At 38.8% G+C, this 72089-nt stretch overlaps 2 protein-coding genes and 1 long non-coding RNA gene across 3 annotated transcripts; 2 read left to right on the top strand and 1 right to left on the bottom strand.

The window, feature by feature from the left end:
- Positions 1-27861: 27861 nt before the first annotated feature.
- On the bottom strand, positions 27862-52004 carry SFXN3 (sideroflexin 3). The gene is made up of 11 exons (XM_063434906.1): positions 51924-52004; positions 50012-50178; positions 43847-44017; positions 42122-42220; positions 39824-39899; positions 35077-35162; positions 34505-34632; positions 31521-31570; positions 30365-30414; positions 28789-28836; positions 27862-28062 (listed from the first exon to the last, which is right to left on the bottom strand). Exons 2-11 carry the CDS (start codon positions 50173-50175, stop codon positions 27966-27968), a joined length of 969 nt encoding a protein of 322 aa, XP_063290976.1. The 5' UTR covers positions 50176-50178; positions 51924-52004; the 3' UTR covers positions 27862-27965.
- Positions 52005-60955: 8951 nt separating this feature from the next.
- Positions 60956-64675, top strand: LOC134575910 (uncharacterized). Its single transcript, XR_010085776.1, has 4 exons — positions 60956-61088; positions 62990-63048; positions 63310-63434; positions 64552-64675. It is a non-coding gene; the product is annotated as an uncharacterized LOC134575910 (long non-coding RNA).
- A 181-nt stretch (positions 64676-64856) lies between these two features.
- Positions 64857-68460, top strand: LOC134575145 (proton channel OTOP2-like). The gene is made up of 2 exons (XM_063434363.1): positions 64857-65504; positions 67932-68460. The coding sequence occupies exons 1-2, from the start codon at positions 64905-64907 to the stop codon at positions 68118-68120; spliced, it is 789 nt and encodes a 262-aa protein (XP_063290433.1). The 5' UTR covers positions 64857-64904; the 3' UTR covers positions 68121-68460.
- Positions 68461-72089: the final 3629 nt, after the last annotated feature.

The following is a 72089-nucleotide window of genomic DNA, read 5'->3' as shown; positions in this document are numbered from 1 at the left end:
GGGAGGCATAACCACCTAGCAAAGCTAGTGGGTATGCGGCAGCCTCCCGGAGTCAAATGCCAGAGCTGAAAAGGCTTGCGCTGTGCATCTGCACAGCAACAGCCTTTCAGCCAATCAGGTAATCAGGAGAGCCGTGCTAAGCGCGGGAATCCTGATTACCTCAGATTTTTAAAATGGCATCATTGATGGAGGACTCTATTTCTGTCTGCCACAGATTTAGTGGATGCCTCTCTTAAAGGCAGCCCCATCAATGTTAGAAAGCTCCATAAGAGAGCTTTCCTTGCCAGGGAGCTATCCTCTTCATCATCTGAGGAGGATTTGGTCCCAGTTTTAAATAAAAAGCATAAAGGAAGAATGCTGGTCTCTTTCGCCAGTTCCTCGTCTGAGGAAAACTTCTCCGCTTCTCCTTCCCCTCATACTCGTTTGAGTAAGCAAAACTTTAAGGGGACAGGACCCCAAAAAAGGAATAGTGTGTTTCCCTCGTTTGAGCACCAGAAACACCTTCCAGAGGAAAAGGGCAAATCTCGTTGGAGGTTAGATAGTCCCTCTCCTTCCTCTTCTAGAGCGTTCGCTCACTCTTCCTCCCAAAGCCCTCCCAATTCCAGATACGGCTCTCCAGAAATAGACTGGGAATCCGAGGAAGTGGTTCGTTCAGCAGCTTCCACTGAGCGAGGGAAGCTAAGCAATGTTCAGATGGCCAGAGTAAGTCTCCTAGGAAAGACTCTCCCATCAAAATTATTTCACTCCAGATGGGCTTTGGAGTACGATTCTGAGGTTAGAGATTTTGCTAAACTAGCCTTCAGATCCCCCTTGGTTAAGGAAGATGACCTTCTTCTCCTCAGGAACCACATTGGTATCCCGGACATTCAGGCTTTAATGGCCCCAGAGGTAGACCCTGTGCTGTTATCCATCACAGGGAGCAGCGTATCCTCTGATCCCACAGACCAGACTTTTCGCAATATACAGTTTAAAATTGCTGATACTGTGGGCCCACTATTACTGATGCTGGATAAGGCAGAAAAAGAAGGCAATGTCCAGAAACCTTCCACTTCATCTCTGCTAGCATCTAAGATGGCCCTTTTAAAAGCGTCTGGCAGGGCAGTGCTAATTATTGGCCAATCCTTTAATTATATATCAAACATCCGCAGATCCCGCTGGCTCCATGCAGCTGGTCTGTCCGACCTAGCCCCCAAATCGCATGAGTTCCCAAATTTGGAGGATTCTTACCTATTCGGTCCCTCGTTCATTCAGGAGGTTAAAGGCCGTTACAAGGCAAGGAGATCCTTTTCAGAACTCAAGAAGACTGTCCCTGGCTACTAAAAGCCCTTTCGGACAGAGGGTCGCCCCTATAGGGCTGCAGGAGCGTCCCGAGAAGCCTCTCACCAGGCCCAGTACCGCCACTACAGTGGAAGACATAAGCTCCCAGGCGGTGGCAGAGGAGCGCATTCCAGAGGCGGTTCAGCTTCCAAAAGAAAACCCATGCATTCAAGTAAGTGTGCCTCCTCATATGCCACTAAATTGGAAGGATATTTCCTCAGACAAATGGGTTCTAAAGATTTTTCAAAGGGGTTTACAACTCCCCCTTTTAAGGTTCCCAGTCCAGAAATTTGCACCCCACAGAGAGGTGAAACCAGTGCTAGATGCCTCCCTTTCCTTAGCTTTAAGTCAAAGGAAAATAGAGTTGGCAGACACGTCTATTACAGGATGGGTCAGCCCATTGTTCCCAATCACAAAGTCAGACGGTTCCTGGAGACCGGTCCTAAACGTGAGGCCTCTGAACGCTTTCATCAAAAGGAAAAGGTTCAGGATGGAGGGTTTATCAGATCTTCCAGGCTTAGTACAGAAAGCCTTTTTCTGCATGAAGTTAGACCTAAAAGATGCCTTCCATTCAGTCCCCATAGCCAAGAAACACAGGCGTTTTCTCAGGTTTCAGTGGAAAGGAAAAGTGTGGCAATGGACCGTTATGGTGTTTGGCCTATCCAATGCACCATACACATTCTCCAGAATTATCAAATCAGTGATAGCTCATGTCAGACTAAAAGGTTTCATGTGTCTATACTATCTAGACGACATCCTGCTCATGCATCCAGATGGGGAAACCCTTGCTTCTCAAAGGGATTACCTTGCTTCCCTTTTACAAGACCTAGGATTTGTAGTAAACCTACAAAAATCAGTCCTAATTCCAACTCAAAGCATCCTCTTTCTGGGTTTCATACTGAACACCAGGACTATGTCTCTTGGAATCCCTCAAGACAAATGGGACAAATTACTGGTACATCTGAACTCCTCTCTCAAGCACCAGAGTTGGTCCTTGAGAGACCTAGCAAAGATTATCGGGAAATTAATAGCTTTAACACCAGCATACAACAATTCCCCCTTACTTTGCAGAAGAAGTCAGTTGTTTTTAGGGAACCGACTAAGACAGGGTGGCCATTGGGAATCAAAATTTGTTCTCCCCAAGAAGGTCAGAGAAGAACTGAAGTCCATTCTGGAGTTAGAAATTCCACTTCCTCGTCCACTGTTAGAGCAGCCTGCGACAGTCACTTTGACGTCAGATGCCTCAAGTCATGGTTGGGGTGCGTTTACAACCCAGAACGCCATAAGAGGAATCTGGTCAGACCAAGAGAGTCACCTCCATATAAACATTTTGGAGTTACGAGCTATAAAATTAGCTCTCAAGGGCCTCGTTCCTCTAAACCAGTCACCGACGTTGGTAAAAGTCCATTCGGACAACAGGACAGCGGTGGCTTATATAAACCACAGAGGGGGTACAAGATCAAGGGGTCTTTGTTTAGAGGCTCTAGATCTTTGGTCCTGGGCCTTAGCAAGCAATGTTCAGGTCTTCGCAGAATATGTTCCGGGAGAGGCGAACGAGCTTGCAGACTCTTTCTCTCGCCAAAGTCTGTCCCTGGCAACGATTCAATTAAAGATTGCTCTTTTCCAGCGGATAGAAAGCAATTTTGGCCAGAGACAGGTAGACCTGTTTACATCCCAAACATCTGCTCAAACTCCCAGGTTCATCTCCCGGACCTGGACAAAGGGAGCTTGGAAAATGGATGCAATGTCTTTCCAATGGACGGATGTTCCAGCCCCTTATGCTTTCCCCCCTCCATCTTTACTGATGAAAGTGCTGGAGAAGATCCGCAGGGACAGGGTGCAGAGCTTAGTTCTCGTTTACCCAGTATGGACCTCCAGACCCTGGTATCCCTTGATCCATCAGTTAGTCAAGGGAACCAAGATCCCATTAGGCATGACAGTGGACTGCTTTCAGGGAACCAGCGATCTTCTGCTCAAGCTCCCGCAGCTAATGTGGATCGCAGCCCTGGTAGGCTGTTAAGACATCCCCTTTTATCGGATCAGGTCTTGGATATTATTAACTCATCTTTAAGACGTAGAACTAGGGTAAGATATAGAAAGATGATCGAGGAATTCAAAGAATGGGAGGTTTCTTTCCTGTCTAACACACAAGGATCTGATACCATTCCTTTGACGTTAGAATTTCTTACCCTTAAGTTCCACTCTGGTTTATCTGTCAGTTCAATCAAGACCTACGGATCTGCCTTAAACTTCCTGATCCCCAACCTTACTCAGGATGCCCTGTATTTGAGATTACTAAAAGGGTTAGCCGTCTGCCGCCCATATACCCCACGCTACACATCTACTTGGGATGTAGATGTCTTACTAAATTTCCTAAAGTCTTTGGATAATGCTAAAATTGATTTAAGATGGACTGCTATTAAGTTGGCTTCTCTGCTGTCCTTGGCCCTGGCAGCTAGAGGAGCAGAGTTAACTCAAATCCATATTTCAGAACCTTGGTTGTCCAGGACCCCGGGAGGTTTCCATATTATTCTAAAAGGCAGATCAAAAACATCCCATTTTTCTCCTGGTCCGGTAGAATTGGACTTGGTCCAAGATTCTTCCGAACCAGGCTTATGTTTAGTCAGTTTGTTACAATCGTACCTTCAACTTTCTGCTGTATTTAGAAATGATATCAGTTAATTATTCATTACATCAAGGAATCCCTTTCGTCCAGCCAAGGTTAATACAATTAGAGGCTGGATACTTTCCGCCATGTCTACGGCTGGAATTGATGTTTCAGTGTTCAAAAGCCATTCAATTAGGGGAGCCTCGGCTACTAAAGCAGCAGGAAAGGGCCTTCCTCTCCCTACTATCTTAAAAGCTGCAAGATGGTTGTCCAGTAAAACCTTTGTTAGATTTTACTGGAGGCCATCAGAAGTTGAACGCCTTCAGTTTCTTAGGACCACCACCAGGTGTGTGCTATTCTACCCACTAGCTTTGCTAGGTGGTTATGCCTCCCGGAGGACAAATCAGAGTTTGCAGGAATCTATGATCTGCAAACTTTCTTTGTCTTAGGGATGAGCATAACCACCTAGCAATAGCGCCTGTCCCACCCTCCTCCAAGTTAAGGGTTTTGCCTGCTGGTGGTAGTTTGTTTTTCTAAAACATAAGGTTATCTGGTGCTTATTCAACCTTTGATAACAGTTCTCTGTTTTGTTTTTTACAGACTATAGCCGTACTCCAAGACAGGACCAACAAACCAAAGATCCACCTAAGTAGGAGAAGTGGATGCAAGTAGTCTCGTCGGTTTAATATTCGCATGGACTCCCTGCATAAAGAATGTTTGCTGGGACTTGTTTCAACATTTCTCTTCTCTTTTATTGAACTCATTTTGTTGCAATTTATGTTGAATGTTTCCACTGTTCATTTGTTACTTTCCTTTGGCATACATTGTTGCCTTGTTTTTCCGTTCAGCTGTTTTATACAAAGTTTCAAGTCTATCTTGTATGTCTTCATGATTTATTAAATATTTTCTTGTTCCCCTGTACTATTGGCATCTTGAACTGTTTTTTATTTGTGTTTAGACGTTTAAATATATTCCCGTACACTGTCGGAAATATTTATCCTTAGTATTTCGTGGGATGTGCTAACCATCCGCAGTTTCCCAATTTTAAAAATCTGAGGTAATCAGGAATCCCGCGCTCAGCACGGCTCTCCTGATTACCTGATTGGCTGAAAGGCTGTTGCTGTGCAGATGCACAGCGCAAGCCTTTTCAGCTCTGGCATTTGACTCCGGGAGGCTGCCACAATACCCACTAGCTTTGCTAGGTGGTTATGCTCATCCCTAAGACAAAGAAAGTTTGCAGATCATAGATTCCTGCAAACTCTGATATGGTATCCCAAGCTATCTTGGACATATGTCTGTGGGGTTCTACAAGAACTTAGTTCCTATAATTATCTTGAAACGGGAAGTTCACAAATTGATCAGTAAGCATGTATTCCAGCATGTCCCCAGGGGCATTTAACGTTAGAATCACAGTCCATATATAAGCAAATAGTCCTGCGGTTTGTTTAAACCTACCTACTATGTTTGTTTGTATTTTTTAACCAGCAGAAAGCAAGTTAGAAATAGAACGATTAAAAATAAAAGTACAATGTACATTTTTTTTGTATTTAGCCACATTTATCATTGGTATAATACGTTTCAAGAACTCATGGGGCTGAATTTGTTAAGATCAACAGGTTTGTACAAACTGTTTAAATACGTGGATGTCTTTTTTAAGACCAACTTGGCATTGTTACAGGATAAACATTGTTGAAATACAGTGTCTTTTCATTGTCACGGAATTTTAAAAAGATATGTTGTGCTTTTCCAAATGTGTCTGTTTGTATCCAGAGTTGAGACAGACATGCCCATTAGTGTTTAATCCTTTAAATTGGTCCATTATGCGCCCAACCTATTTGCCTTGAGGCTCACGGTAGTGTGATAAGTACGCTGTGCTCACTAAAGGGAAAAAAAGGAAAGCTGCATCTCTTGTTTAAACGTGCCTTCTCATGCTAATAAATGACTAAGATATCATTCGTCTGCTTCTGATGTGTTGTCTGTATTTAAAAGAAAAAAAATATCCCACGTGGCTACACAAACTGAAAGTCACTTATTTGACATCCACGGTTCATAGCTGAGACACAATTACATAATATGCCCCATCATTTAAAGTGCACCTGTCATACAAATGTGACATGTCTTAGCTCCATAGGCAATAACATTGTATCATGTTTTTGGTTTTACATTGCCATATACAGCCATGAACAGGGCCAATACGGGCCATTCTACTGCACTGGGCCAATACCCATTTTGACGGCCCCTCATAACTGTAATTCTATTTGGGAGGAAGGGGGGAGGGGGTTGACTCATAAAATTGGGACCAGTTTGTGATATAAAACTGTACCCAGTTTGAGATATGTGTGTCGTAATATAAATAAATAAAATATAAGGAAATATATAAGGAAATCTGGCACTCTACCTTTAAGAATTTGGTGAAATGGGCCCCGGTGCTGCACAGCGTGGATAGATATGCAAGACGATGAAGAGAGCACTCCAGAGGATTTGTTCAACAGATTTTATATAGGTTCAAAGTGATCAACGTTTCGACCCAGGAGGTCTTTGTCAAGACGTGAATACAAGTAAATAAATTGTATATATAGGGCATGGATTGTTATAAAATAATCACTTACCCAGTGCAGGTGTGAGCCCCAGATCCCTAAGTGAACGCTGTGCTGGGTCCTGATGATCGCGCGTAATATAAATAAATATATAAAGTCATACATAATACAACATACTCACTCATTCACTAAACACTAGCTTAAAACTCACAGAATTTTAATAAACACCTCACCAAGGCACAAAAATAATGGGGGCTTAGTTACAGTATATGATCCTGCATTGCATAAGCCTGCCACAACGTCCATGCACCCCATTCTTGTCAGGTCCTACTCTAGCAGCCTAATGCCTGTCCTGAGGGGGATCTCTGCAGGCAGGGCCGGCCTTAGGCATTTAGACGCCCTGTGCGAAAAATCTTCACAGCGCCCCCCCCCCGTCATCCATGTATGCTGTAATGTTTGTGTTGTCTGTGTATGTGATAGTAGGTGTGATGACTGTGTGTGATATGTATGCTATGTGTGATATTTGTAATGGGTGTATTAACAGTGTGTGATATGCGTGTATTGGTTGTATGTGACACACACAGAGTCAGACGGCCATACACACACACACACACACAGACACACAAAGGCAGACAGTCTCACACACACACACACAGACAGACAGTCTCACACACACACAGACACACACAGGCAGACAGTCAGTCATACACACAGACACAGACAGTAATACACACAGATACACACAGAGGCAGTCAGTCATACAGACAGTAATACACACAGACATACACAGAGGCAGACAGTAATACACACAGACACACACAGTCATACACACAGACACACACAGAGGCAGACAGTCATACACACACACACACACACGCAGACAGTCATACACACAGACACACACAGGCAGACATAGGCGTGCGCAGCCTATTGCATTAGGGTGTGCACCCTAAAGCACAAACACACGCCGCGTGTATATGTATGTGTGTATTTATATATATATATATATATATATTTATTTATACACACACACACACTGCTGTGTGTGTGTGTGTGTGTGTGTGCGCGCGCGCGCGTGTAAGGGCGCTGTGTGTGTGTGCTGTATGTGTGTGGGTGTGGGTGCTGTGTGTGTGTAGGTGCTGTGTGGGTGCTGTGTGTGTGTGGGTGCTGTATGTGTGTGTGCTGTATGTGTGTAGGTGCTGTATGTGTGTAGGTGCTGTATGTGTGTAGGTGCTGTATGTGTGTGTTTGCGCTGTGTGAGGGTGCTGTATGTGTGTGGGTGCTGTATGTGTGTGGGTGCTGTATGTGTGTGGGTGCTGTGTGTGTGGGTGCTGTATGTGTATAGGTGCTGTGTGTGTGGGTGCTGTATGTGTGTAGGTCCTGTGTGTGCTGTGTGTGTGGGTGCTGTATGTGTGTGCTGTATGTGTGAAGGTGCTGTATGTGTGTGTGTGCTGTGTGAGGGTGCTGTATGTGTGAAGGTGCTGTATGTGTGTGTGTGCTGTGTGAGGGTGCTGTATGTGTGTAGGTGCTGTATGTGTGTGGGTGATTGTGGGGGGTGGAGGTGGGGGTACATGACTCAATATCCCCCCTCCCTTCTTACCTTATGTAGGGAGGGGGGATTCTTGTTCCTGCTGCCTTCCCTGGTGGTCCAGTGGAGGTGAGGTGAGGTGCCGTTTAGTTAATATCCCCCCTTCCTTGTTACCTTATGTAGGGAGGGGGGACCATGCTACCGCCATCCCTGGTGGTCCAGTGGAGAGTGAACTCTACCCTGCGGGGCTAGAGTTCACTCTCGCGAGATTTGAGCGTTGCTGCGGCAACGCTCAAATCTCGCGAGAGGAACCCGGCGGAGCTGCTGGCAAGAGCTCCGCCGGTCCTCTCCTGCCTCCCTCCCTGCCTGTGGGTCGGTGGGGAGGGAGGCTGAGAGCAGAGCCGGCGCTCGGACAGCGCCGGCTCTGCATGAGCCGACAGCGGAGATCCTGAGATCTCCCCTGCCGGTCTCAATACATAGGCGTGCTGCGGGGATTAGGGTGTGCCCAGGCACACCCGGCACACCCCGTGCGCACGCCTATGCAGGCAGACAGTCATACACACAGACACACAGAGGCAGACAGTCATACACACACACACAGACAGTAATACACACACAGAGGCAGACAGTCATACACACAGACACACACAGGCAGACAGTCATACACACAGGCAGACAGTCATACACAGACACACAGAGGCAGACAGTCATACACACACACACAGACACACACAGGCAGACAGTCATACACACACACAGAGGCAGACAGTCATACACACACACACAGACAGTAATACACACACAGAGGCAGACAGTCATACACACACACACACACACACACACAGACAGTAATACACACAGGCAGAGAGTCACACTCACCTGACAATCACAGTTACCTGTGGAGGCAGTGCAGCTCCTGGTGACTGTTTGGTGGGGAAGCAGGGACTCCTTCCTGCTTCCCCTGCATCAGTTTTCCGGCGCTTTTAGCTCCGCCCCCGCCGCACGTTAAGCTCCGCCCCCGCAGCAAATTTAAAAAAAAAAAAAAAAAAAAATTTTTTTTTTTTTTTTTAAATCCCGGCCGGCTGTGCGGCCGCACGGCGCCCCCTGCTCCATGGCGCCCTGTGCGGCCGCACAGCTCGCACACCCCTAAGGCCGGCCCTGTCTGCAGGGTAAAGTTAAAGGGACACTATAGTCACAAAAACAGCGTTAGCTTAATGCAACAGTTTTTGTGGATAGATCATGCCCCTGTAGTCTCACTACTTAATTCTCTGCTATTTAGGAGTTACATCACTTTGTTTATGTACCCTTGTCCCACCTCCCTGCATGTGACTTGCACAGCCTTTCTAAACACTTCCTGTAAAGAGTCATCTAATGTTTATACTTCCTTTATTGCAAATCCTGTATAATTTAGAATTTCTTTTCTTTTGCACTGTTAATAGTTTGCAGGAGCCTCCTGTGTGTCATTAAAGTTTTAAAGTTAGAGCGCAGGACATAAAAACTGTTAAAGTAAGTTACATGTGACTGAAAGTAAAACCATTTTTTTCATGCAGGCTGTGCATAAACGAAAACAAAAGTGATTTATCTCTTAAATGGCAGTGGATTGAGTACTGAAACTTCATAGGCATGATCTATAGACCAAAACTGCTTAATTAGGCTAAAGTTGTTTTGGTGACTATAGTGTCCCTTTAACTAGGACACTGGAATGACGCACCTGTGACAGGGATGGGTGCAAAGCCGGGAACTTGGCCTGGACTCCCAAATATATAAAACCAAAGGGCTCCATTTAGCTGAATATGCATACATTATAAGGTACAATATAAAAGTTCCAGCGCCCTCCCTAAACACCAGCTTCAAAGCTCACAGAATGTAATAGTTTTAAAAAGACCTGTATAGATGGATATATAATTGGTATGGCAAGAAATATATAGCTTAGAGATATGTCTTGGATAGGAGTCTTTGATTCCAGATGGTTGGAATGTCCAATGCAGCCTCATTCAGAATAAGGACAAGTATATATATCATATTTTATAATCAGGACACTAGTATAGTAAATACTGCTCTCAGGAAAAGGTAATCCCATCTTCCAGGACACGCAGGATGGCGGCCAGTTCAGTCATCCTGGACATTTAGAGATTGTCACCAGGGGAATTAAAGATTCATTAGACCCCCTCCATCAGTGCCCTCCAAGGATGTACTGGACCTACCTTGCAGTTAACAGTGGTAACTACCATCTAATTCTCAATTATGAGATGATTCCTGGACTTACTGAGCCAAGGTGACTTGATGTGTAGCAAGAAAAACTCCAGATGTTGTAGACTACATCTCCCACAATGCCCTTACAGCTATAATGCTGGCAAAGCATCATGGGAGATATAGTCCACAACATCAGGAGTTAGGAAAGTTGCCTCTCTCTGGTTTAAACCATCACCCATCCCCGTAATAATGACATATAGTATGATGTCTGTCTTTAGGTGTCCTGCAATATTTACAATGGCAATATCCTTTTTTACTAAATGGCCAAATAGTGATATATTTTTATTGGGTGTCCTTTAATTGACTGGATAATGGCTACAATCCCCCAATTTTCTTTTTTTTCAGAAACCATGAGTATATAAAAAAACCAATAACACACTCACACAGTCGTAGAGGTGCAATAACGCTGATGTGAGCAAGTTTGCTTTGTGAAACACGGAGACTTCGATAAAGAATCCCGAGGCTATGTTTAACATTACATTTCACGAACAGGTGATTTTTGTGAAAGGCCCTGACCACAGCAATTTCAGTCTCTCATGTTAAGGTAAGTAACGAGGTTGTATAAAAAAGAGAGTATAGCATCTCGTTCAAAAAATATAATTCCCAAAAATGATGATCTCTCTGTCGTACTTCTAATTGTTTTGTCCAGTTTTTATTTTCTTGTCATTGATAGAGTTTGAGTCAATAAGTCATCCTTTGATGCATACAGTAGACTGAGAACACACTGCGCTATTCGAAGTTCTATCATATACAGCTAGTATGCTACCATTCCTCTATTCTTTCTAACTCAAGTATTGACCATTTCATGTTTACTAAATTAATTGACACAAAATTGATGTTTTATAGATGAGTCCTACTAGGTAAAGAGAGCTCGGTATCAATAGGCAACTCAGACATATTCTCACTACATTAGGTCAGGGGAAATAAATATTAATCAAGAGTTTTCAGTTTATGTAGCTCACGGAAAATGGGCCACAGTGGTCATGGTGCTTGAAGCAATTCTCTAAAAGTATATTGTACATTAAATAGGTTGAACCCCTAAATTATTAATTTAAGTGTTTGTTTGTTTTTTAAAGAAAAAAAGAAACCACTCTGTTTTAAAATCAGGGATTATTTTTTTAATTGACCAGAAAATTGACTGATTTATGCTAGGTCCTGCTGGGATCATAGCAAAAAAATGTCTCTACAATACAAGTGTCCGTTACATCAGTTTATCTTTAGTGCACGTTTTGTTGTATTTTAATATTGTATTTAAATGCTATGTGACTACATCATCTGCACGCACCCAATGGTTTAAAGATACAAACTAGAGTCTTTGCACAGAACAGTTTTTGTGAGTATTTGTTCATTTATTTTATTACTCGACTGCAGAGTTGGGGTGCACAAAAAACCTAAAATACACTCTTATTTCACACTATAAGCCTTTGTCCTCTACCTACAACAACCCCATATGAACAAACATTAGCAATGAACTCATGTTAAACTTGCAGGTAATGACATTCCCCAATAACTATGGTTATAAAAAGAGAGGCCCCAGCTAGCCAAGAGGACTACACCCACAAAAGGAGCCGTGTTGGGATTTTGTTTTTTTACTGCTCTGATGTCTGAGTGGAATTTGGCAGAATTATTTTTTTTTTTTTAAGTTACGTATTGTATATATTCCAGTATTATGTTTGAGTCTTTTAACGGAGTTAACTTTCTCTTATTAAGGGTCCGATCTGGTCTTCAAAATGTCTGAAATAAATTAAACATTTTACATCTATACCGAAGGCTTAAACACAGGCCTTTGTTTCTTAATTGCTCATTTATCTTACTGGATGAGTTTTGGTATTTAAAAATTACTGATCACTTCATGTGGAAATGCAAACAAAAGATGGATCTATTGCCTAGAGCAAGAGTTGAAGTTTCAAATCTGCCTTTTTATCACATAACAAATCTGATGAAAACAAATTGGATTTTAAAATCATAAAGATTGCAAATTTTGATAAGCTCATAAATGTTTCATTTCCCAAACTATTGGCTTTAGGTCCTGCCATAAACAAATGTAAGCATTCTCTGAAGTTTGCTTAAATTGATGTACTACATCACTGTTGCTGTAATGCAATAATATATTGGGTGTATGTGCTATGCGATCCGATGAGGCTGTCAAGGGCTTGATAAATGACTGCCAAGACTATCTATACTTAGTACGTGATTAAAAACATTGTGATTTATTGTAGTTAATCTGTGGTTCCTATTTGTGTTACGGTGGCTGAACCATTCTTAGTTTAGCGTCTCATCTAAATATTGATCATTTTATATTTTTTATATTTTGATTTTTTTTGTAACCTAGTTAACGTTAATCCTCTGAAGAATCAATAGTTTATGCTGACACCATAATCTGGTGTTGAAAGACCTACTACCAGCAAAACAAAATCCTATTTTCTGTAAAACGCCAAGCTGTGCAGGATTTGCAGTGAGCACTTATCAAACCAGGGCAATAGGGCATTCCTGATGTTGACTACATTTTATATAGCAGTATTAAGTATACAGTGGTTTATGTATATAACACTGGATTATGGGAGATGTCAAGAGTCATGACATCATATCGTCAGTATCTTTAAATCACAAAAAGTGAATGCAACAGGATGGAAGGGGGCAGAACTAAATTGTATTTGTACTATTATCACAAATGGCAATGTGAAGGTGGCTGACGTGGCCCTTTAATGAGCTGGACATTCCAAATTGGAAGAGGATCTTGAAAGATCAGATTGTTATGATAACATAAAGAGTCATCGGGCCTTTAGGGCTTCACAGGAGAACATTGTCAATATCTATAATACGCTGTGTTTTGACTTCTCTCTCGTGATTTATTGATTTGTAGAAACCTCTAATTCAGGGATTGTCAAACGCCAGACTGGTGGCACCTGAATACCACATCTATATCTGCAAAGAGCTGTCACCAGCTGGAAAATATAACATAACTTGGCAGAAAAAAACCTGCAGTTACTGAATTGTTACTTTCTCTTTTCAATGACACTACAGTGCCCTAAAGTGGTTATGGTACCAGGAGTGCCCTAGCGCTATCCAATGTAAGTATCCAAACTGTTTAGTAACGGTTTGACGAATTATCTGGGGTACAATGGAAACCGCTTCACCTCTATTCTCTGCCAGAAGCACTCTGCATTGAGCTCGACCTAATAGTGCAGGTCATAGATCATTGACTGAGAGCAATCAGTTGACTCCTTCCAGCAGAGAGTACATGTGGAGCGGGGTCCAGCAGATTCCAGGTAAGCAGTCAATCCATTCTTACTTTGGGGGTCACCAAAGACTCCTCACAACAGCGGTCATGGTACCCAGAGAATTTATTTTTACACCCAAAACATTCCCCCCAAAATCTGTCTTATCAAACGTGCTAAACTTTTAACTTGCAGAAATTGTATTCATAAAAGGAGTTTACATGTTTCCCTGACCCTCACAATACAGGCTCACTATTAAGCACTGTCTCCACCTTTTCACTGCTGATCAAAACACAGCTACCAGCTGTCAGACAAATCACTCATGTGACAGGAATTAACTGTGTGCTTTTTTATGGTTTAAAATATAATTCTTCATCTCCTGGTTCTCTGGCTGAGTAACCCTGGTCTGTGTGACTGACGGCAAGTGCACCTTTCAGAACCTCCTGGCACGTATGGGTAAATCTCACGGCACAGAGCTTTATTGAGAATCTGCGGAAAGCCCTACTCAACCGCAATGGGCCGACCGAGATGTTTCTAGTACCTGCTAACATTCTGGTGCATCCCGATCTGATCCTCTGTGACCAGAATCCTTGTCCTTTATAACACAGATAGTCGGGTAATAATCCATCTTCTCGTGGCCTTAGATTGAGGGAACTCCTTTCCTATATCGAGAGCTTTGATGGCCCCTTTGTATGCACTTGTTCCCTCTCCACTTAGCCATTCATTCAGTTTAGCCTAGTTATAATGGCACCAGAGTGGGCAAGTGTCCAGCACTCTGGTTCCTACTGTGTCACTGCAGACTCCCACCAGGTCCTCACACTGGTTTACATATTTGGTCTGCCTTTATGTAACACCTTATGTACTATATAAACACACTGTCTAATGTTCAATAAACCAGGATGGTCTTGTCCATGCACTCAGTCTTGTCTTCTGTATGAGGTGGGAAGATCTTGTTGTGTTTGATGGTTATATATCACATCACTGAAGAAGCTCAGGCTGCTAGGCGAGTAGACATAAGGTACCAGGTTGTTACATTAACTCCTAGAGGTCCTTGGTGACCTATAGAAAGGATGGACACCAGTGAGGTTCCAGGTTTTGATTTAAAGACAGGGACCAAGCAACCTGTTCCATTACAGCACCAAACACATTATAATGCATTAAAGGATCATTCTCTGATATTAAAAATAAATACATGTATTTTAATCATTACAGTACTGTAATTCTTTTTTTTTAATTATTATTATTTTTATTTTAGATTTAGGCCTCTTGAAAAAAAAATATAAATTAGCCACAAAGGAAAACCTTCTCCGCTCTAATGTCCAACTGCCTGATCCACACACAATGACATCATCAATCATAATCATTCCTGATATAATCATATGTTTCTCATTGAGGGGTATTATGGACCAAACTCCCTACACCTTGCCAATAAAATGCTTCCCAGAGAAGCATAAAATCCTTGAGAAGCATCAGCTGCACCCGATATCCTGCTGTGTTATGATACCAAGCATAAAGATTTTTGGAAAAAAAATTGAAGGAGGAATCGCCTCTAGTGACTGTCTGACCGCCACTAGAGGCATATTTTGGCCAAATGTAAACCTTTCTATTTTTCAAAAACGATGTCTTACATTGTTCGAGAAAAGAAACTTCATCCATGCATCAACATCACTACATTAAGGTGTTTTAACGTGTCCTTTTAATTGCAAGACCATTTCCAGATAACCAGAAGAGTCTCTGCTTTCTTCTCTTGTGTTTCTCTGTGCCGGCTTCCGTGTCACTACCTCTTCTAATAATCTTTGTGTCTCCCTCCACTTCTCTGCCTTTCCTTATCCTCTGTTTCACTCCCCTGTCTCTTCTCTTCTCCCCTTCTCACTACCTCCCCCCACACCCATTTCATTGCTGTTTTATCCTCTTATTTGATATTCTCTCATATCAGTTTACCTTGACTTAGATTGGTATTAAAAAAAATATATACATTTTAAAAAAATAAAATATTGTCATTAACATCAGCAATATTACTTTTCCTAAAAATGTATGACAATCCACATGTTTTATAATCCTACCCAAATAGTTCTCTGTAACTTTTTCGCCCTCTGCTGGAAGAGCAAGGACATATGCTTTACCAATAAGAATACATTGAGATCTGTCTTGTTTTCAACCCATGTGGGCAACCCATACAGACAATACACAAAAAGAAATGGTTATAACTAATTGTGGCAGCTTTTGGAATCTGGAGACAGACGTCACTGTTAGATTTTCCAGTTCTCTAGCTCAGTATAAGCGATTTCATTAAACTTGCATAAATTATTCTGTTCACGTTATTAACCCTTTAAGTCCCCAATCATTTCTAAGATGGTGAGTCTGTATGTTTCTTTAAAGAGTTAATAGATAATCTGCCGTTCCAAAGAATATTACATCTCCTGACCTTTAATTTGCAATTGCCTTTGCTTCTAAAGCTCTCCACTGGCATTTAAATAAAAAGCTGACACTTCTCCTGACATTTCATTGCAGTCTTGTCACAGTAGGTGACACTGACACTTATAGTAAATGAATATGATAGCTTGAGGTCACTCAATCACAATCAATGGCCACATGTACGGCTTAATGTATTGGTTACACACATTAAATAACACAACAATTGGGTTCTTCGGTGATCCCCCTTCTCGATGATTCTCCCAGGGGTAATAACGAGACAAAAGCCTCCATCTTCTCAGTAGAGTTCAATAAGAAAATGAATACGGCTGAATAAACTGGAGTCAATTCAGGCCAGATCTCGAAAACGCTCTACAGTAGCAGAGTTCACGTTGACAGAACAGACATGCCTTGGACATATGCCATCTGCTGGTGTGTGCTTTAAATTGTCTTCCAGATTCTTAATCCTTTAAGAACCAGTTATGTTCTATAACCTCCTCATTCACAAGCCCAGCCTTGGAGATCACACGCTTAGAGATCACATAAATACCTGCTTGTTTATTCTGCAGCACCAGTCTGACATTAATTCAGCAAGTCATTTTATGCAAGAAGGGGTTAACAGTGAGATATCCCTATGAGGATTAACCTTTTCTGTACCAGAGGTCAGGGTATTAAGTCATGGCAGTAGCAACAAACGGCATTGCCTATATCTAAAAGAAGAAATGGAGAGACCACAGCTTTGCAAGTCGTGATGCATGTGACATGAATTCAGGGCAGCGTTGTGAGTGTCTTATGTCAGCGATCTCATTGTGGTCAGAAGATGACGCACACAGACCGACAATAGCGATTCCTGAACACACATATGGTTTGCAATGTATCTACGTGTTTTCATGGGAACTACGGTTTGCCTTAAGCCACAATAGGGAGGTTGCATCAAATGGGCCATTAAATGCCTGTCTGTCCATTCTGGAAGAGGCCGTGTCCAAAAAGAGAAAACAAAAACACAGTATTAGGCCCTGCGCTTAAACTTCCACTATGCCTGGCCGGCAGCAATGGTTACAGTATCCATCAGCCCCGACACACTAACAATTCACCCAGCTGTTTCAGCTGTGAGGCAAAATTAGTTTTTTGTACTATGTCTAAGAAAATACCTTTAACTTCCATGCACCCAATGTGACAACACGATATTCTGGATCATTCTGGAACTACAACTTTTAAGAGTGGATGTCTTACTCTAAAAGGCAGGTTTTAAAGATAAAAAGTTTATCATCATAAAAAGTTTATCATCATGCACGTGAGAATATGTCAAGCTCTGTAAGAATGGCAATAAAAAAAACAGAAGAAAGGAAAAACTGGTTGAAATAAAAGGTAGCCACCAAGCGTTATACCGAGGCTCATACTTGTTTAACCCCTTAAGGACCAAACTTCTGGAATAAAAGGGAATCATGACATGTCACACACGTCATGTGTCCTTAAGGGGTTAAAGAGTGAATCCGGGCTGCAATCCTTATCGGTCTAGGAAGATCTTCGATAGCTGTTTGGACATGCTTTGAAATTGGGATATTTTTGACATTTTAGAGTTTATTTACGAACCACCAAATTGAAATTTATTGAAAAAACGAATTGCAAACCTGAGGCCAATATTTTAAATGAAATACTTTTTCCAGTAGACTATTAATCTGCAGTTTTTGCAATCTGATTTTCAATTCCGAGCAGTTTATTATTTAATTAATGAATCCTTTGGCCTGGCTACAGATGTATGGAATATACAGGATGCCGTATATTCCCCTAGTCTTCACTCTCTGAATAACCGATCAGTAAACCTGCTCGAGATCTCAGATTTGATGGAGTTTTTCAAGAGAGAAGCATGTTCTTGTGGTTCTAAGGTGGTCTTTAAAGGAACATTTCCCAGATATTATTACAGAATACGAAAATCATATTGGCTACCTATGTACAGACATGAGCAAAGTTGTTAGAGATCCATCAGGGATATTACGTATTTGATGCCAAAGAAGCCGATTTAGAAATTCCCCATCTCATCTCAGTTTAACTGTTAATTTGAAAGTCATTGGTCAATCCTCCACAATTCCCAGTTTAGTGAACAACCGGAAATGATCACTTAGAACAAACTGTTCCGTGTCCGGAATCTCCATATATTTTAGATTGGGTACTCTAGAGAGGACCAACCTTTTGTTTTGTTTGAGTGCCCTCTAGTGCCTATATCCTGTCAGTGTTAAATGTAATTAATTTCAGGTCTTATTGCTGATATACGTAATATGTGTATGTCAGATACATATTGCAGCTTTAATAAAATAATACATTTTAATACTGCTTCAATCTGTATATATTTATATATAATGTGTGTGTGTGTATATATGCGGATTGTATGCACAAATCAAACAAAAATGTGAAGCGCCCGATATTTCAATAAACGTTTGAACAAAAACTTATCAAGCCCAAGAAACATTTGGAATATCATAAGTGACATACAAGACCTTCCAATCTACTCCCATCCAAGATGAACAACAAAACCCTGCAACGTCCCCTAGATGTAGCAAATGCCTTTAATAATTATTTTGTCGGATGTGCCGCCACTCTGATTGCTAAGCTAACAAATGACACGTATACATTACAAGTGTGTATCAGGCCCTGCTAAAGACCCCATATAGAGAAATTCAGTTTTAGACCTTTGCCTGGTGGGAAGTTCCGCCACAAGACTCTTACAAGCACGAGTTACGTCTGAAAGAACTGAAACGAAAAGGTAATGCATTCGGCATTCGCCCTTTCGTTTCGTATATCGTTTGTCTGTAGGATTTTTGTTTGTTATAGTAAACGAATACAAAAAGTCCGAAAATTTGGATGAAATCCTATTCGTCCGATAACAAATGCACATGTCTGAAGCTCACCTTTTACTTAGCTGATGGGGGGACAGGCACTTAAAATGTGTTTTCATAACTATAGTGACAGGAATACATGTTTGTATTTTTGTCAGTATAGTGTTCCTTTAAACAGTCACATAATCTTAATGAGTGCTGTGTATAGGTATGAAAGACCATGAACAAGTACAATGCTTCTTAAACCAACCCATAAGATTATCAACATACTTTATCATTGCCTTTACTAACCTTATACCGCATTCTTTCATATAACTGTACTATGTTATGCCATGTGTATATTCAGTGGCAGAACTAATGTAGAGCGGGCCCTGGAGCAAGAAAGTTTTTTTGAGAACCCCCTAGTGCAAGAATGGTGAAGGTGTAGCTCACATGTGTTTAGTGTTTGCATTTTAATGGAGGGGTGAGTTTGTATGTAGTGTTGGCTTTTAAATGCAGGTGTGCTCTTCTGTGTAGTGTTGGTGTTTGATTGAAGGGGTGCTTGTGTATTTTAATATTTTTAATACAGGGGTGTGTTTGTATGTAATGTTTTTGTTTGGTTGTAGGGTTGTGTTTTTATGTAATGTAGGCTTTTAAATGCAGGTGTACATTTGTATAGTATTGAAGTTTGAGTGAAGGGATGTGTTTGTATTTAATTTTGTTGGTGTTTGATTGCTTGAATGTACGCACATGCAATGCCCCATGCATACATACTTATACAAATATACATACACATTAAAAGACAGATACACACACACAAACACACTGACATACACACAAATTCATATACACACTGACGCACATACACACACTGACACACACACAGAGACACACACATAAACTGATGCGCACACTGACATATACACACACTGACCCATGCACACACACTGAAATGTACACATACAGATGCAAACACAGATACACCCACACACACACACTGACTCATGCACATACATTGACAAATACACATACAGATGGACACACATACACAGATGCACAACCTGACACACAGATATACACAGTGACATTTACACATCTTGACCCACAGAAGCGCACACACACACATACACACAGTCAGATACACACACTAACATGCACAACTTAACAGATATACACACATGCAATGTGATACACATAAATGTCATATTTCTTATATTTGTAGCCACCCCCAGCAACTGCAGCGGTGGTAGTTCTGCCACTGTGTACATATATATTTATAATGTAAATTGATGGCATCAATCCATATTCTGTTTAGATACATTTCACTTCATTGTTATTAAACCCTACTTGTTTTAAACAATGTTTGATGAAGAAGTTGCCTTTTCATTTCATTTCCCCATATAGATGTGATGTCCAGGAATTTCGGATTTATTTATTAGGATGTGAACCTTTGATTACCTAGTTATAACAGAACCGAACTGAAACCGTATTTAACTTGTTTGTTACCTTCTCAATCTATATAAACTAGACATCTGCTATTCGTTTTGTTCCGAATGTACATTCGTATAAATTTCATGCCATTCGGATGCTTACGAATGTCCGAGGTTCCGAAGTGACGTAGTTCGGAAGTGCTGAAGTGATATGAATTTCTGAAAAATGGCAAAACAAGAGAGAGGGAGGGAAAATTACGTGAATGATGACCGGAATCTTGACCAATAAGCTAATTCCTTTTGTGCAATGTAATGCTTGCCGCCCAATCCAGTTTCCCTATTCCCTATCCAATTAAATGAGCACATTTTTGTGATTGATGTTAGAGGACAGCCGGATAATGGTGATTTTGTCACTGACACTTGGCCAATGAAGGCACACAGAGTCATTGAGGTGGGATAGTATATAAATCAGTCTGTCAGAGTGTTGGCTTGCATTCATGTGACCAGACTAGTTGTGATAGCACAAGAGACTGAGATAGATAAATTATGTTATGTTTATTGTACTTTACTTGTTGCAAACTTGGGAGTCGCATTGTTTTGAAGTGTGTGTTCCTGGGAGAGAGTTTTGCCTTTTTTTTCTTCCGCGTTTGGTTTCTTTTTTGAAAGGGGGGGAGAGGGGTAAGAGAGTATGTGGCTGTGCATGCAAGGTAGTATGATTGCCAGGGTGTCTGTCTGCAGCACTGTGACTTTGCTACAGTGATTAATTTTGTGTTTTTTAGTTTTCTGTGATTTAATTTAAATAAAAATGTAATAAATCAAAAGAAACCATTATGGATTGTCCACGTCCTCCTCACATTCTCCCCACGAGCAAAGTGACTGAGGAAACTGGTAGCCGTCATGTCGCTGCTGGTAGTACCACGACTAGCTCCTCCACCAGTACTAGTGTCAAGAGGCAGAGCACAGGTAGTGGTACACTTGGGGGGACCCTACACTGCTCTCCCTACAAGCCTTCACTTGCTCTCACTTTGCGCTCTCTCTCTCTCACACACTCTCAAATTGCTTACTCTCTGCTCTCCCTCTCTGCTACTAAACTCTCCACAAAGATGGTTTTACAGGGGTGGGATTATATAGTGTGCTGAAGTGTTGCATGCTGGTAGTGCTCTCTGATTGGCTGCACTATCTGTGCAGTGAAAATATCATTTTGTAAATTGTGTATATATACTAAACTAACACTACTAATTATTAACTAAACCCAGACCGCTTCTTTAAGATTAAGTGGTCTGGGTGCTGCTGTGGTCCACTATGCAATGTAAAATATTGCGGTTTAAGAAAGAAAAACACACACATGTTTATTTTTTTTAAAAAATGACATTCCGAACTGCCGAATGCCTGAAACGAATGACATTCCGAACTGCCGAATGCCTGGAACGAATGACATTCCGAACTGCCGAATGCCTGAAACGAATGACATTCCGAACTGCCGAATGCCTGAAATGAATGACATTCCGAACTGCTGAATGCCTGAAATGAATGACATTTTGAACTGCCGAATACCTGAAACGAATGACGAACTGCCAAATGCCTGAAACGAATGACGAACTGCCAAATGCCTGAAATGAATGACATGCTGAACTGATGAATGCCCGAACCAAATGCCATTCGGCAGTTCCGAAGTGCCAAAACGAATGACATTGGTCTAAATTGTCGAAACAGACACATTTTTTTTACTTACCCGAATTTCCGAACCAAACCAAATCATTTTGAAACAAAGTAGTGTTACAGATCCATATGGTGGACAGATCTAAATGCACAGTGTGGCATTAAAGTGTGCCTTTACCTACATGCCAGATTCGGATTTCCCAGAGTTACTTTTAAGTTTATTTTATACATCATACAGTGCAACAGGAATGTATGTGTTACACAGTTAATCACTCAGGAGCAGCTCCACACATCATATAGTATGAGGGAAGCTGCTTTATAACATAAGAGAGTCATGCTGTGGAATATGTAAGTGGACACGTTTATTTTTTATTTCTTATTCTGGTCTTGTAATACAGATGACATGATATTTTATAATTTCTTCATACTTTGAAAAATGAAAGGTTCATAAAAGAGAGACAAGCATTTTATACAGAGCTTGTATTGGTAATTTAATGTATAAACATACATCCTCAGACACATTTGTAAAATACTCGGTGTTGCCTTTTTGATTTCTGATTATTTATAGCTCTCGGCAATAAAATATTGTGCACCTGAAGGCTTTTTAATAGTGTTTATTGTATGATTGTTCTTTTTCAAACGTGTTTAAAATATAACTTTAATATTTATTCAATGGGGAAAAAAAAAAACATAACGAGAAAAATCTTTCGTAACGACCCAAGGTATATGTATAAATATGTTATCGAAACAAATAGCTCAATGTAAATAATCTCTCATTAACTATGCATGAATACATTAATCTTTCTGAATACTAATGGAGAAATAATGTGTGCTAATTAGATGTGAGTGCTTTTGTAACTGGCTGATAGATGGTTAGATTTCCAAGTTATTGCTATTAATTTATAATTGTCTACAATCAGGGATTGTTTTATGCCATTGTTTAGAATGGATGAAGTTATAAAATCAGAAAACAAAATTACAGTTTAGGGAGAGCATTATCAAACTGAAATAAAATAGAAAATAGATCTAGATACTCGTACCCCAAAGTTATACGAAGAGAGGTGTCTTGTAGGATAAACCTCTATCACTTCTCTGTATGGAGCGAGTATATATTTAGCAACCCATTCACAGTATACGTAGATTATCTAAAATATAACCTTTAATAAATCATTAAAATTAGTATTGAGAAATGTAGCTCTAGTAGAAAAAATATATATATGCACAACAAAAACGAAAAAGGCTAAAAACAAGGCTGTAACGGCTAGCCTTTATTACTGTAAGGGCTAAATAGCCTCAGTCTGTTTGCAGCGGTGGTGGTAGAGGAAAACAATATATAATAGTAATAGTATAGAGGTAGTTAGATTGTCAAAGTTTTTAACCCCTTCCTCCTACCAAAAAATCTCGCCACCCTTGGGGTAAACAAACCCAAGTAAATCCAGATTTGTCCCCCCTCTTGTTTGCTGCAAAAATAGTCACAGCAGCTGGAACACTTAAATAGTGATCAGCGTAACACACAGGGCTGAATGGTGACCAGAAGTAAAACCCTGGTCTCAACCTTCAAATTACTACTCTCTAGCAGAGAGAGTGGTTAGGCTAAGTGTCCCTGCCGCCGGATACACAGAAACAACTAACTGTTTCAATTTCAGTTATTCTAAGGGTTCTCAGGAGGGTAAAGGAAACATTCTATCGGTCCCTAATTCCAAGCTCCATAAAGATTACAATAATAGGTAAACAGGTGTCCCTGCGCTAGAGAATTAACTGGAAAATATTTATAAGAAAACTTCTATCTGTCCCTTGTTTTCAAGCTCCATCTTTAGCTAGTGTTTAGTCTAAAATAAACAGGCGTCCCGACGCGCGTTTCGCCAATACTTGGCTCGTCCAGGGGATAATCTACGTATACTGTGAATGGGTTGCTAAATATATACTCGCTCCATACAGAGAAGTGATAGAGGTTTATCCTACAAGACACCTCTCTTCGTATAACTTTGGGGTACGAGTATCTAGATCTATTTTCTATTTTATTTACGTTTCATAGGGGTTACCCCCCAATTATCACTAGCAACCTGACACTGTCTCTCTACCTGAGTCTCTTTTCTATTGCATTATCAAACTGCAATCAGAGGCCGGGTTAAGCTGTCAATTCTGTTCATATCCTTATAGCAGAATTTACCGTTTACAAGTAATATGTGATCAAGTACAAGAGATGATATGCAAGGGTAAGAGGTCTACAAAACGAGGCAGAATATGCTTGAGATAAAGGCACGTCCCAGGGTGGAGATGACCTACCCACATTATTTTAAAATACAATAGCGATAATCTAATAAATAAATGGGAAAACAATGGAAAATAAATGAAAACTATTTAAACCTATATTTCCTGCAATTCAACATGGTTTGGAGAAATCTGGGATATGGCTGAAATGTCTTGGCCAATCCTTGTGCTCTGAAATACAGTTTGGGTATTCATTGATAAATAAAAGCTCAATTAATGAAACTTAAAGAAACAATTCATGTTATTTCAAGACTGCACATGCACAGTCCAGCTATACAGAATATCTAATAGAAAGCTACAAGAGAGCCTGTAGAAGTCTTTTGGTAGTGAGTGCATGCCATGTGGACACCTGCTAGGGGAAAAGGTGCATTCATGATGTCAGGGTGGGCAGATATCTAGCCAAAGCCAGGTTACGCATATGGCACCCAGAGTAGAATTATGATCCCAAAGGGCCCTAGGCAGATTAAGGTCCCCCGACCCTTCATTCTTCACATAGGGATGGTGAATGGAGCCATGCAAATTTATGGATCCAGGGACCCTTTCAAACTCCTGGGCCCTAGGCAGCTGCCTACAGTCACTTTATGGTTAACCCTGCTCTGAAGGTACCAGGAGCTCAGATGCTGGTGGGCATAGCCAGAGCTTCCAGGACATTTATACTGTATAAGGTAAAGTCTGGCTCGGGTCCCTTTTCACTCCAATGTTGTACCCGAAGTGTTTTTCATACTGCCTTTTACTAAATTGTAAGCTTAAAAGACCAGTGCCCTCCATCCTTCTGTACCAATGCATAGCTAAATGTATTTTATACTACATTTTTATGTCATGTCTGTTACATATAATCTATATATTATATAATATCATATATTATAATAGTGCAGTAATTTCTGCTCTATACATAAAATATACTTTCTCACCCCTTGGGTGGTATTTTGAGTATACTTCATTATGGTGTCCAGTACCAGAGTCCTGGCAGTCTGAGGGTTCTACACAGTATCGTAGCTGTACCTAGAACTGCATTCTTCTGGACAGCGATCTCAGATGTTCCACCTGGAATCTGCTGAAGCCGCTCTGCTGTTTGAAGCAATACTACCAACATATTATAGTTAGCATTTTATCAATACGTGTGGAAATGATCCACTGGAGATATGTCAGTTCTTTCAAACTCCCCATGACTGTTACTTTATTACGAAGCTACCTGGCATATGATTTCAGTTATCAGGTAAGCTGGAAAATGTTAATCACCTGTTATGGGTTGGCAAAGAACTGGCTGGACTCTGCCAAATGTTTGTGTGTTCTGTCATTAGGAAATTTAGGAGAGCTCTGCTCTCCTATGTTCCACTTCTATTGACCATTCAGGGATGAAGTCTTCATCTAGTGTTTTCAGTGAACAGAGAGTAATTTGTATCAAATCAGAAGAAAGAGATCAGTATCAGAAATACAGATCTTCTAATCCAGAGCGATCAGGTCCTTTGGGTTCAACTAAAACTACTATCTTGAAGTTATATGTCCACCATTGCCAGGTACAGCTCCTGTAAGACTGTCTAAATCCACTTTTATTTCTAGCACAGTACCATTTAATAGCAATAGAGAATTGTCACAGAAGGATCAGCCCTGAATAAGGTCACAAAAAAAAGTAATATATTGTAAGGCAGCACACCTCAAGGTGGGATGGGGTTCCCTCTTGATACCCCACAATTTGCAGTAAAAGAAAGGGAAAGAAAACAAGGTTGCACCTGATAGAAATTGGAATATACCAGAATTATGAAGATAACAGGAATAAAATATCCAACAAAACAAATACAATTCAAATAGAATGGTATAAAAGTCTTGAAGGGAACAGCCAAACTGGATAAAATCAAAAGTTCTTGTAATTCCAGAAGTACACGTAAGACATAAGAGAGATTACTCTGATGGTATATAGTGAGATATATATACTTCTGGAATTGTAAGAACCCAACCTCCAAGAACGTTTGATTTTATCCAGTTTGGCTGTTCCCTTCAAGACTGTTATCCTCTCTTTTATACCATTCTATTTGATTTTTATTTGTTTTATTGGATATTTTATTCCTGTTATCTTCATAATTCTGGTATATTCTAATTTCTATCAGGCGCAACCTCGTTCTCTTTCCCTTTCTTTTACTGCAAATTGTGGGGTATCAAGAGGGAACCCCTTCCCACCTTGAGGTGTGCTGCCTTACAATATATTACTAGTAGAAGCATAAAAACAAAGTCTCCTTTTATAGTTATCTGCTAGTCTATAAATATACATGTGCATTTGTTACCGAAACAGACTTATGGCATCGGGAAAATGTGATAAAGTAACATATAAACAGCAATAAAGAAATAAAGAAATGGAAGATCAAGGTGTCTCCTTTCAGACAGCACCATATAGAATTATTTGATAGAATACACCAGCTCTCTCGAATGCTGTGCTTGTGACAATATACTCTATCATGCCACCATTTATAGTTCTGCACATAGAGAATGTGTGTGTGTGTGTGTGTATATATATATATATATATATATATATATATATATACACATAATTAATACAATGTTAAACAACAATCTGCACACCAGTCAAGCCATAAGACTTGCTTTTCCCACAGAAATCTCAAATTTGCAGTGATGTTACTACTGCAAAGGATTCTGGGTGGGCATATGCCAATTAGTTTAACAAAGAATCACATTTTTGCCTCATTCCATTTTAAACATGGATTCTGTGTTTGTTGTATACAACAGCTTTGAAACACAACTTGGGAAAATATGCAAAACCAGTGAACTACTCTTGGACAGCTGTTTCATTGTTAATGCAAATCATCACATGAGGTTGGTTACTGGCTTGCTATTGAGGCTTGGTAGTCCTTTTTTGTTCTGCTTCCCAAGCACTACCAAGCCTCAATAGCAAACCAGTTTTTTCCCCACCATAACCTTTTTGATTTTTTGTATATATATATATATATATATATATATCTTACAATAGACTTTTAGTAATATATTTGTATCCAATTATACATTCCCTGCTTAAAATGGTGGCATATCCTCTCAAGATGGTGTTAGTGGTTGGAATGTAGTGATTTCTCATTGGTAACAGATTATACCACTATATAATGACACACAGCAAGCCAGTAACAGCTAAACTTGGCATAATCATTCCCATAATGCCAGTCAAGATTATCCATTTCTGTAATATACTGCGGTTAGTAATACCTGAGAACACTCTAGAATACACTCCGAGATAAAGTACAAATCAGATTAGCAGCCGAGGAGAACCCCACTTATCACCATTATTTACGGTGACAAGGAATGCAAATTACTCACCACAGTCCCCCATTATATAAGCAGGAGTGCAAAACAGAGTATTAAAACACTTAATAAGTAACGGGCTTGTTGTGTAATGGAGAAACCATTGTTGAGGTGACCAGGCAACCCCTCTAAAAAGGGCACCTTAAGAAAAATGTCTGCAGCACATTTTAATTACAAAAAAAAGGTTTTGATCTTCCATGATGTATCTTTTAACACCACCCACCGTTATTTATTCACAATAACCTTAATGTTGCTGGGCTCAGGAGTTTACTAGACACAATAGTAAATCCAGTCTATAGGGTCAGCAGCCATTTTGTATGTATATCACAATGGAACGTTAAACAGTTTTTTGAAAAGGCTGCTGGGTAAGAAAATGAAATAGCAGCAAAATGGTCTCTCCTGTATCAATAAGATTGAAGTCATAAATGAGACCTGGAAGCCATTTACAGATTCTGCCATACTCTTCCTCCCCCCCCCCCCTCCCAAAAAAGAAAACACATGTGCACGTCTCGTAAAAGCAGATAAAGGTCAAATTTTGTACTACTTATTTTTCACATATACTGTGAAAATAATATTCTGAATTGTCTCCGCGGAGTGTACTGACTGATTGTGAAGGTTAAAGTCCTTTGTTGAAGTATACAACTTGTGTGCCAGGGTTCTTCTCGAGAATCTGGGCACGGACCTCAGGTTCCAGACGTGATACGCTCATTGAGCTGCGGAGAATAATAATAACGGTGTGAGTAGTCTGATAGCACTGCTTGGTAGTCTCACTAATGTTATTTATAAACACATATATTCCATATTCATTCATAAAATCTTAGAGGGGAATGATAATTTACACGAATCTGTAAATTTTATGATAGCTTATTTCTATTTTTAACAAATGTGTATTTGTGAAGTTGAAAAATTAAATGAAATATCGAAAATTGCACCTTCTATCCTACAACTAGGCACCTCCATCTTGGCTATCTGTCAATCATTGTTTTAAACCGGGCTTGGTAGTGAAAAGTTAAAGGAACTTGGTGCCATCTGAACATTGTATCAATATTTAGGGCTGGTATTGTATTTACAATCCATGTATTGTTCAAGCAGAACTTCAAAGAAAGGCATGAATCAAGAGAAAGTATTTTAAAATTATCACCTGTTTTGCAACTCCCTCATTTGATCTTACACATATCCCAAACCTTGCACCGTTCTCAACATATGTCATACATTTGTAAATTAAGCCAACATTAACCTCCCTCTCCTGACCACTAGGGCACCTGACCGCAAGATTTTGTGTATTTTAAGTAAAAAAATTAAAAAAAGTCTGAAACTATTTCACAATGTTCCGTGCACCTAAAAAACATTGTTTTTGCAAAACAAATGACTCCCCAATTCCTACTGGCATTTGTAAATAATCTTTATATCAAGCCAATGTAAATTGTCTTCTCACATACCTTTTCTGTGGGAAGAGTGCGCAGCACAGCGGAGTGGCAAATACCAAACTGAAATAATAAAATAATAAAAACATTTTATAAATATATATATTTTCCAGCGTTCGTTAGAAATGAGTAGTTGCTGCTCTCTGTTCTAACTCTCCATTTAAAATAGTCCCAGATCTATGTAATTATTGTACTTTAATAAACACAAAATGGGTTTTCACTAAACCCTAAATTACAGAAAAAGAAATTCCAATGTAATTCTAGTGTTATTGGGTCATTTATAGTTAATTTCTGATTGCCTAAAATGTGCAATTTGGGTTTCAATTCCCAACAATACAATGCAATCACATGAACCATACGGAGATGGTGAAAGCGGGGTTTCACAGTTAGTCACAGTGGGGTAGACCGGAATTTCTGTGGAATGTGAAGGACACACAAAAAACTGAAAGTATTTTATAGAAATGAATTATTTTTAGGTCTCTGATTCCGGAGTGCCTTTCAGAACATAACGGACGTTGAGCTCTGAATTCAGAGTCCGACTGCACGTGATCATACACCACAAACCTGTTACACCCTTTTTAGGGCTCATAGATTTTCTTTCTGTCACCTTGGGTCAACAGTAGTGATAGTGGAGGGGATGTGTGATAAGTTGAATTACATGTATTTAACATTTTCTTTTTTCAAGCGGGCTCGGCCAAATTGCCTAAAAAGCACGGACTATGACCGAATCTTTACAGAGAGCGAGCGTGGTGAGCGGGTCAGTTGTCTTGCTGTTGGTCTCTGTTCTATATCTATACATCTATTGCTCTATAGAAAGTCTATTATATTCAAATACAGAAGATTCATAATTTGCCGCTAGGGTACAGTACCAAGAGATCTGCTTTAGACCCTCACCTTGGGATAGGAATAAAATAATAAAGACTGCTTCATGTCCCCTTGTCTGATGGATAAATGGACAGTGACCTACATGCTGGCACTGTTAATATGTCTATATTATTTCCTTCCGATTTTATAGAAAGTTTAAGCAGTGTCTCTGCACAAGCTACATAATACTCAGAAAGCTGCGTGTTGTGGCCCCCACATTCAGAGTAGACAGACTGGCTAGATAAACGATCATGGGTTCTAAATTAAACTACATTTTAAAGTGTAAACACTCATATGTAGAGTTATTATTATTGTTACCAACCAATGAACATCACTTGATAATTAAATGGGTCCTCCCAAATCCCAGTGTTTCTCTACCTCTAGATTGATTGAAAGGCAAATTAGAAGACTTGGCTCTCCAGTCTCCCTGCAGAGTGTGAGGGGAATTCTATTCCAACATCAGCAGGAGGGCCAAGGTTGGTCACCCCTGGGTGGAAAGAGAAACTCCAAATATTTGGAAGGAATTTGGTTTTAAATGCATCTATAATTAGTGACATGAGTATTTGTTGATTTACTCTATATAATGTGGATGGAGCCTTTAGAATCTTTAAAACAAATTAAATCTTGCTGATATCAGTGTTAAATGAATGTCAATTTCAGGCTGCATTTTATATATATATATATATATATATATATATATATATATATATGTATGTATGTTTCTTACCAAAATCCAACCAGCCCGACCTGAAGAGGAGCATTCATAATTGGGTAACGCTGTGAGAGATAACAAAAAACAAAAAGTCTGACACGGTGCATTGAAAATAAACAATCTATATCCGGATACAAACATGATCATCCCTTTACATGACATAGAGAGGATTACAAATATCATATCTCACAAAAACATACAAATAGCACATAAAAATGTCCCACAATTGTGGAACGACCTCCTGCACACTTTCAAATCTTCTCCAAGCCTAAAGTCCTTTAAGAGATCCCTCTCTACATATCTCAAATCAGAATGCACATGTCATGGTTGATTATATATTTCCTACCTGTTCTATGTTAAAGGGACACTATAGTCACCTGAACAACTTTAGCTTAATGAAGCAGTTTTGGTGTATAGAACATGCCCCTGTAGCCTCACTGCTCAATCCTCTGCCATTTAGGAGTTAAATCCCTTTGTTTATGAACCCTAGTCACACCTCCCTGCATGTGACTTGCACAGCCTTCCATAAACACTTCCTGTAAACAGAGCCCTATTTAGGCTTTCTTTATTGCAAGTTCTGTTTAATTAAGATTTTCTTATCCCCTGCTATGTTAATAGCTTGCTAGACCCGGCAAGAGCCTCCTGTATGTGATTAAAGTTCATCTGTTTGAAATTACATCTGTTTGAAAGTGAAACCAGTTTTTTTTTTCATGCAGGCTCTGTCAATCATAGCCAGGGGAGGTGTGGCTAGGGCTGCATAAACAGAAACAAAGTGATTTAACTCCTAAATGACAGTGAATTGAGCAGTGAGATTGCAGGGGAATGATCTGTACACTAAAACTGCTTTATTTAGCTAAAGTAATTTAGGTGACTATAGTGTTCCTTTAAATTTTGTATATATTGTGTATTGATATTGTTTTTGTATTTTATTGTACCATAATGTATCAATGCAATGTTTTGTGGACCCAGGACATAGTTAAAAACGAGAGAAATCTCAATGTATCTTTCCTGGTAAAATATTTTATAAACCAATAAATAAATAATTAGAGATTTTGAGCTCTGTTTACTGCAACACATTTAATTTCTTTTAGAGATTAATTCTTATTTTGCATGTTTGGCTTCTTGATAGTTAGATATACAAATCTAAAACAATATGAAAGGAAACTCTTACCTTCAGAAATGCTCTCTTCTCCAGCGCATTCATTATCAATGGGGGGATTGCTAAATAAAATAAATAAAATTACACTCTGTATAAAGTTACAATCCTGTATTAATATGGCAAATGATTAAGCTTTCTGTAAACACTTTTTACGTCTAATTCATGAACATATTAAGGTACAATGATATGAAAGAACTGTCGATCAGGGCCACCATCAAGGGGTTAGAGGCAGTAATCTTCTAAGTGGCTGGCATGAGGCCCTGTAACACTTATTGGTCTGGTTGTGTCTGTTTGACTGTATGTGTACTTGGCTGTGTGTCTGTTTGACAAAGTGTGCATGAGTCTCTGACTGTGTGTGCATGACAGTGTGAGATTGCATTTGACTGTGTGTACATGTTAAACTGTGTGTCTGTTTGATGATATTTGTGTGTGCGTCTGTGTGTGGCAGTTATGTCTTACTAAAATCACAGAAATAAAGGCAAGGAGGAAATATGAAATCTCAGTACTACGCTAAGAAATGTTGTATTCAGTCTAGGAGGAGTACAAAAGCAGTAAAGAAATAATAAACAATATCCAGGTTGAACACCGAGCCTGGTCTGTAGACAGGAACTCTGGATCAACTTGAAGTAAGGGGAAAAGCCTGGTTTGGCCTGTGTCTGTATATATGAGTTGGGGCCCAGACTGGTGAGTGTATTTGTATTTAGCAATGTAATAACTATCCACTTACTTCAGGTGGAAGGGGTTTTCATCCACATTTTTTTTCCCCACCACAACTGTTTTGGTATGAGTTAGGGCCCTTAATACGCAATGTGATTGACAATGTGCTCCTATTGCAGTCCGACTAATGACAACTTGGGAAGTTAATGCAGCTACATCGCTTTTGGATTGAAGTTCCTGATTTGATGCAGAGGCGTCCATATGGTCACCACAGCCCCGTAACAGTAGTTGAATTGGTGCAGTTGTCATTGTAGGTTTTCTAACAAGTTATTAATGAAGTGCCAGCATAGCTTGGTACATTGATCCTAAACTTGGCTTTGGACAATGTCTCCAATAATTACCAGAGGATGACTGCACAGTTATGGGGTACAAAATAAATTTCTAGAATGACATCATTTCTCATTTGTATCTGAAGTGGTGCTGATACAAAATTATTTGTTAGTTCACTTGTTTACATAGTGACATTCTCCATTCACTACTGGGATGACCATCATACATTCGTAAATCTAGCTAAGATGTTATCTCGCAGAGAATTGAGGAACATCTGGTCCTACCATAAATGGAGGTACAAGGTCCCTCACTAATGAAAGGTATTGTTTAGTTAAACAAGTGGTGAGAGTTAAACTCTATCATAGCACAAACAAATCGTTGACTAACTTTAGTCACAGACAGATGCATTATTGGTGTTCTGGGGACAAAGGATGTTATATCGATGTGGACCTCATCTTTTACTAAATTTATCTTATTGAGGAAATACTTATGTAATTCTGTGATATGAAGTAAAAATGGCTTCAGAATGCGGTCTACAAAACAATTTTTAATCAGAAATACCATTCTGGTAAGATGTTTAACACAATGCTTTCAATACCGGCTTTACCACAGAGTCAAAGAAATGAACCGTAATTACATTGTACCCTGTTAAATGTCAAACATTCAGCTCCAGAATGGGATTAGGAAAAATGGCATTCTGTAAGGTCATGGTTGATATTTCCAGCAGAATCGGGCAAATGTCATGAATTCCTTTCCATCAACAAGATTACAGTTTAAGAACTCTCCATGGTGCACATAAATGGCCAGACAATATAAAATATAACCTTTTATCTACTACTCAAAAATTAGTTCAGCTGAATCACTTCATCCAAAAATATAATTTAGTCCAAGTGGTCTGATAGCCATTCATTTGGCAGATTGGCTCATCCAAATATCGTCCTTGCAAAATATTTGGGAAAACTATGAAAGGTGATAAAACATGGCTCTGCTCCTCTTCCTGAGTTGTGTTTCAAAGCTGTTGTATACAGCAAACACAGACTCCAAGGAATCCATGTTTAAAATGGAATAATGAGGCAAAGGGGTGATTCATTATTGAACTAACTTGCATATGCCCACCAGAATCCCTGTGGGAAAAGCAAGTATTATGGCTTGACTGGTGTGCAGATCTGTGTTTAACAACGTATTGACTTTATATATAATTTTACAGGATTCGAAATGTAAGTAACTGTACATGAAACCTAATGTACCATAAAGGGAATAACTGTAGACAATAAGGGTATCCATTTATTCTATGGGTAGCCATTTCTTTGGGTGCAAGTGATCAGAACTTTTATTCTAGTGATATCACAAATCTATTTCTGTGGGTATTTGATGAAATGTATACTTTTTAGTTGTAATCAGAAAAAGATGTGTTTTGTAGATTACGGTGTGTAACCAAACGATAACTGCATTTACTTTTATAGAATATATATTTTTTTCTGAAAACAATTTGTGTGTACATCAGTTCTGTGTAAGCGAGATTGTAAATTATCAATCTCTTACAGCAGGCCGCGTTTAACGCAGGACAGAGAAGTAATATATTTTCATAGTTTTTAATTTACCAGTAAACTAAAAAAAAAAAAAAAAAAAATAGGTTTGTGGATTTATAATCAGCAGTTAACATATTTCTTTTCATAAAGTCATACTGTAACTCTTATATGAGATCACAATCTGCAGCCTTGCGTAAATGCTAATTTAAGGTGAAAAGAGCCAAACTGGAAAAAAGTCAGCGATGCTTTTAACTCAGCCACTCTGTCTTTAAAGTTTAAATTCACTTTGAATTCTATCTTTAGTAAATAACCCAGTAAGAATCCGAGGTGGAGATTGGTTGATCCTTAGCGCGCATGTTCAGATTCTCTAGCAGAGATACAATCAGTTGGGTTTATTATGCATAGATAGGGAGTGGTGGGGTTGGCACAAAAATCAATCTGTTTAGGCTGCCATCAGCTCTTATTCCTGCTTGCACTTACCCATAGCTGGTGCTGCCATGCCAATCCGAGATACCACCACCTGGGCGATAGCCTGCTGGGCGGCCTTCGTAGACTCTCCAAGTCGATTTCCATTTTCATCTGTAATGGGGATTCCATGTTTCAACTCTCTAATTAAAGTAAATGTGTGTTAAACGTAGCATTGATTTTAATGTTATTTGCCCTAAATGCAGACAATTTGACCTGTTCTAACAATTTTTTTATTTTTTTATTTATTTTTTTTGCCTCCTTTTCTTTTTTTTTAATGCAGATAAAGGATATTTCGATATAGGGTATCAAAAGAAGGCCCTGTCTCACCTCTAAGTGAACCCACACATATTATATATTATACAAATGGCAAAAGTGTCAAGAAAGTCCTTGGTCACAAATGCGTCGCATCTCAAAAAATCTTTTGTTCTTAAGGGGCTATATTGCTGGTGTGTGTAAAATATTGTATATGCCCTCTTATTATTGTTATATAGAATCTTTCCAGAAACGTTTGGGTTATTACTACTTACTATCCTGGTAGATCTCTGGAAGTATGATATTAATATTTATAGAAGCAATCTACTTACCTTTGTCTCATTAATGGGATGTTGATGCAGTTGGCAGCTGCAACAGCGGCAAATGGTACAAATCTGCCGATCAGGGCAGGTAAACGCTAGAAAGACACAGTATTCATATAATCAAATAGCAGAAATCAGAGTAAATACAAAATGTCTCAGGAACGGAACGTTGCACTCAAATACTCAAATGTTGTCTGTGTTCTGTGTCACAGGGATAAGTAAATTAATATGTTTATCATTCCAGTTACACAGAACATGTTACATGGGAATCACCAACTAACAATTCCAATTCTGAATATTTAAATTAACTCTGACTTTACCCCAATATGTTATCTATATAAAATAGTGTGACAGATTTATCACATGTGTGCAAAGTGAATTACGGCATGTTATCCTCCCTACGGTCAGTGCTGGTATATGAACAGCTAATATTTATATTTTAGCAAATAGACAAAAGTGGAAACCACCCAGAATACGTATAATGAATAAAATACAAAAAGACAACCTGATATAGGTCAAATTTCCTTGAATGGAATCTGTGTAAAAATTGAAAACACTTTCATAGCGTAAAAAAGTAAATATAAGTAGTGTTTAAAGTGAGATTAGAAATGCACTCACAAACAAACGATTATTCAGGCCTTTCACCCTCTCAGGGGTAGTGTGATGAGTAAAGATGTCCTCCGACACGATATATGTGGATGTAAAAAATGCAATATAGTGAAGTATGTTTAGAAATATATAAATTCACATTTATTCATTGCACTTACAAATTAGCAGCATAAAAAAGGCATCTCTCCATAAACATATGGAACTCCTGGTGGTGATAGTTGAGTATCCACAATCCAGAGTCAGGGAGAAGATACAGCATTCAAATAAAAGTAAATAAAAACAAATATAAGTACATAAGAAGTAGAATAATATCCAACGCGTTTCGTCCTATTGGATGTCGGACTTCTTCAGGGATAATTGTGGATCCACTTCTGAGGGTTTTTATACCTTTCAACATCATCTTCTTGATCCGGTACACATGCAATCAAACATGCGTTTCACTGTGAACCGCAGAAATCCGGCGCGGAATACAAGGAGCTTTAGAGTTTTAGAGGATGCCCAGATTGAGTTTCTGGTGAGCTGTATCCAATTCGTACTCGCCAAAAACTTCTTCTGGTTTAATGGTCAGTTTTTTCTTCAGCGGTGCGGCGTCGCCATGGGAACAAAATTCGCCCCCAGTTTTGCCAACTTGTATGTGTCCCATTGGGAGCGCCAGCACATCAAGTTGGCGAACCATGGTGGGGGTGGTTTGGTCCTATGGCGGCGCTTCATCGACGATGTCCTGATCATCTGGGATGGTTCTACAGAGGACCTTGATTTATTTTTGGGTCAAGTTAACGACAATGAATATAATTTAAAATTCACTTCGATATCCAGTAACTCCACTATAAATTTCTTGGATTTAACTATATATGTAGAACAAAATAAACTAAAAACCAAGACGTATTTTAAGCCCACAGACTGTAACACAGCCATCGAGAACTCCAGTACTCATTATCCTCCATGGCTCTCCAACATTCCTAAGAGCCAATTTACCCGGCTCAGAAGGAACTGTACAGATAACCACATGTTCCTAGAACAGTCTAAGATTGTACAACAAAGATATACTGACAAAGGGTATAATGTGAAAAAAATGGAGACATCTAAATCTGAAATATTAAATTCTGACAGATCATTGTTGCTAACTAACAAAAATGAAGAGGGTCTGGAACTATTAACAGCTGAGCAAAAAATAAAAAATAGATTCAGATGGAAAAATAAAAATAAGGAGAAAAGTGACAATACAGATAGAGGAAAAAATAATAGCAATATAAAAAATACTAATAACAAATTTGAATTCGCGTTTGTCACACAATACAATTCCCAAGCTAGACAGGTAGAAAAAATCCTTAAAAAGCATTGGTACATCTTAAAGAGAGATGAGATCTTAAAAGATGTATTACCAGATTTGCCTACAGTAATCTACAAAAAATCCAGCAATCTAAAGAACAAATTGGCACCCAGTCTATTACCTAGCACTCCTTCTTGTAACAACTTTTTAAAGACCCAAGTACAAGGGTTTTACAGCTGTGGCCATTGTTCTACCTGTACACACCTCAAAAGGAAAATCCAAGATTTCACTGGTACATACACGAAAAAAACATATAAAATAAAAAACTATATTCAGTGTTCTTCTACTTTTGTAATCTATTTGTTGCAATGCGGCTGTGGTGCCCAATATGTCGGACGCACATCCAGAAAGTTACACATCAGAATATTGGAACACCACAACAACATACGCAAAAATAAAATTGACCATAGTGTACCAAGACACTGCAATTCTTGTCCCTCATTCTCTTGGAACACTCTGCAAGTTTATGGAATAGACTCGGTTCAACTAGGATGGAGAGGTGGAGACAAACTACAGGAACTAATTAGGAAGGAGGCTTGGTGGATTTTTAATCTAAAAACCTTGAATATGGGACTCAACCAAGAAATAGATTTACAGGGTCTCATCTAATCATTTCCTCAAAGGTTCTCTTCGTTGTCGAAGTCTCTTCAATAAGATGCCATGGTTTTTCTTTGTTTATATGTATATATTGACCTATATGTAAATATGTGGAATATATTTTTTATATATTTTTTATATATTTTTAATATATTTTTCATACCTATTTTTTATGTTTATCCCTTGCTATAGTTTAATCTCCTGATTTACTTATAGGAAGCTCTATAATCAATTTAATCTACACCCATAATTCCTTGCACATCAATAACACATGATGGGTATACATGACCCTTTAATTGAGCCCAATTCTCTGTTTCACATATGAGAACCCTATAATTAAATTTGCATCCAGTAATCTTGCACACCAATAGCTTATTATGGGGCTACATGTCCCTTTAATTTGGTCCATATTAATTGGATTTTAAATCCATCCTTATCTATAAACTTATATTTACATATGGTTGTGTATATATATATAATTTATATTATGCAGTTAATTTTGTGCTCATGTTCGTAAATGTGTATATATATTGAGATGTAGAGATATATCTAGAATATATGCTGTAACATTATTGGCAATTCTACCACTCTATTAGAATTTGTAGCAATATGTGCTCGGTTTTGTTCTCAGGCGTCTTTTCGCCTTTCTATGCCTTTTGTCCCCTACAGGCAACGGTCTTTTCAGTTGACGCATGCGCGGTCATTACGCGCATGCGCACTATTACCCGGAACTGTTTGAGAAGCTCCTTGTATTCCGCGCCGGATTTCTGCGGTTCACAGTGAAACGCATGTTTGATTGCATGTGTACCGGATCAAGAAGATGATGTTGAAGGGTATAAAAACCCTCAGAAGTGGATCCACAATTATCCCTGAAGAAGTCCGACATCCAATAGGACGAAACGCGTTTGATATTATTCTACTTCTATGTACTTATATTTGTTTTTATTTACTTTTATTTGAATGCTGTATCTTCTCCCTGACTCTGGATTGTGGATACTCAACTATCACCACCAGGAGTTCCATATGTTTATGGAGAGATGCCTTTTTTATGCTGCTAATTTGTAAGTGCAATGAATAAATGTGAATTTATATATTTCCAAACATACTTCACTATATTGCATTTTTTACATCCACATATATCGTGTCGGAGGACATCTTTACTCCTCACACTACCCCTGAGAGGGTGAAAGGCCTGAATAATCGTTTGTTTGTGAGTGCATTTCTAATCTCACTTTAAACACTACTTATATTTACTTTTTTACGCTATGAAAGTGTTTTCAATTTTTACACAGATTCCATTCAAGGAAATTTGACCTATATCAGGTTGTCTTTTTGTATTTTATTCATTATACGTATTCTGGGTGGTTTCCACTTTTGTCTATTTGCTATATATTTCCACAGGTGGTTGTGAAGTTCACCTGGAACTATCTCAGTATACGTGTATTCTCTTAGTGTATATACTTTATTCCTTTGTTTCAATATTTATATTTTATTTTGTTTTTCAAAATTCTCAGCATAACATTTAACACACTGGATGCATAGTTATCATATCGTAAAACAATAATTTGGACTATCGAGTGCCGTTTAGAAAAGCAAAAAAAATTCAAATGTATGTACACTTTAAAAAAATAAAATAATGTATGGACATATTGAGGTAATAAAACACTTTAAACAAGATTTAGCATCTCTTATCTTTTACAATATTTTACATGATATTTCATGTGATCTAAATTAGCCAATGGGAAATGAGAGATGCCATTTACTCCTCTCCCTGACTGTGCGAATGGAGTAATTTTCGAACTTTCCTTTACTGTTGCCCATTTGAAGACATTAAATGTCTGGAATGGATTACTGGCAAAGAAAATCTTTCTATCGTAGAGTTGGAGAATTTCCCCAAGTCAGCAAATCTGTTTTTCCAATTCAGATGTCAATTTACTTCAATTTGGTGTTTAGTACGGTGCTAATTTTGTCGACTAACCATTTTAGTCGACTAATATTTTTTATATTTAACCAAATGAAACTAAACTATTCAGATGACTAGAATACAACTAAAACTAAAATGGCTTTTTAGTCAAAAGACTATGACAAAAACTAAATTGAAATTTGCTGCCGAAATTAACCCTGGTTTAGTAGATGAGCCTGGTTATACATAATCTTGTTTTTTTCCATCATTCAAACATCACTTTTAAAATAAATTAAGTTTAACAATAAATTATTTACCTTTGTCAATGATTTAAGACCTAGAGCTGTAACGACGGCACCTGTTGTTGCACTGACGTAGGCTGTACCCAGTTGGCTGTAAAAAAAAAAAATATATATATATATATATATATATAGTATCCAATTGTACCCAGCACACACACTCAAAGGTTGTCAAAAAATGCCGGGTGCATTTAAGCCATAGCCAAAAACATATAAAATAATCTCAAAAATAAAGGCTTGCACTCACGGTCTGTTGTTAGGATTAAAACATTTCTTCTTTATTCCATATTGTTAAAATATAGTTGCTGTCAGCTTTGTCTTTGACAAAGATGACAGCAACTATATTTTAACAATATGGAATAAAGAAGAAATGTTTTAATCCTAACAACAGACCGTGAGTGCAAGCCTTTATTTTTGAGATTATTTTATATATATATATATATATAAATATATGTGGAGTTACATTCTCTAGAATAGGGTGTGAACAATGTAACCTCTATAATGCTTGGTAAACAGAAATCCTGGATAGACACATTGGTCCGTGCTCCTCTAAAAATAGATCTAATATATGGTCTCATTTTTTTTTTTTTTTTTTACGTTTACATTTTGTTTGATGTATTGATATTTTTTTGATAAATATGTTTTGATAATTCAGCATGTTGGAAAAAGTCATTTGAAAAGTTTTTTCAAAAATATTGAATCATTTGGAAATTTTAACCAACCATATTAAATCCAGGTCATAGTGCTCAAATGCGCACATCGAGGGAGTCCATTTGGAAAGTGCTCTAAACTCGTATTCGTTAAATCTTAGCCCGAATGTTTTTATAGGGATTCCATTTTGCTGCTGTTAGTAGTTTTGTGAATAACTTTTCAAGTAATCTGTTATACACAAAACTCCAAACTGCAGGGAAATGCAAGCCAAACGGTGACAATGTGGTGACAATACTTGAATTGAACAATTTCTCCAAACACGCTTTTCACTTACACTTTGCTGTTTGCATTTCACGTTACTGTAATTCAGAGTTTAATGAATAATCCTGTAGATCTGCTTAAATAGATCTCACAAATGTCTAGTAGCAATAGTAGGTATCAACTGGAAGTATAATACTATCCAGGAATATCTACTATTTCTCCGGAATTCTCACATGACTACACTCAAATAAGCCAGGAAGCTAGCCAGGAATTTGCTTGGTTTCAATGGAATTGTATTTCTTTTTTACAAAAAGTAGATGTTAAAGCATAGCTAAATGTGTGTGTGTGTGTGTGTAATATATATATATATATATATATATATATATATATACACATAAAGGCACAGCAATTATTTTAAAGGAACACTATAGTCACCAAAACAACTTTAGCTTAATGAAGCAGTTTTAGTGTACAGATCATGCCCCTGCAGTCTCACTGCTCAATTCTCTGTAATTTAGGAGTTAAATCACTTTATGAACCCTAGTCACACCTCCCTGTTTGTGACTTGCACAACCTTCCATAAACACTTCCTGTAAAGATTCATCTAAAGTTTATCCTTTCTTTATTGCAAGTTCTGTTTAATAGCTTGCTAGATCCTGCAAGAGCCTCCTGTATGTGATTAAAGTTCAATTTACAGAGCAAGAGATAAGATTGTTCAAGATAAATTACATCTGATTAAACCATCTGTGAAACCAGTGTTTTTTTTCATGCAGTCTGTGTCAATCAGAGCCAGGGGAGGTGTGACAAGGGTTGCATAAACAGAAACAAAGTGATTTAACTCCTAAATGACAGTGAATTGAGCAGTGAAACCTGAGAGGCATGATCTATACACTAAAACTGCTTCATTAAAGGGACACTCCAGGCACCCAGACCACTTCTGCCCATTGGAGTGGTCTGGGTGCCAACTCCCACTACTCCTAACCCTGCAAGTGTAATTATTGCAGTGTTTTATAACTTCCTGCTTCATAGCACAGGAAACCTGTGCTAGAGCATCGCTGGACGTCCTCACGCTGTGAGGATCGTTTTCCTGGCACTGGAGTTTCCCTTTAAGCTAAAGTTGTTTAGGTGACTATAGTGTTCCTTTAATTATTATTGAATTATGCATGTGTGACATTAATTGTGATTTGTCCACACACACAAAGTTATTATGAACATTGTTTGCCTTTACAACATTATTGTTACAGAGAAAACTACAAGAATGATTTATACCAGGAATTAACACTTATTGGAGTGTGTGCTCTCTGTGCCTACATGGAGTTGCAGTCCACATAAACAGGTTTGTTAATGGTAGGTCGCTCGTGGGTAAAGCACACAAAGTAAATCGGTATATTTAATATTTCTCACCTGGTTGTAATGGGTGCATCTCCACTTCTATTGGTATAGTTTACAATGGCGTTAAAAGACTGATTCACCCACTGCCAAAACAGCACAGCCGGAGTAGTCCTGTAGACAAACAGTTAATGCAAAATGTGAAACTATGCTGGATGCATTATGAAATGACTTATAAATGACCACCTACGTTTGTACACTCATTGCTGTACTTCTTTAAATCCTGGTTAGAATGCAATACAAGGAATGTACCCAGTTTATTAGAACAGGGGTTATAGATAGCCCTCCATCTGTTAAGAAAATACAACTCCCAATATCTCTTGCCAGCCATCAGACAGGCAAAGTAACGTGGGGATTGTAGTTCTGTAACTTGTGAAGAGTTGCCTCTTGCCACCCTGCATTAGAGGATTTGTGGGTAGATCTCTTTAACAGCTTTACTGTAGTGCAGGATGTGTAAAAAAACATCCTTAAGAATCATTTTAAATAGAACTGTGCAATTCGTTTTGTTCCAAATGTACATTCGGACGTTTGGATGCTTACGAATGCCCGAAGTTCGGTAGTTCGGAAGTGCCGAACCAAACTGAAGGACTTAGGTCCGAATTGCCGAAGTGCTTCGGATTTCTGTAAAGTGGCAAAATGAGGGAGGGAGGGAAAATTACATGAATGATGACAGGAAACTAGACCAATAAGCTCCTAGCACTGGGAGCCCTATAGAAGTGTAAGTGGTTGTGGTGGCAATCCTGGCACTGGGAGCCTTACAGATGTACAGTGCCCGGACTGCCACCACAACCACTTACACATCTGTAGGCCTCCCAGTGCCTGGACTGCCACCACAACCATGTGCAATTTGTTTCATGCAATTCGGACATTCGGATGCTTACAAATGTCCGAAGTTCCAAATTGCCATTATTGGGATCCTGTTTGCCATTATTGGGATCCAAATTGCCATTATTGGGATCCTGTTTTTTGAATCCTGTGCAGAGTTTTGTCCTTTCCTGTGCACTTCTTTGATTTAAAAAAGAGAAAATGAAATCTAGCTTATCTGGTGTTAGATACTTTAAATCACATCAATCCTGTGATTGTTGAACATGACTTAGATTGATAAAAAGCGCAGCATAGAAATATATTTCTATGAAAATTAAATGATGCATGTACTGTCTTCTGTAATCAGCTTTAGACATAATCACCGGGACTAAATCTCGGCTTCTAGAGATCTGATTGCTAAGAAAAAAATATAAAACAAATGTATGTGTTATATTAACATTCTTTAAAAGGTTGCACAGCTTGTTTTTCTTTTAAAGAACTTCATGTACAATTTATGCTTTATTTAATATTTTTCATTTTTTAGATTATAAAAATTATACATTTTTTATGTTTTGAGTGAGAAACTCAAATGATGAAAAAAAAACAACAAAAAAAAAAATCCTCACACATAAAATACCAACGTTTTACATGTTGACCACGATGGCCTCGTTCTATGGCCTCCTCAGTCCGGCCAGCTGTTGTGTTGTTGAGATATTTGATCTGTGAGTTTTGGATATTGAGGTGTTTAGTAAATGCCTTTTTGTTATCCTATACTTGGGATTTTTTTTTTCTCTTAACTAATTTCCATATTATGCACCTAAACATTAGCAACATCAAATGGGGGTGGGGTGAGTGTGCATAAAATACATATGGCATTAAAATTATATGCACTTTTGCATGTACTTGGATATATTAATCCTTGCGTTTGACACATGCCTGTAAAATGTCAGCATGCAGCCAGTGATGGTCATGTTCATGGGCACTTGCGCAGACATGCGTCCGATCAGCACCATTTTTTCTCCTGTATCTGGGTGGAAGGCAGAATCGTAGATATATTTTGCACGCCACAGTTGATCTTCAGTCAGTCCTGGTGTCGGTATTCCCATTCTGGTAACACAATAACAAGTTTATTACATTTGTACGATAAATCTTAAAATTGCTTATAAATTAAAACTGTATGTTCTCCAATCACAGAATGCTGTTTTTGAACAGTTTTTGGGCCGTTTTTGGGAGGGTTGCATTAATCTAGACTAGAGATTAGTTTCAGTTCGATCTGCAATTGGTACGATTCTGGGCCAAATTCCTTAAATACAAAATGTACCGGAATCACGAATCAAATGAACCACAAAAGAACATGTTTGTTTTGATTTATTATTCTGAATTCTGCCCAAGGTACCAAAAAAGAAAGAATTTATGGCTTGGGACAGTCATTAAATGATGATTATATTATACACATCAATGGGGGCTGTAAAAGAAAATATATATATACATATATATATAACATGATATAATGTAAAATGCATCTGCCAGGTGTAGGTCTAATCATAAAATAACTATTAAAAACCCTTCTCTTCTAAATAATTACATATAGCAAGTAACTTATATCACAGAAAAACCTCAATTCAATACAATAATGGGAGAAAATGAATAAAGGTCCAGTACTGGTGTCCCAAAGAAATGTGTTAAGCTGTCCACTCCATCACATAGATCCATATATATGTAAAAGATAGAAAAAAAGGGGTATCACTATACCATGTACTTTTCATTTACCACACTGAAGATTGATAGTTAAAAATCTATTTTATTCTAACGATATTTAAAAATATAGAAAAAAACTTTCCACATGTATGTATAATTGGTCTTTAAAAAAATTCACAGATTAAGCCATGAAAAAAGTCCAGACCTTATTTGAAAATATTCGGCGTCCTGAAACAGCGGAATATTGGTGCTGCAGATGTTTCAAACAATGGTCTTTACTGGAACAAAGATGATAGATGATGGCTGATAGTGATAGGATTCAGACTCCTCCAGACGCGTTTCTCCGCATTCGGCGGCTTTATCAATGGATGTGGTCTGTCTGCTTACTTTCGTTTATATAGCATCTGCCGGTTTCCTTTCACCCGGAGCACATTACAAATCATCAGTGTGTCTTACAATTGCAGTGTAACAACTATGTATCTGCGGATAGCTTTTATCACATAAACCTTAATTCACTCTAAATTATACATTCTTACTAGCCGTTCTCATCGGCACAATTTAACTTTTACTTTGTTTAGCTCCGTTGCTATAGTAACACCCGCTTGAATGGGTTTAAATGTAACTGCTGTTTATTGAACGATCTATTTAGACAGAGTAAGATAAAGGTAGAAAGAGAGGAAATGTTCTTCCACACGGTCCCTCCAGTACATAGATCACGTTAGTACTATGACATGTTATATGCTCTTTTATTTTAAAAGATTCTGTCGCCAAATACAAGCAAATGAAACTAGTATTTGAAGTCCTGAAAGGGAACTCTTAGAAGGCGACAGAATCTTTTAAAATAAAAGAGCATATAACATGTCATAGTACTAACGTGATCTATGTACTGGAGTGCCCGTGTGGGCTACAGTACGTTGGAAGAACCAAGAGGCAACTGTACGTTAGAGTCAGAGAACACATGCTGAACATAAGGAAAGGCTACATGCAACATTCAGCGTCAGCCCATTTCAAACAACATCACAATTCAGGTATGAGCCTCTTGAACTTTAAAGGAATATGTAAAGTAAATAAAAACTGGAGAGGAGGTGATCATAATAAACAATTGGGCATCACCGAGATGAAATGGATATACAATCTAGACACGCTGCAACCTAAGGGACTAAATGCCGATTCGAACTCTGCCATTTTTTGGGATGACCTCTCAATGTTTTAATACAACTTCTTTAAAGGTTGTGTCTGGCCCTTTAAGAAAATAAGAGACAAAAAAGAAGTATGCCTAATCTGACTTTGAGCTGGATTTTTATTTATAGTTTTCTCTTATTGGATACTTATTTTTATCTTATTCATCTTTACTTTTATTTTATCTTTTTCTATGTTTTTTTTTTATGTTTTATTTCTTCTGGAATTTTTAAGGAGAGTGTCCACTTATGATTGTATGGTCTTAATTTGATTCTACATATTAGTAATAGGCTATGCCCTTAGGAATGCATGGGGTCCCTTTTAGAGGAAGATCACTCACTTGTGATATGAAATGGTTAATCATTTTTATTTATTTTTTTCTCATTATATACTAGCTCACTCATAATAAGGAGTTAAGTAACCTTAGGGAACATACTCATTTAGATTGACTTATTTTAATGTTTTTAATAATTTGAACGTAATCATTTATCTCTTTGGTTGCAATTTAGGAACCATCATTTGTTTTAGCTATTTTATATTACAATAAGATTAATACAAGGTATTTGTCCATAACATTTCCTCTCTTTCTACCTTTATCTTACTCTGTCTAAATAGATCGTTCAATAAACAGCAGTTACATTTAAACCCATTCAAGCGGGTGTTACTATAGCAACGGAGCTAAACAAAGTAAAAGTTAAATTGTGCCGATAAGAACGGCTAGTAAGAATGTATAATTTAGAGTGAATTAAGGTTTATGTGATAAAAGCTGTCCGCAGATACATGGTTGTTACACTGCAATTGTAAGACACACTGATGATTTGTAATGTGCTCCGGGTGAAAGGAAACCGGCAGATGCTATATAAACGAAAGTAAGCAGACAGACCACATCCATTGATAAAGCCGCCGAATGCGGAGAAACGCGTCTGGAGGAGTCTGAATCCTATCACTATCAGCCATCATCTATCATCTTTGTTCCAGTAAAGACCATTGTTTGAAACTTCTGCAGCACCAATATTCCGATGTTTCGGGACGCCGAATATTTTCAAATAAGGTCTGGACTTTTTTCATGGCTTAATCTGTGATTTTTTTTAAAGACCAATTATACATTTTTTTCTATATTTTCTATATTTTTAAATATCGTTAAAATAAAACAGATTTTTAACTATCAATCTTCAGTGTGGTAAATGAAAAGTACATGGTATATTGATACCCCTTTTTTTCTATCTTTTACATATATATGGATCTATGTGATGGAGTGGACAGCTTAACACATTTCTTTGGGACACCAGTACTGGACTTTTATTCATTTTCTCCCATTATTGTATTGAATTTTCTGTATTTAGTTTAGTTTGTATAGTTTTTCTGTATTTTCTGTGATATAAGTTACTTTCTATATGTAATTATTTAGAAGAGAAGGGTTTTTAATAGTTATTTTGTGTATTATTGCATAGGTTGTTAGGTTTCCTATTTTTATACCCTATTCTCATCTACTTTTACAATCAGCGCTCCACTATCAGGACTTTTTCTGTATGTCTAATCATGCCACATTTATTGTTTTGCATTTACGTTTTTCAAGTCACCACGTAAGTGACTGGCTTAATGAGACTACCTCCCTTCTTAGAACAAGCACTCGCTCTACCGAACTTATCTTTAGCTTGGTCTGGCTGTTAGGGTACTCTTAGTGGCCATAGGTAGTTTTCTGCTTCTTGTGCTTATTTAGCGGTCCTGCAAGGCCAACTCCCATCCTCAACTATGGAGGTATTCACCCCTCGGGCCAAATCATAGTTACTGCCTCGCATTTCTGCCCTCTTGGAAAAGCAGTTAGGGCCTCACCTGTCACGGCCAACTTATTTTGAATCTCTTTAATCCTCACCCAGAGGCCAACACCCCGCCACAATGCTCAGTGGCAAACATACCCAACGGGCCAAATCCTAGGTAGAGCCTCTCGTCGCCACTTTGCAACTAGTTAGGTTCCCAGGTCACCAATTTAGCTTAATTGTTTCACCACCGGGCATAACATAGGTCAGCCAGTATCTTGGTGTTATACAGTATCTCCCACTAACCAATTATCTCTTTCAGGTAAATGCTGATAACGCGATAAATACTTACAATTTTACATCAACACATATTAACGTGTTAAACTATTAACTTTTTGCCATAATTTTAGAGCCAACCTGAACGTCTGCTTCAGCATACCACAACCGACCTGTACACCACGAGCATAACTCAGCATATTGTCTTCAACTACAAATGGAAGGCTGGGCCTGTGGGAGGAGATATTCCAGCCTATAAATGCACAGGCTGCCCTTCCTTTGGGCCGCTCCCTTTATCAAGCCATTTAGATTGGGGGGCCCTCTTTTTACAGGCCTACCCGAACGTCGCTTTCAGCACACCACAATCAACTTATGCACCACTAACATAACTCGGCTTATTGTTGTTCCCAACCACAAATATATATATATATATATTGTATACTTATTCGTTATAGAAATATAAATGGTTTATTGCTCCGTTAGTTTTTCCTCAGTTGGTCTTTTAGTCACTTGATCTGTGAACCAAATGTGAAAAAAATGTGACTGGGTGTACTGCAAAATATATACATAATAACATTATATTTATTATAATATTTTCCTATCCAGTCGGTCCTCTCACACCTCGCCCCTCTGCCAGTCCTTACATTGGCTCCCTGTATCCTATAGGAGTCAATTCAAAGTGCTAACCCATACATTTAAAGCACTGAACAATTCCAGCCCCTCTTATATCTCTTCACTGATCCAGAGGTATGCCCCTCCTCGTACCCTCCGCTCTGCCCGCGACCACCTCCTGACCGCTGCTCGCACCCGTACGGCCAACTCGCGCTTGCAGGACCTCTCACGGGCGGCTCCTCTCCTATGGAATAGCTTGCCTACTGCCATCAGACTCTCCCCTAGTCTTCAATCATTTAAGAAGGGCCTTAAATCCCATCTCTTCAGGAAAGCGTATGGCCTCCCAGAGTAATCTCTCCCTTACATACCTGTCTCTTGCTCTCCTATGGGATAGTGCTTTGCTCTCTCCTCCAGTTCTGCTTCACTCCTACTTGATATTTCCTATCCTAATGTTTCTAATACCCCACCTCCTATAGACTGTAAGCTCATTTGAGCAGGGTCCTCTTCAACCTATTGTTCCTGTAAGTTTTCTTGTAATTGTCCTATTTATTGTTACATCCCCCCTCTCAAAATATTGTAAAGCGCTACGGAATCTGTTGGCGCTATATAAATGGCAATAATAATAATAATAATAATTAGATGATACTATGTATATATTTTGCAGCACACTGATTGGTCCCTTTCAGGTTTTTCTGATTTGTTTACAAATCTGGTTTTCGGTTTCAAACTGAAATATGTCAGAAATTTGGGCATCCAGAAAAATGTTCTACTTTCTGGGAAATGGTACGGCCGAGTCAAACTTTCCCCCATCCACAAGTCTCCTTAACCTAGCATGCAAAGCCTATAAGTAAAACACTACCACTTATACATGGCTCCCATCTATTGCTTTTGCAGGTCTGGTACCAAATGTGGTACTCGGTGTATTCTAATCAGGATCTTCGAATCGGCCATATTTTTATATGCTTATAGGTTTTATTTAACAAACACAAGAGAAATAGAGAATTTATGTTGGTGATTTTTAAACTTTGTAAGAAGAGATTGCTGCTATTCCTATTCTTATCTGCATTGTTTGAATTGATCTTACATATTATTTTCTTCACTGCAAAGTAAGTGCAACATTTTATTCGAAGCCTATAGTTATTTTAGGCCTACATTTATTCGTGAAACAAAAACAGAGAATACGAGAGCTCTAAGAACGAGAAAAAAACTTAGAGAAACTCGGTAGCTTGCCCTTTGGTTAGTCCCCGCTCATGTCTCAAAAATGTTTCTTCTCACTTGTGCCAATGGGATCAGTCTGATGTGAAAATGTTATAGGTTTTCTCTCTAATGGCACAAGTGAACAAAACCATATTTGAGAGCTGAGCGTGGATTTACCGAAGGGCAAGCTACTGAGTACCTAAACGGGAAACTGTGCTGACTTGAGAACTGACTTTAAAAACTTAGACTAAAATATTCAAGTTGGGGGAAGGGGTTTCCATTACAACCCGCTGGGAGACGCTTTGCATTCAGAGGTGTCAGATGACCAGGAGTAGAGTAAATAGTAGAATGGAACAAGTCAATGAAATGCTGCTTTATAGACCTGTAATTTTGTACGATGGTCTTTGCTTCCTCTAGCACTTTAGGTCCGAGTAAAATATTCCTTGGATCTGTGACCATGAAGAAATGTCTAGCTCTCCCTTCGAAACTGCCCTGGTCCCATCGTGGCTCTTTGATGTTTATGTTGAATGGAATTTCTTGAGTCATTGTCTAAAAAGAAGAGGAGAACATTTCGAAGATGAATTTGGAAGTTTGGTGAAATCTAGACTGATATAATGTCTAAAACCCAAGTATAGTGACTATGGTAGTCTATGAGCACCACCCTACATCAAACCATTTGATACCAGTTTGACAACATCTGATATATCCATATCCTGACCTCCACAGCTGACTGCGAGCTGTGCCGAGGCCCATCGCTGCTTTATTCCAGATTGTGTTGCTATGGTAATATATAGGGGTAAAATGACATAGCGTTATAGCTAAGCAAAGCTGTGAAAATCCTCTTTGCTCGCAAAGCCTTATGTCTTCAAATTCACATTTCCTTTTATTATCCAATATTCTTACTCACAGGCCGCTTCCTCACATTTTCCAGAACTCTAAAATACGTCTCTTTCAGAGATTTGAACCAATGCCCAGACATTTTTACACAAAGTTTCCATTCGGCCTGCCTGTTTTCCTTGAAATAGGATCTGCTAAAATAGCCCTGCTCACAGCATATAGTACTTCTTCTATGTTCTTCAACGCTCCTAGAGGAGCTAATTAATATCGGGTATCGCTGTATATGTTAAGAATGCTGGCTAATAGAGCTTTAATGCAACGTATAACTAAATCGGAATGTTGTTTCTCTTAATATAGAATTGGAGGTCATGTAAGGAAATCTACTAAAAAATATTCCAAGATTTGACGGTTAGGGTTTGCAACAGAGTCTGCATTTCAGCTCCATTCATATCACAACTGTGCATATTTTCTGTTTCCATGGCAACCATAAACATTTCTTCCCCCATTTCTCATAGGGTGTATTTCATATGTAATAACATTGTTTCAACATGTATCTGGTGTAATGAGAATTACGTATTTAAGAAACAAAAAAAAATCTCAAGACAAATTTTGCTAAACAAAAAAAGTAAAATCTTTCATTCTAACAGTCGGTTTAGGTAATGCAGAACAAAAACTGTGAGAGTAAATGTTTTCTCATATCTCCGATCTGCAGTAGTATGTATCACATGCCAAGCGGTTCGGGTGGGGTTTTTTTTTTTTTTCCTCCCTTTCAGTTTGAATAATATGACTAAGCTGTCAAAACCGCTCCTGTTTTAGTTACTGCATTAAAAGTGCCCTGAAGCAAAAAAATATATTTGGCAAAGCCATGTTAAAAAATAAATAAAAATAAAATAAAATCAATTCTCTAACTGGTCTGCAAGTGTTTAACATGGCCTCACTATTCCAGCACTCAGAGGGTTAATACTACACAGCGCAGCAGATGGTGGCATGCACAGTCTTTTATACCGTACCCCAAAAACAGCCACACCTTTAACCCTTTCAATGCCATTAAAGTGCCACAGGTTAAAAGGGTCAACCTTTGCCCTGGGGGTGCAGTTGGTTAGAATTTCTTGTTGCCTCAGGGATCATTAATCTGCAGCTTAATCCTTTCATTGAGAAACCAGCTCAGCCGCATAAAGCGGTTCACAGTGAGTCGTTTTCCAAGAAAACCACATGCAATTAACCCCTTCATTCTCTACGGTCTTTTTAGCTGCTGCTATACCTACTGCCTGCTTATATGCTTGAACATTGACCTTGATTTAACCCATTCAGAACTAGAAGAAACTAGGCATTTCCCACCTCCCACCAAGCATTTATGATGTTTAGAAACATGTGCAATTAATGTGGCCTTAGCTTTCCTAATATGTATTTACCCACAGGCTTTTTTTCCCAGAAATGTAATTTTAGATCACACTTACGCTCCTATACGTCCTTGCTCAGAAGTCAAATGTTTTGAAGCATCCAGTGACAACAGCGACCTCTCTATGACATAAGCAGCTTGTACAGTAAATGGGAGGGGAGCAGCCTAACTTGTCAGTCCTCCCTGCTGCCCTGGCAGCCAATAAACTAGTCCAATGTCTCAGATAAACAGAAGGCAAGCCCATCAGTGGTGGAGCAGGTTTAACCCAGCATTGCGAGGGAGTGTGGGCCAGGACGCCATGTGGTTGGCTAAGAATAGATAGGATTTAGAAAGAGCTGGCTGAGGCCGGTCAATGCTTGGAGTCAGGCTGAGTGTATACATTGTATTCTCATTACTGCAAGAACAATGTAACCACACAGGAATGTACACAACCTTTTCTTAGCAAAGGTGAACGTTTATTAAATCTTCTGCAATAAAGGACATTTATATTTGTCAAAACTAAACACAAGCAGCCTTATTTTTTTGATACAGGGGTTAAAGCGATATGAGTGCAGATAAGACACAGGTCTGATAGAAAATAGACACCATTCTCGCAGAGGGTCTTAAATATCTGTTAAAGGATCGCAGACATAGAGCAAAACAAAACAATGCAGGAGGTGGTACTAGAAGGGGGAGAGTTACAAAAAAAAATATAATTACACAGATTGAGAATTCAAGTACCCACATCCTATTATCATCCAGAATCTGCATACACATACAATATACATATATATACATACATACAGATATATCCACACAAATACATATAAATACACTCAAATAGACAAATACACAGGCATGCACACTTATACTTACATACATACAGAAATCCGAATACACATACCTACATATGTACAAATGTGCACACATAGAAACTCGTATGTATGCATATGCCCATATAGGTATACAGTATACACACACATACATTTTCTCACAAAAGTGAGTACACCCCTCACATTTTTGTAAATATTTTATTATATCTTTTCATGTGACAACACTGAAAAAATGACACTGTATAACAGTGTAAATTTGCTGTCCCCTCAAACTAATGCAATGGAGTATGGAAAAGCCTATGTCTATACATAATGCTATATATATATATAAACAGGAATAATAATGGTAATAATAAACCTGTAATTAGAATGCATCTTATCATGTGGCTACATATACGATAATAAAGGGGGGGGGGGTCATGTAAAACTTTGGCACTGGGACAGGAAACCCAAATTAACAGTTAGTGCTCTATTCTTGCTATTAACCCCTTAAGGACACAACTTCTGGAATAAAAGGGAATCATGACGGAATATATCCGTCATCTGTCCTTAAGGGGTTAACCAATTTAATCATTTTGACTTCAAAGTTTTCTTCCGTTTGAGCGCTTTGATTGTTGGGTCCTTGATTGAATGCTCGGGCTGAGTAAAATGGCTCCCACAGGAGCAAAGTAAGATTCTTCTTGTGATGTTTGCCACCTTGAGCACAATGATTGTATATGACATCACATCAAACCTACCCCACATTATGATGGAATCTGCAGAGTTTCAAGGTTCTAGAGCGATACACAAAAGAGAGGCAAATATCAGAGCATAACTTCAGACTGTAATAACAACCGATATCATCCTTTAAATACATCTTTTTTTCTTGTTCTGTTGATGATTTAGGAAATACATTCTCCCAAATCATTTTCTTATAAACAACCTGGATTTCAGTATTTTGAGAATGTATGCTCTTGTATCCAGCGTGATTCCTAAATATAAACGTCATAATTCTGTGCAAATAATTCTGAGACAAGGTTTGCTGTACAAACACAAACTATTTACATCCATCTCCCTCAATGTTAGCAACTGATGGCCAAATACAAAGATCATTCTTAGATAAATAGATCTGATTTTTTTCATTCTGTCATTAAACAGATATTTACACAATCTATTGCTTTTTCCTAATAACAGGTTTTAGTTACACATCCCATGTTACTAATAATTTGTCCAACTTGCGTACACTATACAAATAAGGGTAATAAGGTAAAGAATTCAGCTCCTGGGTAAATTGTGTAATGTTTGTTTAGACTGCTAGAATATTGTCTGTGCTTTCTGCTACAAGCTTACTTCTTGCTTTATTGTCAAACAAAACATTTCTAGATAAATAAACCAAATATATATTTGCGAGTGTCTGGTTTTCACATCACTTAGCAGTTTGCCTCCAGATAACACGTGTAGTAAAAGGCAATGTCTGGATTTAGTTTCAATGGCTATTAAAGTGTAAGCTCAGCTGCCCAGCCAAGGCAAACCTCTTAGACGAGTCCTACACTAACAATTCTCCTTGCTGTCTTCAGCTAAATGGTAAAAATATTGAATGCGAAAGAAAGATGTACTAACATAGCTGTGTAATACAGAAGCAAATACAAACATACAAAATTAAAGGAACACTATAGTCACCTAAATTACTTTAGCTAAATAAAGCAGTTTTAGTGTATAGATCATTGCCCTGCAATTTCACTCCTCAATTCACTGTCATTTAGGAGTTAAATCACTTTGTTTCTGTTTATGCAGCCCTAGCCACACCTCCCCTGGCTATGATTGACAGAGCCTGCATGAAAAAAAAACTAGTTTCACTTTCAAACAGATGTAATTTACCTTAAATAATTGTATCTCAATCTCTAAATTGAACTTTAATCACATACAGGAGGCTCTTGCAGGGTCTAGCCAGCTATTAACATAGCAGGGGATAAGAAAATCTTAATTAAACAGAACTTGCAATAAAGAAAGCCTAAATAGGGCTCCCTTTACAGGAAGTGTTTATGGAAGGCTGTGCAAGTCACATGCAGGGAGGTGTGACTAGGGTTCATAAACAAAGGGATTTAACTCCTAAATGGCAGAGGATTGAGCAGTGAGGCTGCAGGGGCATGTTCTATACACCAAAACTGCTTCATTAAGCTAAAGTTGTTCAGGTGACTATAGTGTCCCTTTAAGCCATGCGCTCAAACTACCACTACTTCTGGGCAGCAGCTATTATGGTATTCATCAGCACTATCCCAAACCAATGCCAGAGGATTGCAACCTTAGGCCCTCTAAATGTTGTGGACTACTTCTTCCATAATGTTCTTGCAGCCGTAAAGCTGGCAAAGAATCAGGGGAGAAGTAGACCATAACTCCAGGAGATTTGAAGGTTTCCTATCCGTGTCCTAGGCATTGTTTGAGCACAGGGCTTGTTGTGTTTGTTTGTTATGTCTAGATATTCTCTGATTTTGTGGCAAAACATTGGGTTAGGCTCTCCCTAAGCTAAAAGTTTAATCCAGACATGGACTCCGTGCTCACTGTGCCTCAAGGGTATCGGCTACACATCGCTGATGAGGCCCAAAGAAGGACAAATTGATTGTTAAGGGTTTCTGAATCTCTTGTGCAGAGGGAACTTGCCAGCATTGTGGATCTTGACTGCCCTTATGGGTAGGATCCCTCTGATATGCAAATGGTAGAGATTCTCTCTGTAATGGCACAAGTGAGCAAAAACATTTTTGAGACCTGAGCAGAGATGTACCTACGGGTAAACTATTGAGGTTTGTCTGAGCTGGAGGAACCACGAGGCCCTTGCTGACGTGAGGAGGGAGATGGGAGCTGGGAACTTCACCTGGTGCTGGATTAAAGGTATGTTCTAACTCTTACTTTTAAAGTAAACTGTCAAAAATGGTTGGAGAAACCTTTAGGGATAAGCTGACACTAGTTAATTGTTCTCTGACATTGGAGAGTTATATAATAATTTCTGTGTTGATATAGTGTCATGGTTGTTTGTACCACTTGATGCAGCCATATTGCTGGCATCTGGTTTTAAATTGGTTTACTAATAAACCTGAACCCACTCTCCCCATACTTGGTGTAGTGGGGGTTAAGGGGCCGGCCTAATTGCATCACTGAATTCAGTCAAAAGTGGTGGTCCTCCCTGGAAAGGGGACGGGACTGGCCGGATTACTGGCTGGTCATCCCAGCATGAATGTACTACAGGCTACCTACCAATCAACAAGGCCAGTCCACTGAGGGTAGGACATGCAGGGAGCCCTGTTTCAGTGCTCTCTGCAGGGTCCTAGTGCTCTGAGTGCGTCTAATGATGTGCTCACGCTAAACTTGTAGGATGTAGTTACCTGTTGTGCCTAAAAGTGTGACACCCAGGATTAAAGTCGTAATGCAGGACTGAACCCAAAAATCAGGATTGTCCCTGGGATTGGGATGGTTAAGAGGTATGTATACCACTGAGGGCTCTTCACATTTTTGTGCTTCTAGTAAGCCTTTGATACATTTACGTGTTTATCTGATTATACTGTAAGAATTCATCTATTATTACATGTATTCTCCTTTCTGGTTTCCATGTCTCTGCATTTTCTCTCATGACTGTGATTAGGGATGTGCATGGGCAAAGAAAATTGGTTCGGCTCGGCATTCCAAAATTTGGCAATTCTGGACTTAGGCCATTCGGGGCTTCAGAACTTCTGTTCAGTTCGGCACTTCCGAAATTCGGGAATTCGGCACTTCAGCACTTCGGTTCGGCACTTCCGAAATTTAGGACTTCAGCACTTCAGGAATTCAGCACTTCAGGACTTTGGCAATTCACTAACCCTACCCCTAACCCTTATCCTACCCCTAAACATACCCTTAACCCTACCCTTAACCCTACCCTTAACCCTATCCTAACACTAACCCTACCCCTTAACCCTAACCTTAACCTAAACCCTAACTAAACCCCTACCCTTAACTCTAACCCTACCCCTAACCCTAACATTACCAGGGTTAGGGGTAGCATTAGGAGTAGGGCTAGGGCAAGGGTTAGGAGTAGTGTTAGATTCCTGTCGTCATTCCCTTAACCTCCCTCTCCTGTTTTGCCACTTTTCAGAAATCCGAAGCACTTCGTCACTTCGTAAATTCGGCAATTCGGTTCGGCACTTCCGAAATTCAGCAATTCGGGACTTCAGCAATTTGGTTCGGCACTTTGGAAATTCAATTCGGACATTCGGAAGCATTCGAATGTCCGAATTTCCAAAATTTGTCCTAATTTAAATTCAGACAGAAACGAATTGCACATGTCTAACTGTGATTTCTATTTGCTTAATCCCAACTTGCCCAGGTCATCATGTGTGCTCAACATACATGTGCTTTGTGTTTCCGTAGTTTTACTGTTTATTGTCCTTTTATATTTTAAAGCTATACACTGCTAAGTGCATTATGTTCATTCTTGACAAGACAATGTTGTTGCAGGAGTTAATTGTCAGAGATGTCTCTACATTATAGAATGCATCGTCTGTCCTACGGTCGTATTATGGGTCAATTGAATGTTAATGTGATATGGGATTGTATTTCTTGTTTGCCAGAATTGCTGCCATAAGTATATGTACACAGTCTTATTTCTGAGTCATGTTCTTTGCATATGTTTGTATTTTTGTGTTTTCTCTTGAAACATATTTTAAGAAAACAAAATAGAAAATTATTATTTTTTTTGCTTATTCGTCTTTAGTATTTTAAAATCACCAATGCATGTAAACATTGATTGCTCCAGCAGACCAATGCTAGGTCACTGAATGGATAGGATTTTATTCTCCTATTACACCTTTAAGGAAGGGCTTGATTTTCTAACCGCTCCTCCTCAAGAAAGTCTATATAAATGATATAACTTCATCAAGAACTCAGAAGGTCCAAGATTATTCCTAAGGTCCAAGGGAAAGTAAGAAGAAGAAAATGTAATAATTGGCAATCTGAATCTAAAGGCAACACAAGTAAGTCTAACATTAAATGCTCCTCTGCTCAACAGCAATGTATTCATAAAAAGATCCTTATTGCAGGATATTGATCATTCAGAGAGTTGGGATCAGACGCGAACTGAGCTACAACAACACAGGTTAAAAAACGTTTTGTTAAAAATGACATTAAGTTGCATATTATTTTCCTACTTTACTTTTATTTATTTATTAATTTACATTTTTACCTAATATTGCAAATCATTTTACAATTCAACAAAGCTTGTTATTTAGAGCTCTAATTATGGAATTAATATCTAAATCTGTAAAGGAATTCATGAAAGCATCATTCACTAATCTCCAAACAAATACATTGGAATTACAAATAATATTGGAATGGCAAGTTTTCAATAAAAAAAAAAAAAACATAAAAAAATAACTCCGATAAATCTTGGTTTAGCATCAGTTTTTCCATTTTTATTTGAATTCAATACAATTCAGAGATAATTGCATAACTCCTCTCAGATACTATCCTAAGTCCTTATTCCTGCTAGAAGTGTTATGTCTTCTGCACATATCTGTGTTTCTAGCATTTAAGCAGATATTCAATGCTAGCAATACATTATTGATTGAAATGATAGAAGTAACTTTTTTATTTGTATTTATTTTTATTCATCCTTTATCATATCATGGTTTATATGAAGTGGGTTTATGACCAATGGTTTTAGGAGGCATTAGAGGTGTGTACGAGGGTATACAAATTTTAGAATATTCTTTTATTAATTGTAAGAAAACGTTAAATGCATTGTTTGTTTTCTTATTATCTAGTACACTTGTATTTGCTATGACGCATGCATAAATATTTTTTTTTCTGAATTTCACATTTTAAAAATAAAAGCAGAAAAATCAAACCAGCAAAACAAATGGATTTAAAATCATATCAAATCCTATAAAAAGGTGAGCTTTGTAATATGCTACAGTTATTACAAACTCTGATTACAACTCCATTAAAAACCTCTTCCTTAATTATTATGTTATTATTTATATAGCGCTAACAAATTCTGCAGCGCTTTACAATGGGTGGACGAACAAACATGTAGTTGTAACCAGACAACCAGCATCCTTCTAGGCTAAGGGCTAGAGAGAGTCTTTCAGAATATTGTGGACTGACACTCTCAATAGTCTTAGGTGAATGCTCTTTGGGAGAGGTAGGAGATACAGTTTTATTGTTAAATCTCCCCTCTTATAATCTTTTTAAACTGCTACAGAATATGTTGGCACTATATAAATACCAGTAATAATAATACAGACCATAAAACAGCGAGTGCCAAGGGTCCCATTGTCCAGGTTTGTATTATGTGCTTGGGCAACTTTCTCCAGTTTCCAGGTTACTGTGGGGGGATTATGTACCCCATCTCCAGTGTCCAGGTTTGGGTTGAGGGCTATGCACCCTATCTCCGATGTCCAGTTTTGGGTTAGTGGATTGTGTTCACCATGTCCAATTTCAGGGTTATTTTGTTTCGTATCTCCACTGTGCACATTTAAGAATAAGAAGGGGTAAGGCTGTGAGATATGATCTCAGGGCACGCGGATATACTTCACACTCTACACCTATAAGTTTAGAGCTGTATCGATGCTGTCCGATCCTGAATGTGGTGCCCATGCTAAGTCACCATTTTAAGCGTGCTTCTAAAACTAAAATATTTTAGAGCAGTAAATTGAAGGGCATACATTTTTTTCTGCTTCTAGTTTAATTTGTATTTAGTGGTAAATTATTTAAGAATGTATAATCTATCTTTCATCAAAGAAATGTGTAAATTGGAAATATAATATTAAAATTCCCCATGTCATTTCATTTGAGCTATGCTTTTTCAGTAATGGATTTATTTAATATTCTAGGGGTCAGACAATTTTGGAAATTACCATTAATCATATACTAGAGATGATCACAAGAGAAACCTATCCTGCGTCAGTGGACTCTAGCGGAATGCATTCTTTCTGTGTTAATGATGTTACCACCAAAACCACTTGTTCTCAGGACTCCCTGTATTCGAGCAACAGTAGCAGCAGTTTGAAGAGTGAGGGGGAAAGATGGCTCCGCTTTACCAATCCAAGAACCACCAGTCTACTCTCTTTACTCTACCTAGCCCTGTTGACTTTTTTCGGCAGCGCAGTCTTGTTAGCAGAAATGAGACATCACAGTCAACAAACCCAGAATGTCCATGGCTCTCTCACCGTCCTAATGTTAACCTCTTCAGCGTGGATGTTGTGGTTTGGATGGAAATCTGCAAAAAATAAAAAAATTAAAATGTACCAAGATCATCAGGCTGGTGCCAGCTGGTTAAAAGGTATGTACGCTCGTTCTCTTCTTTTACCCCCCTGCATCTGAAATCACTCTGTACTGGATATGGGATCATGTCAACAGCACCTTAACCAGAAACATGTCTACTCTCCAACAAAACTAAGGACACAACAGACACTAACAAATAGAGATTGCATCTTCTAAATGCTATATTTCCCAGCAGGGTTCCATTTCCTAAAATGCTATCATAAAACTTTCACTAAAAGCATGCATTAATATGGAAAAGCAAGGTAATTATTGCAGTTTATTTAAAACTAGATTTACATGGCAGAACTAAGTGGGACTGGGACACTGCACCCTTAACACTTCAATGAGCTGAAGTGGTCTGGGTGACTATAGTGTCCCTTTAATTACTTGTTCTTTCCTGTGGTCCTAGTGGAACAACGGAATCTGTTGCTCCATTGCTGTAGCTCTCTCATTTCACTCCGGCCTGTGGTCAAGAACCCAGGGTGCTAACAGGCACTAATCTCCTTGATGTCCCTCTAGACCACCATGGATTGAAATCCCTCTCCTCCGCCACCTGACCTTAAACAGTAAAGGGAATAACGGAAGCAGGAGTTTAATCACTAATGGCACCCTAATTAGCAGCTTGAAGAACCTTTAAGGAAGCTACATTACTGTTAGTCTCACTATTAAAATGTTACAAATATTGCCATTATTATGGAGATACCCCGTGGCACTGGATGCAATATTATCGCGTGATATTTGTAGATGCTACAGTCTGGGAAATAGAGGTGGGTTTCTGCTGCTAATTGTAGACGTAAATCATTGAACCGCATGCACCCTGCAACTAGCTTCCTAACATGACAGAGACAGTTAAATGTTGTGATGGGAGTTACAGTCCCCAGGATTTTTAGTGCAGGTGTATCTCCAGCTAAAATGGGTTGTACATTAACCGTGAACGCTGCGGGTACAAGGTATCCTAACCCCCTAAGAACATCAGAGATGAATCCGTTTCCTTGTTTCCCGCAGGAGGTCTGTGTCTGTTTGCATTGGCTACTTTAGTTCTTGACTGCCTAACGTTGGGATACTACCATGAACTGCAGCAATGTACATCGGTTCTTGTCACATCATTTCCAATTGTTCAGGCTGTTTTCACAGTCATACAGGTAAGAAATCCCAAACAGCGAGACTCTGTTATGTTTCTTTTACGCAGTAAGGTCTGGTTTGTATTCAGCATATGGTACTCGAAGTGGATTTCATTATTATTTGATCTGTGCTTTCTGCCCAAACTGTGCTGAGGAAGTTCAATCAATACGTTATGAGTTGCCATTTAATTGATTACTGATTATTTATATATTACAGTAATGACACAAAATATCTGAATATTCTCTCAAATATATTACTAGATCATTAGATTGAGTGCAATGCCACTTTATCATATTAATAATGATAGCTGATGTGTGATTATATTTTACATCTGGCTCTATTTTTTTGTAATTGAATTATAATTAAATAAAACATTCAAAATTAGATCAGAAAACCACTGTAGAATTGGAGCTTTTAGTTGATCAGTAGTGATGTCCCGAACAGTTCGTGGGGAACCGTTCGTCGGCGAACATAGCGTGTTCGCAGTTGCGAACACGCGCAATGTTCGCCAGCGAATGGTTCCCGGCGAACTGTGCGGGACATCACTATTGATCAGTTAGTGAAGTGCCCAGGAGGGGGCAGTCTGACACACAGAATGATTGGGGAAAATAGAAAACTCGGATAGAGTTGGTAAGATATGTATTTGGGGGAAGTACATATTAAGATGTTCTCTTGTTTTCTAGTACGCCCTGTGGTAGATATTCTCCAATTTAGTGTTATTTGGTTTACTAGTAGTTTTAATGGGGAATTGTCACTTTTCTGCAAATTACAAAATTAAGATATTGGAAATTGCCTATAACTGGTTACCTTTTTCATGATATGTTATGTTCTTTAACTTATTTTAAAGCTGTAGCAAATGACATCATAATTCAGTTCAGACAAGGCAAATCCAGGGCACACAATGCAAACGAGGAGGAGAAATAGAAACATTGTTTTAATTTCTCCTCTTCTCTGTACGCTCCATGCTGACTGTGTGGTGTAAAGGACAGAGTTTGTAATAATGACTGATGGGGAGATAAGATGGAGGTGCCAAGTCACAGAATAAAAAGGTGTGAATTTCTACAAATTTATTTTCACAGTACACAAATCTGTGGCCAAGTAAACATAATATTTGGGTTGGTATATTAACCAAATAAGCCATCTCACTAGCAAAGGGTTTACTGACAAATTAATTACAACATTTAGATCAAAATGGAGGAGTTGGTATAATTTCCCATGTCTGTTGTTTCAACGTATTTTGGATTAAATGTTCCAATTCAGTAGCTAATTAATTGGACTTTAGTGTACTGAATAGGCCCTTGGGAGACATTTGGTCTTATTGCTTAAAAGGGACATTGGATCTCAAATTAAACGCTTAGTTTGCAAAGTACATTTTGGCTTTGTGAAACAGTACATTACATTTTTTTTCTTTTCAATCTTTTTTTCTTTTTTTTGTTATAAATGTAGGAACTTCATTTAAAATATTTCCAATTTTTGGTGTTTATAATAATATTACAATAGTTGGATTATTGAACAAAGTTCAATAATAATATGCAGACCAGGACAATAAATACAGTAGACATTTAAACATATAGACTACAATAGTCATAGGAGATCACTGTACATGATGCACATCATGATCATCAATACAAACCTATTAATCAATTTAATCTAAACCTATATTATTTATTGAAAGGACACTTTGTTTTCAACTATGTACTGAGGTGCACATCCGAACACAAATGCTCAGGAAATATGCTGGTTCCACATTTATTCAGTTTTTTTTGTGTTAAATTTTGGGTTTTTAACATTAAGAAGTGATATGATGTGATCTTATCATATGTCCTTCTAAGTTCAGAAGCTCAAGGCTCTCTGATGGTTTGGTGCCGCGCATTATAATTGACATGAAAATATTAATCCATAGTAATGTATTTAATTCCAGGTTTCTCTCCTCTCATTTTACGCTAAAGTTTGCATACAGGAGAAACAAACATTCAACAGGTGAGAATCATCATATTTATACAGTTTTGTCATTCTGAATATTATTTATTTAGTTATCCGGGGCTATAGTACATTATTGCTGCAGAACAAAACCCCAGGGATTTAACGATCTCTGTTTAGCACACAAACCATCACACCATCACACCGTCACCCATTATCTATACACCATCACCCATTACCTATACGCCAACACCCATTACCTATACACCATATCGACCATTCAATAAACAATGTTACAAGGCTGTTTGGTTTCCCGCGCAGGTTTGGCCTGATGCACACACTGGCTACAAATATATTAATGTGGATGAGTGTTGTCCTGGACGAGTCTATGAAACAACTGGAGGAGATCTACGATATCCAGAAGGAGAACCTGAATACATTGCAAAGTATGATAAGTACAACGGAGGCATCTCACTGGGCAGAAATATTAGCAGCAGTTTTTCTGTGACAGACGTGTGTTATCCCATCTTTGACCAAGAATGTCAAAAGCGCAACCTGTTCATTCTTCTGTTGTCTAGTCTCCACCTTACAGTGCCCCCATTGCACCCCTGAATTAGCACCTATTTCAGATGTGGGCAAATGTGGGCATCGCCACTCACCGTATTATCCCCAACACCATAATCAAGATATAAGGGAAATAAGGGGACTTTCTTTGTGGATCTCCCATGATTATTAGATGGTTAAATGTGGACCCTTTTTTCTATATTTGTAACTATTTATGTTTTATGTAGTCATTTACCTGCTGGTAGTGTCGGTCATCATTGCATAGGGAGAGGGGACCTGCAGTGCCAGGAAAACAGATTGTTTTCCTGGCACTGGAGTTTCCCTTTAAATACATTAAAGGATTACTCCAAACACCATTCACATTCACACATCCAAAGTTTAACCCTTCTGCTGTAACTTCACTTTACCTTTTGGTGTCATCAGCCAACCCCGAACTAATGTTCCAGACTGTCTAATGCCAATTTTATTGCACGGAATTACATTAATTGAGCTAGAGTTGTTAGCAGACGCTCTCAGCCAATTAATAAAGAATCCAGAAGAGTATCACCAAGCTATTAGGGAGCCTCAAAGCCAGAGGGGACCCTGTTAAGAGGGCAAACTATTACTAAATGGCTTGCCCCATTACCAGGGAACGAGGCCAGAATACGCCTAGCAGCGAGGTATAGTGGTTGCGATGCTGGGTGTAACCCTTTAATTGCACCTTATACACATTCTATTTTTTACTTTTTTTCTTTTATTTTGATTATATTTCTTTTTCCTATCCTTTTGCCCCAAATTAGTTTCCTATAGTCTCAGACTGGTATTACAGTCTATAAGACCAATGTAAAGTTGCATGTTTATGTAATTGTCTGGGACAAACTATCTGTTCCTAAATGAAGTGACATCTGTCTACCAGCTTCTAAATGAAAAGCATGAAAAGTAGATTGTTTTTAATAAAAAAAATGAATTACCAATAGTATTGAATTGACTCATCTTATGATCTTATTTTCTTTATTCAAGGTGAAACAACATACACCAATAGCTGTGTCTGCATTACCGAACTTTGCCATATTTTCTCAGAAGGAGCAGCCTACCTGCACCCATTTAATATTGAGTTCAGCCTGTTCTCTTCTACCATGCTGTATGTCATATGGAAAAACACTGGAAAAATGCCTTATTCCACGGTTATTGCTGGACACAGTAGCAGCACACTTCATATCAATGGGGCCTTCGTAGGTCTGATTTTGGGAGCTTTCTCCATTTCCGCCACATTTGGAGTAATGATTTCCTTTGGTGTTCTTGCCAAAACTCCTGAAACAGTCCAAGAGGCTCTACGTATCTACTATCTCTTTAACTCTGTGTTGCTATCAGCAATGTTCATTGTATCTGTAATTGGTATAATAACGTGTAGACTTCAGAAGGGTTCTTCATTTGATGATAAATCCAAAAGTGTAGTTAGAAATCTTGACATTACTCTACTCATGGGAAGCTCCTGTGGAACGTTGATGGTATCCATTTTTTCATTAGTTGCCATCTTTTTTCTGCACATGGAAGGGAATACCTACATCTTAGATCTTTGTTTCTCTATTTGTAAAACTGTCCAGGTTCTTGGCCAAAATCTCTTCATAACAGAGGCTCTTTATTCTGGACCTGTTAAAAATAGAAATGCTACGTCAAGAACTTGGATCTACTCCATATCTCAAGATCCAGCTAATGAAATGATGGAAGCTGGAGCCAGCAATAAAATGACTGAGTTTGATAGCAAAAGGACTTTTTCAGAGCACAAGACCAATGTAAAAACTGTATCAGATGGGGGCAGAGATGCTCCAAAGTGCTTATTAGTTGGCAGTAAACTTACAGATTTGTCTCAACAAAGGCACACCATAAAGGAAGAGGGAGAGCAGACATTTTTTAGAACCAGGAGAAAGATACTGCAAAATATCTCAATTCTCTTGATCTGCTACAATATATCGGTGAGTACACCATGAGGTTGTGGAGAACAGACTACCCAATAACCTGCTTATGTGATAAACCTGCATTTTAATGTGATGGACAGAGAGTCTGGGAGGAGTTAGGAGAGGGCTCGTAAAGACTGCAGACAAGAGACCCCAATGAGGGGGGGAGAGGGGGATATAATATTAATTGCATGCATGATTTCATTGGGTTTTTTTTTTTTTTTTTTGAATTCTTTATTTTTGCAGTGCATATGGTGATAACATTCAGGCACTCGGTACCCCAAAGGCAATCCGCGTGCTTAGATCAATACAATGAGTGATAACATGGAAAGCATTAGGGTATGTTAGGACAATGCACTATTTTTTATGTCTATGAACAGGTTTAAATCAAGATAGTTAGGCATGACATAGATTGTTTACGTAGTATGCAAAGGTAACTATGCGTATTCAGATTAAATCATACGTGTGATGAGAGAGGTTAAACAAGCTATATACTAAGTTAGTAATACATTTGTATAGTCATGCTGAGTAAATGTTGTTTAAATTGAGATTCTATGAGACAATAAGGAAGTATATAGGACGGTAGCTTAATGTTAGAATCATATGGTTGCAGGCAGGTAGTATGCTTAGGTTAGATGAGTACATGCTTAAGTATGAACAATGTAGTTAGGTATCAACTAAGTAATTTCACCTCTTACTCCCCTGTAGCCACTCGTGAATGGATGCAGGAGATCAGGGCCGAGAGCTATACAGTTAACCCCTAGCCGCTGTTGGTTATACAGGAATATAGACCATACAGGAATACACACATTACTGTAAGGCAGACATCATATTATTATATTTACACTAGGGAGGGTAAAGGCTATTCGGGTCATGCTGAAACGGTCCCTTAGTGTCCGAGAAATCTTGCCTTCTGTGAATTCGGTTAGGACTCCTTGTGGTCTGTTTTGCTCGCTTTGCGGTTGCTGTGGGCCGGCTATTCGTCGCTGCGTGGGGTGCTGTGTGACATCCGATGTTCTGGGTTTGGACCCCGGGATTTCCAAGGGGTGATATGTTGCAGAGTGAGGGCTGACATGATCTGCCGGTATGGTGGTAGCAGGCTTAATGCGTGATGCCCTGTTCCCCGCCGCTGGTTGTGGGTCCCTCTCCTTACCGGAGCTGAGATTCAGAGGAGGGTTCCATGTGGTAAGTGTCCCAGTAGGGCGCCCTGTTGTGAATGTGCAGTTGCAGTCCATGAGTAGTAGATCCTGCAGCGCTATGGGGCTATAACGGTTGCGGTGAATGTGGGGTGAGTCTCTCCCGCCCAGATCTATTAGTTAGGTGCGTGTTCGCCGCCATTTTAAGATCCGGCGGTATTGCAAGGCCTCCATCTCCTTCATGGCTGTCCGGGTGGCAGGGTTTCAGTGTGAGGACCGGGATCACCCCCCCGGTCCAGGGGGGGGGGGAACGGAGCCGGTTCCTCGAGGGTCCAGGTCCCCGGTCGGGTACCATTCGGCGGGATAGCTGGGCAGCGGCCGTCCGCCCCGCTCACCGCTGGAGTAGGCCTCAAGTTCGGCCTCGAAGATTCCCCTCCCAGGGGACTACAACTCCGCGAGCTAGCCTCTCCCTGGGTCCCGGGCTCTGTGCCCATCGAGGGCCGCCGCTGCCGGTCAGTATATTTAGCCCATATAGCATTTTTTGCTTAAATAAGTTGTCGTTTCGCCGGAGCTGGTCTGTCTTGCGACCGTCCAGCTCGGCGGTCCGGCCCCGCCCCTTCATTGGGTTTTTATCTACTAACCAGTTTGTTTTAATTATTTTTTATTTGGGCAGTGTAATCTCCCTTTCCAAGTCAATGAAGCAAATCTACGAGACGTATTAGCGTGTATAAACAGCACAGCTGATTCACCCCTTCAGGATGAAAATGATGAGAGCAATTTAAATGATTTGCTCGTCTTTCTCAGTACCAAACTTGCAATGATGGGCACTAGGCGGTTTGTTACTTGGTTGTAAATGTGTGTTCGGAACCTTCTACAAATCATTATCAGTCTAAATATAAATCCAATTTACCCATTCATATTCTGCTAAGCTGACATGCAAGTCAAACCAAATGTTTATGAAATCAATGAAAACCCCGTTCCCCTCTCGGCTGATGGATCGTAGATTAGCCAGAGTCCACTAGATCATTTCTTGTTATTCGGACTTACACGATCCATCTATATAATAGTTGAATAATATAAATATTTAGCTAGAAAGGGTGCATTGAGCTTTACCTCATCCTCGTACCCTGATATTACCCAGCTCAATGGCACTTGTATCAACCTTGGATGGCTGAAAGGAGTGGAACTTACCGGGAAAACATGAAGCAGCATTTTCATGATAGAAGCATGATATTTGATTAATCAATGGAATCCTGGTTTTGTTTTAATGTTTGCAAATTACAATGATGTCTCTCTTTATATTTTACAGGTATGGATCCTATATGCGTATGGAACTCGCCCACACTTGGTAAGCCAGATCGAGCAGTCTTTCTATGGCTTTACGCTCTGGGTGATCATTGTGAAAATCTCTCTACCCTTGGGAATATTTTACCGCATGCATTCTGTTGCCAGTTTATTTGAGGCATATTGTAACATATGTGAAGCAGCTGTTTGCTAACAGTCTGCTGACACCGTTATGCTAAAACTGTGACATTCAAGTTGCTGAACGCTACAGAAGAAAGTCTCTGTGCGGACAGGATCTCCAATTGTTTTCTTTTTATGTGTTGACCACTGTTGACATCAGTGAAAATATAGCCTTGTGGGAAAGAAATATCCTTGATTCCAGTAATTAACACCTTGTCCATCTGTGTATAAACATGCAGTAATTAGCACTTTGGTTTGAATCGAGATCATCTCACTTTTAAAACACTTTCGACATTGTCAAGGCATGTCAGCTCTCTGGCTCTCAGAGGGCTAAAGGGTGTCTACTTGTATTTATATTCTTGCTATATAGTATGAAGGATCCATAAATATTACAACACTGAGCACTGGGTAGAGAAAAATCATACATGTAAATTAAATCTGCTTAAATTTAATCATTCGAGATAAGAGACACGCTTAAGTGAGCCATCATAAAATGTTTGTTTTCCTGTAATTTTGTTAATATGTAGCATTTATAATATTATGAAGACCATCACTACTTCTATTCAATCTTATCTCCCACCCCCCTTTCCAAGCTGTCTTACCTCCCCTCACCATCTTATCTCTCCTTATTCAATGCCCTCTTTCCCCCCCATACTCTCCCTTGCTTAATCCATGCTCTCTCATCCCTATCTCCTCTACTTGTCTTCTTAAAATCCTCTATTCCATCACAGCTTGTGGCCTAGGGGCCGCCAGGAGGTTACATCACCCCTTGGCCACCATTTCTCCCTTAACTCATACCATGGAAATTGGTTGTCGCCTGCAATGTAGAGAGTAATGAAGGCTCATTCTGCTTCTTGCACAGTCTTGCTTTAATCCAGTTCTAATATACATTGATATCCTATTTCCATGTGCTCACACTTACATCACACTGTCTGAAAGAACTATTTAGGAAGCAGTCCATGAATCTATTACTCCCAAACATTAAATGAATTGCAGCCAGGAAGAAATATCACAAAAGCTACTGGGCCACTTGAGTAATTTCTCCAAAATGCTGTATTCTCTCTGGACCTGCCGTTTTCTAGGCTCCCACTAGGCTTGTTTCATTACTTGAGAGGCCGTGAACACTGGAGAGTATGTGGTGAATCATGCTAAACCCATAGGTCAACAGTCATTTCGTTGTTCTTCTGAATTCTCCTACAGCCCATTGACCACTGGCTCACATTAAAAGGGTTGAGCATTCAATATGTGCTTCGTACAAATATTTGTATGGTTAATAAGGAAGTGGAATTTGCTATGTTGATATTTCCAGCTGAAAGGCTGTGCTTGCGTGCCAGCATATCCTCTGTTATTTGTCACATAGTTTAAAAATGTTATGACAAACACCATAGGTACTGCATCCGTAGACGCCAGGCACCATAATCACTACAATAAGTTGTAGTGGTTATGGTGCTTTCCAAAGTCAAACAGATCCAACATATGGAGGATCTAACAGAGTTCCTTTTTAAAGAATTTTAACAATTTAAATACCAAACCGAATGTTAATGTATTGGTTTCTTGTTTAGCACATTAACAGCTGTGAAAGTACAAGGTTAATGCAATCTACATTTTTCTTACTACTACGATTAATGTTTTCTTTTGACACTTAATGTGTGGTGCGCATTGTGAATGTCTGAGAACGTAATCCACTTGAGATGTTCGTAGGATGGTCGTTATTTATTAATAAGGCCTGGGTCACTCACCCAAGACACTGTAATTCAGCTAATGGGTAGGGAGTCGGAGACACCGCACTTACATTACTTATATTTAAATTATGTTTTACATGTTAATTATATCCTACAGAATAACACATTGATTGGCATACAAGATGAACAATGGAATCATTCTATATATTTAGTAGGTCTGCACAAATGTCCTACAAATATATCGCCTTAACGGTTGAACGATTGGTTTCAGAAATTTGGTTCATTCATAATAAAGTCAGACAGTAACCCAGACACGGACAGGACTCTAATTTGGTTCGCTGGGGACTAACCTAATTTTTAGAATCAATTAGTTTGACATTGAGGCATTGTATTCACACAAATGCCTTAAAAAATGTATTGCACGTTTACCATTTAGAGATAGCGACTGATGTATGGGTGAAGAATAGAATATAATACCGTATATTTATACACATTCACTGGTATCATAGTAAAGAATGGAGATATCTTATAAATTGAGACAAATTTAATGGCATATAGGTGAAAAATGTAAATATCCGTTATATTTGATACATTTTGATTTTGATTGACATTGCCATCTAATATTCTATAATCTCATATATTGCACTCACTGATGGTGTAGGGGTGAACTATGCACTTGAAAACATCTCCATTTAACTACATTTTAATGTGTTATGGATTCCATTAACCTAAATATTTTTTTCTAAAATATTTATAATGTATATTTTAGAATACTTTAATTCATGGCCTGTATTAAAGTCTATTGACTTGCCTTTCAATCTTTTAAAACAAAGTAATGAATGCTTTTTGGACATTATTTTTTCTACCTCCCGTCTGATAATAGTTTCCTTTGTAATTCTGAGCTATAATAAAGATATGGAGAGAAGAACACTTGGATGGAAAAAGTTGACGTTCATCAATTATTAACCATGGATTGATGTCTCATAGTGATCCAACAGAACGAGTTTAACCCCTTAAGGACACATGACATGTCTGACATGTCATGATTCCCTTTTAATCCAGAAGTTTGGTCCTTAAGGGGTTAAAAGGCTAGGTTCAAAGAATTTTCCAGTTGTAATCGTGAAACAGTTTATATATAATAGAATGTGGTAGTGAAATGGCATGGTGAGTGATGATACAAGCAGTAAAAATAATCTGTTTATTTTTTTATACCCCCCCCGAACAATGACCACCCCTGGCTGTTAACCTCAAACAAGCAATTAAGTCAAGTGCTTTCCCTGGGTGGCCATTTTGTCCCCCGAACACAGGCAGCAGTACTTGGTCATCGAACACCTGAAACTTTTTTCGTCACAATTCCGCGAACCCGGGCAAAGATTTTTACCGCTGCCCAGGGGCGTATTAGCCGCGAGGCAAACAAGGCATTTGCCTTGGGCGGCATTTTCCAGGGGGCGGCAAAAAAAGCCGCCCCCAAATGCCCAAGGCAAATGTCTTGTTAGCCTTGCGGCTAACAGACCTGCTGGGCTGCTGCTGGGCGATCGGGCGGAACTGCCTGGCGGGCGGAACTGCCTGGCGGGCGGGTGGGCGGCCGGCGAGGGAGCACTTCCCCTGAGCTGTCTGCTCAGCTCCCTCGCCAGCCGCAGAGTGAGGCTGGGAGGCGGAGCCGGAATATGACGTCATATTCCGGCTCCCAGCCTCACTCTGAGGCGCGCGAGGGAGCTGAGCAGACAGCTCAGGGGAAGTGCTCCCTCGCCGGCCGCCCGCCCGCCAGGCAGTACCGCCCGATCGCCCAGCAGCCACTGGACCACCAGGGAGGAAGAGACACCCCCCCCTCCCCAGCATTCCCAAAGGTAAGGAGGCTGGGGGGGGGTGTTAAATAAAAAAAAAAAAAAATGTGTTAAAAATAAATTTTAAAAAAAAGTGTTACAAATAAATTTTAAAAAAAACGTGTTAAAAAAATAAATTAAAAAAAAGTGTTAAAAAAAATTAAAAAAAAAATTAAAACAAATGTGTTAAAAATAAATTTTAAAAAATGTGTTAATGTGGGTGGGTGAGTGTGTGTCTGTGTCTGTTTGTGTCTGTTAGTGTGTGTGTGTGTGTGTCAGTGTGTGTGTCTGTTAGTGTTTGTGTCTGTTAGTGTGTGTGTGTGTCTGTTAGTGTGTGTGTGTGTGTGTGTGTGTGTTAGTGTTTGTTTCTGTGTCTGTTAGTGTTTGTTTCTGTGTCTGTTAGTGTGTGTGTCTGTGTCTGTTAGTGTGTGTGTCAGTGTGTGTGTCTGTTAGTGTGTGTGTGTGTCTGTTAGTGTGTGTGTGTGTCTGTTAGTGTGT

Source organism: Pelobates fuscus, chromosome 10, assembly GCF_036172605.1.
Source record: "Pelobates fuscus isolate aPelFus1 chromosome 10, aPelFus1.pri, whole genome shotgun sequence".
NCBI classification, from domain to species: domain Eukaryota; kingdom Metazoa; phylum Chordata; class Amphibia; order Anura; family Pelobatidae; genus Pelobates; species Pelobates fuscus.
This window is presented reverse-complemented; position numbering and strand designations above follow the sequence as displayed.

Excerpts from the sequence above, each read along its gene's own strand:
- SFXN3 (XM_063434906.1), bottom strand. The coding sequence starts at position 50,175 with ATGACTCAAGAAATTCCATTCAACATAAACATCAAAGAGCCACGATGG. Across the intron at positions 42,221-43,846 it reads TGCATGCTGACATTTTACAG|GACTACTCCGGCTGTGCTGT; the intron begins GCATGTGTCAAA and ends GTTTGTCTACAG. Across the intron at positions 28,837-30,364 it reads GTCGGGCTGGTTGGATTTTG|TTTGGTATTTGCCACTCCGC; the intron begins GTAAGAAACATA and ends TTATTATTTCAG.
- LOC134575145 (XM_063434363.1), top strand. The coding sequence starts at position 64,905 with ATGTTCATTGTATCTGTAATTGGTATAATAACGTGTAGACTTCAGAAG. Across the intron at positions 65,505-67,931 it reads TGATCTGCTACAATATATCG|GTATGGATCCTATATGCGTA; the intron begins GTGAGTACACCA and ends TATATTTTACAG.